The sequence below is a fragment of the Musa acuminata genome, chromosome BXJ1-2 (genome assembly GCF_036884655.1).
Source record: "Musa acuminata AAA Group cultivar baxijiao chromosome BXJ1-2, Cavendish_Baxijiao_AAA, whole genome shotgun sequence".
NCBI classification, from domain to species: Eukaryota; Viridiplantae; Streptophyta; class Magnoliopsida; order Zingiberales; family Musaceae; genus Musa; species Musa acuminata.
In genome coordinates this window covers 15,911,126-15,983,214 of record NC_088328.1, presented here as the reverse complement: position 1 = coordinate 15,983,214, position 72,089 = coordinate 15,911,126, and the positions used below count along the sequence as shown (strand labels likewise).

Genomic DNA, 72,089 nt, shown 5'->3' with positions numbered 1-72,089 from the left:
CCGGTGGATCGGTCGACGTATCGACAAAAGGCTTCGGGCCGTGGATTTGGGCATCGAGCCAAGAAGAGCAGAGATTATGCCAAGGATATCGGAGTTGCAAAGTCAACTAGCCGATTGGGCAATATGCTGCAAGAGAAGATGATGCGTCAAAGAATCGGACGAAGCGTCGAGGGACCAATGACATGCCAAACAACTTGATTAGATGCTTAGGATTAATTGTCTAGATCGAAGTGTATTTTATATGTACAGGATTAACTATGATAGCTTGAAGACATAAAGCAAGTTTACCGAAGTCAAGTTCGATGGGTGTTCGAGAGTTCACCGAAAGTCCGAAGAATCATCGGAAGTGTTGCTGGAACCAACCGAGAAAGAATTGGGGACTTACCAAAGTTTTTGAAAGTCCACCGGAAAGATCGTTGGAGGTTCGTGGAGATCACTGAGAAGGTTCAGATACTTGCCAAAGACTCGTTGAACTCGCCATAAGATCGGGAGCCTACTGGGAGTCCGTTGGAAGAAATCCGAGGGTGTATCGGAAGTCCGCCGAAAGCTCACCGGAAATCTTGCTGGAAGGAAACTCGACGTTGCAGGTTAAAAATTTACTTAGGACTATATCTTAATTTCATAATTTGCATGTAATTTGGGTTAGGATTAAGGGTTAATCCTATAACCCGGTTAGGGGCCAATTGGGCCCAAGTTTAGACTGGTTTGGGCCAAGTTAGAGCCCAACCAGTGAGCTGGAATAGTTCAGGTGGTGGTACTACTTAGAACCTGAGAAGTCCGGCGGTGGCATCATCAGTACACTGTCAGTGTTAGACACTGATAGGCGGTGGCACCGCTAGCACCGGGAAACCCAAAAGTAATTCAAATTTGGAGCCCAAATTTGAATCCTCTTGGGACCTATAAATATCCCTCGATTCTTAGTAGAGATAACACCTTTTTGAGAAGTTAGAAAGTGAAAAAAAGTCTAGTAAAGTCTTATTTTCAATAGCTTAAGTGTTCACCTCCCTCTTTCTCTTTGAAAAAATCTGTAAGAGTGTGAACCACTTATACGAAGGTTGTAAGAGGGGTATTTAGTCCTTCACCTTCAAAGTAATTTGCTAGTGGAAGCTGGGAGCCTCATCGAAGAAGGCTTTGAAAGTGGATGTAGGTCATTTGACCGAACCACTATACATCGTGGTGTCCCTTGAATGTGTGAGTGTTTAATTTTCTGAACCATTTCTCTACTTAGCTATAAATTGTTTGGTTTTCATCTCCCTACTCTTGACTACCTTTACTCGAGCTATTTTAGCTAAGTCATCCTTCGTCGAATTGAAATCTCTACACATTTACGAAATCGATTTCAAACTTACAAGTTTTAATCCACTGCACTAATTCACCCCCCCCTCTTAGTGCGGCTCCGATCCTAACACTTTAGGGTCTATAAATACCCTACTTATTCTTGCTTGGGATAGTAAGAAAAAGAGTAGAAATAGGAAAGAATTCTTGAGAAAAAAGTGTTATAATCTCTCTTGAGTTGTTAAGTCTCTTCCTCCTAGAGTTAGACGTTTTCAAAAGGGAGGAGCGAGGTATTTTGTAAAAGAGAGGTATGAAGGTTCTCTCCCAAGCCTGTGAAAAGGAGAAAGAGTTGTAACGAGAGTAGTTGATCTTCACCTGTTGATAAGAAGATCGACAGTGAAAGTTGATAGCCTCGAGTGAAAAGGAATTGAGAGTGGATGTAGGTCGGACGACCAAACCATTATAAATCAGTTTACATTTCCTTTGTACTTTGCATTCCTATTACAAACTGATTTACTTGCTCACTACTCTTATGCACATTTTAAGTTAAAAACATTTCCAATACGAATTTCTGCTAATCATCGGTGTCTTGCAAGCCAATCATGTGAGTTATGACAAGTTTGACATGATACATATTCTTTTTGTTTATTATATTATTTATTATTTTATCACTTTATATTGCTTGTTGTATATATGCATATATATTGTGATGTCCATGAATCTATGCAATTAGAATCGGATCATGATGAGATCATGATAATAAGACCGATTTACCTTTAAACATAGACCTTTTATGTTCAGAAAAATGTCGCTTTCAAATCCCTTATGTGGCATACTTGATGTCAACCACATCATCGGTCCAAATTATACATATTGGCTCCGTAACCTGAGAATTGTTCTCATGACGGAGAAAACCATGTACGTCCTTGATACAGTGGTGCCTACGCCTAAGGAAGGGGTAAGCGAGGATGAGATTACTTGCTATGTGAAGTACATAGATGACTCAACTCTTGCTCAATGCTATATTTTGGGCTCTATGACTCTATAGTTACAGAGATAGCATAAAAATATGGATGTTAGATCCATTCTCTTATATGTTAGTAAATTGTTTGAGAAATAATGAAGGACTCAATGATATGAGATATCTAAGAGCCTCTTCTACACAAGGATGACCGAGGGGACATCAGTTTAGAACCATGTCCTAAAGATGATTGAGTGAATAGAGAAACTCACATGTCTAGGAATGGTCCTAGAGGATAACCTATGTGTGGATCTTGTGCTTCAGTCTCTACTAGATTTCTTTTCACAGTTCATAATAAATTTTAATATAAATAAGCTTGAGATAACTCTCGTTGAGCTCCTCAATATGTTGAGAGATGAAGATAACAGTATCAAGAAAGAAAAGCCTCTTTTCTATACTAGTGAGACCAGAAATAAAAGGAAGGCAGAAAAGTCCCTTACGGGCAAGGGCAAGAATAGATCAAGTAAAAGATTGCTAAGAAAGACCCAACAAAGGACAAAAGCCAATGCTTCCACTATGACAAAGATGGGCACTAGAAAAGGAACTACAAAGAGTACCCTACAGAGAGAGCCAAATAGAAGCTTAGAGAAGTTTCAAGTACATTCATGATCAGTCTCTATTTGTTATACTCTTATGATAACACATGGGTATTGGATACCGGTAGTGCTCATCATATTTACAATTTATTGTAAGTTCTAGCAAGACTTATGAGATTAGCGAGAGGTGAGATGAACCTTAAGATGAGCAATGAAGCAAAAGTTACTACAGTAGTTGTTAGCGAGGTCACCCTACATCTGCCTGGTGGAGCTATTATTGTATTGGATGTATGCTATTTTGTTTCTTCTATTATTAAAAATATTATTTCTATTTTGTGTTTGACAATTAACGGATATAAATTAGTTTTTGAGAACAATGATTGTTCAATATTATTAGATGAGATCATCACGAGAGGAATATTATATAATGGTTTATTTATACTAAAAACTGCTCCACATATCATGAATATAAGTGTCTAAAAGGAAACGAGATGATGTGAATAGTGCATACCTATGACATAATATACTAGGTCATATCCATAAGGGAATGATTCAAAAGTTACTAAATAATGGATATCTAAATTCATTTGACTATGAGTCATATGCAACTTGTGAACCTTGCCTTCGTAGGAAATTGACCAACTCTCCATTTAGTGGAATTGAAGAGAAGCCATTAAGCTACTGAAACTCATACATAGTGATATATGTGGTCTCATATCAACTCATGTCGTAGGTGGTTACTTCTACTTCATTACCTTTACTGATGATCTTTTAAGGTATGGATATGTGTACTTAATGAAGTACAAGTCCGAGGCCTCCGATAAATTTAGAGAGTATAAGAATGAAGTGGAGAACTAGACTAGAAAGAGTATTAAGACTCTTTGATTAGATCGAAGAGGTAAGTACTTGAGTACAGAGTTCATCCAATTCCTCAAGGACCATAGGATTCTATGCCAATAGACACCTCCTTATACATATCAGCTTAATGATATATCTGAAAGGAGCAATCATATACTATTGGATATGGTGCAGTCTATGATGAGCTTTGCCGACCTACTGATAAGACCCTAAAGGTCTTATCGTCGCTCTGATACCAAATGATAAGACCCTAAAGTCTTATCGTAAAAAAAAAGAAGAGAAAGAGGAGAAATGATGATGATAATGATCGCTTCGAGGGGATCGGCCTCCTAGGGTTTGTCAAAAGATAAAATAATATTTTTTATAGATTACTGAAAAAAATAGTTACATCCCTATTTATAGAGTTCCACCTAGAGTTCATCAAGACTTGAACTCTAATAATAAATAAATATTAAATAAACCTCTACTTGATTCTAACTGAACTAAATCGACTCAATAAACAAGACTAAACAAACTTAATAAACATTATTCAAAAGCTCAGAAAAAAGGTCCTAACAGTTCCTCCCTCTTCAAATCAGCCTTGTCCTCAAGGCTGAGCAGCATCAATCTCGAGGAGCTTCTCTTTCAGCACTAGCCATAGACTATCTGCAACGCATCACAACCCGTTGATCAAGTAAGTATAGTCTTCACTTTTTGATAGTGTAAGCAACGGGTCGGTCTTTTAGTATAGTAATCGTTGCATGAAACTTCTGGCTCTGTATAATCAATTTTATCTTTGAACCTTTGCTATCACAAGTGAAAATCCATCCATCAACGATCTTTACTTTGAATATGTCATAGTTTTCAATGTGGTGGGCCAATCGGTCAACAATCTCACTGCCCATAAAATTGTTAGTGCTACCAGTATCAATCAAAACTATAACAGGCTGATGTTCCAGAGTTTCACCAACTTTCATAGTTTGCGGGTTAGAGTAGTCGGCTAATGCATGCATTGTATATATGGTAGGTCCACATCTTCATTAGAATTTATACCTTCATGATCGGAGTCCACATTCTTAGCTTTCGATTCCTCTCCAATTGGTTCAATCATCAGAAGTTGCCCTTGTTTACATCGGTGCTCCATACCCCATTTTTCATCATAATACAAACCCCTTGCTGATCTTTCCTTGCTAATTTTTTTCTCATGTAGATTTGCAAATGAGATCGTAGCTATCATAGTACGGGGTTGACAAGCCTTAACTTCACACCGGATCTCTGGAATAAGCCCTTCAATAAATGTATCCAGAAGTTATCGGTTCGACCAATCTCTAGCTTGATTTGACAATCTTTCAAACCTACTCTGATATTCTAACACTGTAGAAGTTTGATGAATTTTGGCGAGCTGGCAATCAACATTCTCATATTCAGATGGGCCAAAGTGAACAAGAAGCCCTCTTTTGAACTGCTCCCATGAAGGAACTCTGTGGAAAGTTTCATACCAATCGTACCACTGGAGAGGATCTCCCTCGAGCTGGATTGAGGCCACTTCTACCTAGGATTCTTTTGGGGTTCTGTGAAAATGGAAAAAAATTTCTGCCTTAGAGATCCAATTGGTCGGATCTCCATCTTTCTATCTCAAAAATTTCATCTTCATGTGTGAGTAATTTGTGTCACAATCTTGGGGCCCTGTATTTTCATATCTGTGCAACGTAGAACTTGAGCCCCTATTTTGTTGAAATTTGCTGAGACTCTCCAGTAGGCTCTTTTTGAAATCATTAAGTGTTTCTTGCAGTCGGTTCTCAATTCTAATTTTCAATGCTTCCATTTGTGCTTTCACCGAGTTATCAGTGGCCATTGCGTAAGACTGCAAATCTGTAATCTCAACTCCTATTTTTGGTATCGGTCAAGGGCATCAACACTGTCGATGCGAAGTTGCCGAGGAGGTGGACGCCAAGGTAGTGCTGCGGTCGCTGCGTTGGAGGAAGAGTTGTTGCCCTATTTCTATCGCTGCGTAGGGTGAGAGCTCCGGGGTGGCTGCGGCAAAAAAAAAAAATGCAAAGTTACTCTGTTATGGTCGCCAAGAAGAGGGGAGGTCGAGCGACTGCAGTTGCGACGGTTGCGACCCAAGGGAAGACAGTGACTGTGGTGCGGCTGGGGGCAGCGGAGGCAGCGATGGTGGCGCGGTTGTGGCAGCGTTGCTGACGGTAGAAGTGACGAAGGGGTTGGCCCGCTAGCCGGGAAGCAGCGGCCGTGGTCCTTCTCGCTCAAGCAGGGTGGAGCATCAAGGAGGGAAGGCTGCTGGCCGGGGAGCAGCGGCGACGGTGGTTGCTGGCCGGAATGCAGCGGCTGTGGTGGGGCTGGCCGAAAGCAGGGGAGGCAGGGGCCCCTTTCGACCAGATGGGCTTCAAAGGGGAGAGGATGTGGTTGTGGCGGGTACGACGCAACGAGGAGGGGACGTTGCTGGCTGGGGAGTGGCGGCAGCGATGGTCGAGCGGCCGAGAAGCAGCGGCGGCGGTGGAGAAGGAGGAGTCGGCGGTGTCGCGTTTGGGAACAAGGGCAACCGGTGAGTTGCCCTGTTTCTGTCACTACGGATGTAGAGCAAGGAGGATCGGCGGCTGGGAGGCGTGCGGCGGTCGTCGCACGGTGGCAGGCAGCAGTGGTGGCTCGGCAACGAAGGAGAAGGGTGGCGTTGAAGTGGCCGAGAAGCAATGGCGGCGGTAGAGGCAACCGGCGCCTGCGGCAGCAGAGGGACCGGCGGCTGCTCTGTTTTTATCGCACCACAGAAACAGCGACGCTGATAGATCACGCGGCCAAAGCTACAACCGAGGTAAGGCAGCGATGGCGGTGCGGCTAGGGCAGCATCGCCGACGGTAGAAGCGGCGATGGGTGGTCCGCTGGCTGGGAAATGGCGGCCGCGGCCCTTCTCGCTCGAGCGAGATGCGGGCAGCGAGGTCGCTGGCCGGGGGGGGGAAGGCAGCGGCGACGGTGGTGGCTGTCGGCTGGGCAGCAGCGGCGGCGGGTGGCAGCGGCTTCTTCTTCTTCCTCTTGCTTTTTTTTTTTTTTTTTTTTCAAAGATGAAGATAACCATAGCAAAGGGCAGCCGCGACGCAGAAGTTCCTTCTCGGTTGAGAAGGATAAGTGTTCGTGACTATCGGCTTCACCCTTCCTCACACAATTTTTTTTTTATTACCACGGCAACACTGCAGCGAGAACGTCAAGAATCATCACTCTGATACCAAATGATAAGACCTTTAGATAAGACCCTAAAGGTCTTATCGTCGCTCTGATACCAAATGATAAGACCCTAAAGTCTTATCGTAAAAAAGAAAAAGAGAAAAAGGAGAAATTGGGATGATACTGATCACTTCGAGAGGATCGGCCCTCCTTGATCGCTTCGAGGGGATCGGGGCCCTCCTTGATCACTTCGAGGGGATCGACATCCTAGGGTTTGTCAAAAAATAAAATAATATTTTTCATAAATTATTGAAAAGAAGTAGTTACATCCCTATTTATAGAGTTCCACCTAAAGTTCATCAGGACTTGAACTCTAATAATAAATAAATATTAAATAAACCTCTACTTTACTTTAACTGAACCAAACCGACTCAATAAACAACTGGACTAAACAAACTCAATAAACATTATTCAAAAGCTCAAAAAAAGGGTCCTAACACCTACCTATCTTATTTTGAGATACTCTCTAGAGACCGTAGCTTACCTTCTAAACATAGTTCTAACTAAGTCAATAGTGTCTACACCATATGAGATATAAAATGAGAAGAAATTCAATCTTAAGGCTATTAAGATTGGGGATGCCCTACCCATGTTAAAAGACATAACCCCGATAAGTTGGAATCCAAGACGGAATGGTGTAAGTTCATTGGATACCCCAAGGAAACTTGTGGGTATTATTTCTATTATCCCAAAGACCAAAATATCATTATAGCCAAGAGAGCGGTGTTTCTTGAGAAAGAACATATTTTTGGTGGAGATAGTGGGCGTGTGATAGAGTTGAGTAAGGTTGGAGAACCTAGCTCAAGCAACATTCCATAGCTAGAGTTTATTCAGGTACCTAGTGCTAGTCATAGGTGCCCAGCAAGCCAATCACGTGAGTGATGGCACGTATGACTTGATACAGAATCTTTTTGCTTATTATATTTTGGCATATATCACTTTATAACTATTGAATATATATATATATATATATATATATATATATTGTGATGTCCTTGGATTTGTGCAATGGGAATCGGAACGTGATGAGATCACGAAAATGAGATCGATTCACCTTTAAACACATATCCTAAATAATCCCGGTTATAGATTACTCGAGAGGGACATCGTGATCACCGGACAGACTGGTGTGCTGTATACCCGTCCATATGATGGATGCAGCTGGTCTCATAGTTGCTTGTGTAGGGACACTAGGGATACAGTATAGGTGCTCATTGGAGAATAAGTTCACTGATTGATCCGCTTACGGATTGTTGGATGGTTAATGATGCCTTATTATCAGACAGTGATTCCATAGTCCTAGTGGTATATCTGGTCCTTAGACTTGAGACACCAAGGATGTCCTGTATGAATGCTCCACTCTTTGATATCAGACTTATAGGTTTGGCTGTCCCAGATTTAGTACAGCTGGTCATTGGGAGTGGTAGTCTACCTTACGAGGGCTATTGAGTGTCGATAGAGGATCATCCACTCTCGGCGTCATGAGAGGAATATTCCATGTGTTCTTGTTCAGACAAATCCCTGACTAGGGTCATTCGGGTTGAGAGAGAAAGAGTTCTCCGGGAGAATCCGATTAGAGCAAGACTCGAGTAGAAACCATATGGGTCTGACAGCACCATGCTCGATATATGGTCTCTAGGATATTAGATGGATAAGAGACTATAGGTACACGGTAACTGAGGACAGACAGGTCCAATGGATTGGATTCCCCTGTATCATTTGGGGACTACAATGTAGTGGCTGATAAGATCCTAAAGTCTTATCGTAAAAAAAGAAGAAGAGAAAGGGATGATCACTTCGAGGGGATCGGCCTCCTTGATCGCTTCGAGGGGATCGACCCTCCTTGATCGCTTCGAGGGGATTGGCCTCATAGGGTTTGTCAAAAGACAAAATAGTATTTGTCATAGATGATCGAAAAGAAGCAGTTACATCTCTATTTATAGAGTTTCGACTTTAGCTAAACTAAACAGACTTAATAAATACGCAGAAAATAAAAGGAAAAATAAAAGGATCCTAACAATCCCGCCTCCTTCAATTCAGCCTTGTCCTCAAGGCTAAGCAGCATCAAATTCTGGAAACTTCTCCTTTAGCATGTTGTAGGACTCCCAAGTGGCATCTTCCTTTGGTAAGTTGACCCATTGCACCAGCACTTCAGTTATAGGATGTTTGCGGTACATTACAACTCGTCGATCAAGTATGACTTGTGGTTGAGCTTGAACTTCCCCAGTAGTAGAAGTGTTTGGCAAGTGGCACTGCACTATTGCATCTTCACCCAATTTCCTTTTAAGGCATGCAACATGAAAGACTGGATGTAGTTTAGAGCTAACAGGCAAATCCAAGTGGTAGGCCATTGGTCCAATGCGTTCTAATACCTTATAAGGCCCAAAAAACCAAGGAGATAGCTTCATGGAAGACCGGACCTTTATAGAAGTTTGCTTGTAGGGTTGAAGACGAAGGAAAACCCAATCACCTACAGTAAATTCTCGTTCACTTCGGTGTTTATCAGCTTGTTGTTTCATTCTTGCTTGTGCGGCTGTGAGGTTATCCTTTAAAAGCTGAATAATCTTATTTCTATCCATCAATTCCTTATCCACTTGATCAACTTTAGAAGAACCGAGTACATACTTTATAATTGTAGGTGGGGGTTGGCCATAAACTGCTTCAAAAGGAGTCATTTTAATAGAAGAATGGTAAGAGGTATTATACCACCACTCTGCCCAGGGAAGCCATTTGACCCATTCCTTCGGCTTGTCGCTAGTAAAGCATCGGAGGTAATTTTCTAGGCACCTGTTTACCACTTCAGTTTGCCCATCTATTTGTGGATGATAAGCAGTGCTCATATTCAACTGAGTACCTTGTAAACGAAAAAGTTCTGTCCAGAAGGAGCTAGTAAAAATCTTGTCTCTGTCACTAACAATGGAATGGGGACTCCCATGCAATTTAGCTATGTTTTCTACAAAAATACGAGCAACACTTGCAGTAGTATAAGGATGTCGTAAAGCACAGAAATGAGCATACTTTGTAAGTCTATCCACGACTACAAGTATAGTACTCTTTCCTTGAGATGATGGGAGACTGTCAATGAAATCCATAGATATGTCGGTCCAAGTAGCATCAGGAATAGGGAGGGGCTGTAGTAAGCCTGGGGTGGCTACTGTCTCACTTTTGTGACGTCGGTAAACATCACATTCAGTAACAAATTTCTTGATAAAATTTTTCATACATTTCCAGTAAATTTGCTAGCTTATGAGTATCATGTCTGATATGATGATTGATTTATTTTTATTATCATGCATAGAGTAAGGATGTTATGTAAAGTTTTAAAATTATGCATGTTGTAAATTGAAACTATAATGATGCACAAACATGTTGAAATAATGATTGAAACATTAATATAATTATGAATGATGATTTTATATTATGCATGCAATACTTCAACTTATGATAATGATGCATACAATGATAAAATATTCATGATGAAAAATTATTTTGACATTCATAACTTGATTTTTCATCTTTGATTATTCATCCTTTGTAATGATTTGAAAATTATAGTTAAGGAAAAAAGAGATACAAAATTATATTTTTCATTTCTTTTTGGACAATGACAAAGGGGGAAAAATTTTACTAACTTGCATACTTCAAGAAGAAGTAAAAAAGTTTGCTCATCTCAAAAGATGTAAAATTTTTTGCCAATTTTCATGTGTAAAATTTGCTAGCTCACAAATTGCAAGGAGAAAAACTTTCTAGGAGCAAAGTTACTAACTTATTCAAAAATGATGCATTCAATACTTATGATTTTATTATAATGATGTATTTGATGTATTGCATATCATGTATGAGAATCACGATTAAAATTACATTGACTTGAATTAAATTTAAATTCAAGATTTATCTCAATTATGACATATTGAAATAAGAATGACACTTTATTTTTGTCATAATTTAAAAATTGATGAATTGCATCATTGTTTTGTTATTCCTCTCTTTTTGCCAATGACAATGGGGAAGAAAGAATTTCTAGCGTGCATATCATGAAAAGAGGCAAACTTGTTAGCTTGCACAAGTCAAGAAGATGCAAAAACATGTTAGCTTGCTCATCTTGAAAGAGAAGCAAATATTGCTAACTTGCATATTTCAAGAAGCAAAAGTTGCCTTCTTGAACATCTTAAATATTGCTAGCTTGCATGATGTAAAACTCAAAATTTTTGCCAGCTTGCAATGATGATAAAATTTGAGATTTATTATCCAATAATTTGAACTTAGATGTCTAAAAACACTTGCTAGTTGCACTTCTCTATGTTGTTGATGACAGAGGGGGAGAAGTATGATGTTATGCATAAGTTTGTGATAACATGTTGGTTGGATTTTTGAATCCAAGAGTCTATATCAATATAGCATATTGATAGGGGGAGTTTGTTTAAACTCCGGGAGTCTGTTTAAACTCTGTCATCAATTGTTGTCATCATAAAAAATGGGGAGATTGTTGAATCTCGGATTTTGAAGATGAAACTAATTGATAAGTATTTATGAATTGATCTGTGTTTTGAGTGACGTAGGATGCTTCGATCATGATGAGACAATTAAAGCAGGAAGAATCATGTTGGGCCGGTGGAACATGTCAAAAGATTGGACGTCTAACTGGAGGATCGGATGACGTATCCACGATATGCTTCGGGCCATGGATTTGGGCATCGGGCTAAGAAGAGCGAAAATTACACTAAGGATATCGGAGTTGCAGAGGTCAACTAACCGATTGGGCAATAGGCCGCAAGAGAGGACGATGCATCAAAGAATCGGATGATGCATCGATGGACCAATGACATGCCAGACAACATAACTCATGCTTAGTAATAATTGTCTAGATCAAAGAGTATTTTTACATGTGCAGGATTAACTACGATAGCAAGGCATAAAGCAAAATGAAGTCCCAGAGTCAAGAACGTAATTTCATTGGGAGTTCATCGGAAGTCCAGACGTTTATCGGAAGTTCTATCGAAATTGACCGAGAAGTCCTAGAGCTTGCCAAAGAAGCTAATCAGAACTCGCCAAGAAGATCATCATGAAGCCAGGAGCTTGCTAGGAGTCCGCTAAAACATTACCGAGAGATTGTCGGAAGTTCGCCGAAAGATCGCCGGAAACTAGCCGGAAGAAACCTAGACTTATAGACTTTGTTTAGCTTAGTAAATATCTTAAAATTCGTAGTTAGCATATAATTGAGATTAGAATTTGGTCAACTCAATTAGGGGACAGTTAGGCTAAGTTTGAGCTATGTTGGGCTAAGAGAAAGGTTCAAACAGTGACCAAACAAGTGAAACCATCGTGGCATAGTCTTCGAGACTAAGTCAAGCAGTGGTACCGCTAGTTTGGGTGGTGGTACCGCCCATACTCAGTCTCCAAGACTGTTTGGGCGGTGGTACCGCCCGTACCCTGAAATTTCAAGGATTTGAATTTTGGGCTCCAAATTTGAATCCATTTGGGGCCTATAAATACCTCAGCTATTCTTGCATGGATTAGGAAGAAATATTAAGTAAAACCTTGTGATTCTAAAGTTGTAAACCTTAGAAAATTGAGTTCCCGCCATCCAAAGCTTAGAGAGAGTTCTAAGGGAGGTGTGAGAGGGATACATCGTAAAAGAGTGTTATAAAAGATTGTCTTCTAAACCTATGAAAAGGAGAAGCGGGGTGTAAAAGGGTAGTTAGTCTTTGCGAAAGAAAACTGATAGTGGATGTCGGTAGCCTCAACGGAAGAGGAATCAACGAAGTGGATGTAGGTCACGACGACCGAATCACTATAAAAATCTGGTTTGTGTTTCTCTTGTGCAATTTACTGTATTGCAAATCACTTTACTTGCTTTACATCCACTACTCTCTTCCATATGCTTTCAAAGTTAATACCTTTATGCTTTCAAAGTTAATATCTTTATGAAACAATTTTTTGTTGGAAACAGATTTAATCGAAGTTTTGAACCGACATAATATCTCTTTAGGAGTTTTGTTTTCTCTCTCTACCACAACCTATTGAAAATTTATTGGCTTTGCACGCTCACTCTTACGATGAGATTTAACTTTGAGGATAAGGATGGTGAGTATCTAGAAATCATAGAAAAGCAACAATAGAAGAGAATAAAGGAGATAATTTATTGGCTTTGCACCCATATCTTTAACCTTCAAGACTCATCTAATTTTATTTATTGAGGGTAAACTCAAGACACTAAGAAACCAAAATTCTATTTAATAATCCAAACAAGCGTATCCCAAATAAACAAAACTTGAATGCTAATTGGGTTCTGCCGCATGCGGTTTCCGGCATGATTGATTGACTTTCATGCCGGCGGTGTCCGGCCGTCCTCGTCGTCAGGTCCCACCTTTCCTGCACGAAGCCTTCGCAGGTCGTCTCTGGGATCGTGGCGCCCGTCTCTCGCGCATGCAACGTCGAGCAGCTCCTCGTAGCGCTCCTTGCACTGAGCCGGCGTTCGACCCACCTCAGCCGCAACCGCTCTCCAATCAACAAGCGCCGGCAGCCTGGCGAGATCCACCAGCCTCTCCTCCTCTTCCCTGCGCCACTCCATCTGCGAGAGCAAGCCGCGAAAAGTCAGCTGTAATAGGAATTAGGTGAGTCGAGAGCTTTACGTGCACCCGCGCGCACCTCGTTCGCGAGAGGAGGATGGTGCAGCCAGTGCAGTCGTTGCGATCCGTGCGACGTGTGCAGGCGAAGGGGAGGGATCGCGCGTCGGGTGTTGGACCAAAAGCTTCCCTTCCGGATCATCTCTTGCTCTTCTTGCTTCCTCCTCAACGCGTTCCTTCTTCCTCCTCCTCCTGATCGATGCTGCAGAGCCTCCTCAATAAAGACGAGAGGGGAGATGGTGTTGCTCAATTCGACAAGGACTTCTTCCGAGAAGGAATAGAGACGAGAGGGGAGATGGTGTTGCTCAATTCGACAAGGACTTCTTCCGAGAAGGAATAGAGGTATAAGTCGGATTCCAGTTGCTTTTAGCTGCTTAATTTAGCTTAATCTCATCTTATTTATAATATGGGGGATAGAATTACTATAAAAGTTACAAATTGGGAGATACGGGATTTCAACACTAATTAAAATCCTTCACGTAATTAATATTAACATATTAAATTAAAATAATATCTCAAGTAAATCATATAGTCTAACTGATTGAGATGATTAATAATAACATATATGAAAGTATTTCGAGTTTTGAAAGGATCTATGTGTGATTATGCTACTATTCACTTATATATGTGATGAATTTGGATTACTTTCATTTTATTATTACATTTATCGTATAATTAGTTTTAAAAGGTTAAATTAGATAAGATTTAGGTTTCAAATATGTTTGTAGTTGGGCGAATTGCCTATAATAACCTCTCTTTTTAGCATTTTGCCATAGAGTACCCTCTTTTGTTTTTTTTTTCTTTTTTCCTATATAACATCCCTATTTTTTTTTTTGCCTCCTACAAAATGCCGTCAATAATTCTTTTATCTTTTTTTTTCTTTTACGTCCCTTTTGAACCCAATACAAATGAACCAATACATTGGACTAGTTTAAGCGAGCATTAGACTGATCCAAAATAAACAAAATTTAATATATAATTTATTTATTTATTTACCAAAAATAAAATAAAAATTAACATTAAAAATATTATATTATAAAAAATTTATTACAATAGATATAATATTATATTATTTAAGGGCAAACTTATTATAAAAGTTTTTTATTTTGTGAAATTTTCAATTAGAGATTCCTTTTCCAAAAATTCTCACAAAGGGCCCTAAATTTTTAAAATGATAAAACTAAGGTCAATCTATTTTTGTCTTTTCTTGTTTAAAAAAAAAAAGAATTCTCTCTCTCTCTCCCTCATGTAAGTTAAACCAAATCACTCAATTAAACTGATTAAACTAATCCAAGACCTGATTGATTACGTGATTCGATTTCAAGCCCTTATGATAAACTATCAAAATCTTTATCAACTAAGTTTGCACTTTTCATAATATGTTAACTAGTTAAGGTTTTGAATCCTCAATCTCATGATAAACTATCAAGATATTTATCAACTAAGTCAGTTTGCACCTTTTAAAATGTGTTAGTTAAAGTTTTGAATCCCCAACCGTTGATAAGAGGGTTTTTTACACGACTACTTGGCAACAATTAATGTTTAAAGTATAAAATATGTTAATGATTTCAAATCCTTGGCAAGAGAATTTAGTATACCACCACCAATTTAGTGTTTAAGATAAAAAACAATATGTCAGATGAGATTTTAAACCATCAACCTTTGGTAAGTTAATTTGGTACATCATCACCAAACCAATATCTAAGATGTAAAAATATATGGGTTGAAACTTCCGACCCTCAAATTTTAGTAAATTAGTTTGGTATACTACCCCCAAACCAATGCTTAAGGTGATAAAAATATATTAGTGGAGGTTTCAAACCTTCAATAATATTAAATAATTTTTTGATATATATCAATTTATAATTAAAAATAATATATATATATATATATATATTTTAAATTATAAAAATAATAAAAATAAAAAAATGATAAAGTAAAAAAATAATTTAATAATAATATTTATGTATTTTAACGATAAAAATAAAATGTAAATTTTTTTAGCAGTTTAAAAATATTTAAAATAAATTTAAAAGATCTATATGACCATTATTTTTATTTTTAAGCCTTAAAATAGATGTTTTACAGATTTTGACCCTAAAAGAATTGTTTAAAAATACCAAAAAAATATCGTTTAATTTCTCAAAAATTATATAATTTTTATCCACTGTGGACCAATTCAAAAGTTTGCTGAAATTTTAGGCTTGTTTTGATTAGAGTTAGACTAATTTATACTATTTTTAAATAGTCCAAAGAAATTGTAACCTAGTATTTGATTTTTAATAACATTTTATAAATACCTTACAAACCAATTAATAAGTCCAAATGTTAAAAAAATTCATAGAAGTATAAAATTTATGAAATTTAGCCGAAATTAAAAAAAATCAACCCACCAGGACGCCAAATTAACAAGACAATTATTATTTAAATTTTCAAAAATAAAAATATTTTATTTTTATCAATTTGGACAATTGCTTATAATAACTATTCATGTGCTCGATCTATTTTATTTGTCTTGATTAATTATAAAATTATGATTTATTTAAAATTAATCTTATTAGATTTTTTGAACTAATATCTAAATATGAAATTAATCTGATTAATATAATCATATGTACATATATCTGACCTTCCTATTATAAAATATTCATAAGACTTCATGACCTCTATATCTTAAATATCTTCTTCTGAATATTTGGTTGCTAACTTTGTAAATTCTTCTTCCATATAAGGAGGTAATAATATTTTTATGTTTATAATGAAAATAAAATCATCTGCTCCAATAAAATCAATACCATCAACATCCTACTCTAAATCTTATTTTTACACGATCTCATTATCTTTAATCTTAAGAAAATCTATCACACTTGATGAGATACCTTTTCATTCTTACTTGATAAATGATATTTAGTTTTTTTTATATTTTGCATCATGCATTTTTTTATTTATTTATAGATAATATTAAAAGATATATATTTTTTTTCATAAATTATCTTCTAAGATCAACTAGACATCTTTTTTTTTTGTTTTAACTTAGAATCCATAAAATAATACTTTCATCTGATATTGATTGAAAAATAAGCATCCATGCATTTTTATTAAAAAAATAGTTTTATTTCTGTTCTCCGGAGAGTAACCCAGAATCTCTATTATCTATTACATTTCTAAAACCATACAAGATTATTATTTTTAAATCTTTCAATTTGAGAAAAAAATTATCATAATTTTTATCTCTGGTAATTTTTTCATTCAATATAGGTAATAACAAGATCCAAAATAAACTATAAATGTTATCATTCATACCTTCAATTTTCTCTTTGAATGTGATCAAACTTTCAATCTATTAATCTTTATAAATCAATTAATTGATATTGTAGTTATCTCTTCTGTCAATCATCTTTCTCAATCTATTGTTTTTTTTATTTTGGTATTTTCTCTTATCTAATGGTTGTCACAATCAAATCTGCTTGTCAATGAATGCTGTTCTATAATTTTCTGTCTCTATACTTTCCCTATTCTTAGATTTTTCTCACCATAGATACTCTCTCCTTAGAATTTTTCTCCATAGATTATCTCCTTGTATTCTCTCTATTATTTTTTTCCTTTTTATAGCATTGTTTTTACCTCTATAACTTTGTTTCTCTCTCTAAGAGTTTTATTTTCTCTCTATAACACTATTTCTCTCTTTAAACGATCATATTATAATTTTCTCTCTATAAAGTTATTTCTTTCTCTAAACAATATTGTTTCTCGTCAATTAATTCTTCTCCCTAAAGTAAATCATATAGTCTGACTGATTGAGATGATTAATAATAACATATATGAAAGTATTTTAAGTTTGGAAGGGATATGTGTAATTATGCTACATTACTCCCGTCTATTATTATATGTGATTAATTTGGATTAGTTTCATTTTATTATAGGTATCAAATAAATATATTTGTGGTTGGGCGTATTGACTAGAATAACCTCTCTTGTTTCTTGTTTTAGCTCCCATGATTGAGAGGAATAAAAAAATAGAATATGAAAATTGTTATTTACTTATTTATTTTATAAGTATAGACACCAAAATCAATAATAAGAGATAAAACTTATAGAAATGACTAATGTATGTATTGTACATGGCAAAGATATATATATGGGATAAATATAATCTTCCATAATATCAGTAAAATAAAATTATCTATGATATTCTATTAGATATGATATATCTTCGTATTTGATGTAACCCTCTATACCAAACCACACTGTTTCATGAACAATAGGCAGACTTTTGTCCTCTTTGCTATTTCAAAATTCTTCATGTGTTGACGTCCATCTAATGTAACATATGCATGTTGACATATATCCGGAACTGATTGAATTTAGAATTGAAAGATGCTGATCTAGGACTTATAAGTCCATGATACAAACGTGTATTAACTTTTTATACTAAGTGATGATCTTAGATCAAGAGATGATGATCGAAAAGTAATTAAGATTGTTGATGGAAGGATCCATGATTCTAGATTATACAAATTATTTCTCTCTCTCTCTCTTTTTCTCACTCTTAAACTCAGTTTTCACGATTCTGCTCTCTCTTTACCTTTTATATTTTTTTCTTTCGAGGAAAGAAAAATCATTTATATGATGTAAAAATCAAAATTTATAAAAAATAATATATATAAAAAAATATTTTGATGTTGATCGTGGTTACGTGAAAGAAAATAGATGTAATCATAATTTAACTTAATATTTTGATGTAAGAGATATTTAAAAACTATTTATATATGAATAAAAATTTAAAAAGTTGAGGGTTCAAAATCTTATCAATATATTCTTTACATCTTAAAAACGTTAGTTCGACGATGGTGTACTAGACTTATATATTAAAGATCGAGGATTTAAGGTCTCATTACACATTTTTTATTATCGAAGATGGTTTGAAATCTTATCCGATATATTTGAAGGTATCTTAAAGGTTAAAACTTTACAGTTTAATATTAGACTTAAATCTAATATTATTTATTAATCAAACTCTAAGAGAACTGATTTATTAATATGATACATGGAAAACTAAGAACCCCAAAACACTTAAACCCAAGTTAATAGTACCTCAGTTATGCAACCTTATAAAAAATAACTCAATTTTTCTTCTCTATCAAATTATATTGGGGTGCCAGCGGTTCATAAATGACTTAGGTAAGCAATATATTAAATTTAGAATTGATTTATCACACTATTAAAATATTTGTATCAATAAATGGTTCTTTTTCCCATGTAAACAAATCTATGAACGTCAATGCATTTATCCCCTTAAAAATAATTATTCATCCCAAATATACTAATAGATTAGATTGAGTTAAGCTGATAATAATTAGAGAAAAGGAAGGATTGCAAGCACATAATTTTTTCATGTCTAATATGTTAGGTAAAAAGCCATTTTTGGTGTTGGACATAAAGGAGAAAACATAATCTGTCGAGGGCATTTATGACATTCAATTTTCATTTTTATTACCAAATCACCCGCTTCCCGCATAAATAGCGCGCCTGCCTTCCCCTCTCCAGCCTCCTTCGGCGGACGAAGAAGTACGAGAGAAAGAGGAAGAGGAAGAGGAAGAAGAAGACATGGCGACTCTTTGTGGATATCAAGGTCCTTTTCCTTCCCTGCTTTCCGGCATCCTTCATCCGTTCTTTTCAGCGTTTGTTTTTGGATCTTTGATGTAGAGATTCATCTCTTCTTCCTCATCGATCATCTCAATCACTTTGGTCTGGAGATCTTAGATCCATAGCCTAGTTAGTCTCTCTCCGGTCTGATCTCCTCCATGTTCGTTGATCTTTGAGTTCTGCCTTTCTCTGATGTAGATCTGTGATCTTACGTATCTCTTTTGTGACATCTTTTATCCGTGCAACTTTAGATCTTGTTCTTCGTTTCATATGGTTCGTGTCAATGATATGGGTCTATCAGATCGGGAAGAATGAGGCTTAGTTTCGCGAAGCTATTCAGCCGCCTCTTTGCGAAGAATGAGATGCGGATCCTGATGGTGGGGCTTGATGTCGCTGGTAAGACGACCATCTTATACAAGCTCAAGCTCGGGGAGATCGTCACCACCATACCCACCATCGGTGAGAATTATTTGCTTTCATCATTTGTCTTCTCTATCGAGATCAGTTTGATGCTACCTGGCATCGTGGTTTTTGTTAGTTTGGCAAGTCCTATAGTTCCACATCGGGAAAATCAAACTTGTTATCTTCTATCGGAACTATAAATAAGGGTTTGAGCTTTGAAGTCAGATGCACCACAAGATGCACCACAAGAAAACATAATTGTCTGCTTTAGACTTTTCTTGTTTAGTATTTACGGGTGTTTATGGCCTAGGAACATCTTCCTAAGGCATTTGTAATAGTCTCTTTTATAGTAGTGATTTGCTCCTCTTTCGTCCGTGGATATAGGTCAAAGTTAATTGACCGAACCACGTAAATCTGGTGTTCTTGTCGCTTTTATCTTTTCGCTTTATTATCTTTGTTGGGTTGCCAAAATTTTTTATGCTAGGATTGAAATTAAATATAATTAGATCTAGTTTTACGATACGTACCTTTTGATGTCATCTGAAAAAGAGATCTTTGTTATGATATGTAAGGGTACCGTCTTTAGATCCAAGATCATTGCGAATATGTAAGAGAATTAGAACTAGATCCTTCTTTTTTTTTTTTTTTTCTAGTGCCTTTAGGTCCTATCTATTTATAGGCGAGAGCAGAGGTCTAGAATAAGTAATTAGAAGAGTTACTCCCATCAAAATTATCTACTAAGGAATCCTACTTTAAGTGAATTTCTTTTCTATTAATCAATATATATCATTAGAATCTAATTAGTTATATTATATATATATCTTATCAAATTATAAAAATCACACAATCTAACAAATAAAATATTAGTTTAGCAAGTCTCATAGTCCCACATCGGGAAAATCAGGTTTGTTATCTCCTATTGGAACTATAAATAAGGGTTTGGGCTTTGAAGTCAGATGCACCATAAGAAAACCTAATTGTCTGTTTTAGGCTTTTCTTGTTCAGTAATTTTCGGTGTTTTATGGCCTAGGAACATATTCCTAAGGCATTTGTAATAGTTCCTCTTTTATAGTAGTGATTTGCTCCTCTTTCGTCCGTGGATGTAGGTCAATTGACCGAATCACGTAAATCTGGTGTTCTTGTCACTTCTTTTATTCTTCGGCTTTATCGTCTTTGTTGGGTTGCCAAAATTACCCTTTGGTAAATTTCTTGGGGCTAGCTCTAACAAACTGGTATCAGAGCCTGGTTTTGGGATCTTTTGGCAACGATGATAATAACAAAGAGTGTTGTCGAGAAATTCGACAGAAATGCCAACTTCAACATGTGGCAACTCAAGATGGAGGTCATTCTGGTTCAAGACGGAGTTGATTTAGCACTACAGGGAGTTGAGAATATTCTAGATGATACATCAAAGGAAGATCTTGCGGGTATAGATAAGAAGGCCCGATCCAGCATTATTTTAAATCTCTCTGATGAGGTTTTATGGGAGGTAGCTACGGAGACTACGGCTAAGAGCATGTGGGACAAGCTTAAAGCCTTGTATATGAAGAGAATAGTAGAGAATCGTCTCTACTTAAAGCAGAGTTTGTATATGCTTCGGATGACTGAAGGTACATCTATACTCTCACATCTTGATAAATTTGATTACTTGGTTATGAATTTAGAGAATATAGATGCAAAAATTGATGATGAGGATAAGACCATGTTACTTTTGTGTTCTCTTCCCCAATCTTTTAAGCATTTCCGTGATACTATGATTTATGGAAAAGAAACAATTTCGTATCAGGAAATTAAATCTGCACTAAAATCTAAGGAGCAGATAGACAAAGATATCACTGGGGAAAGTAGAGGGAATCAGGCTGAGGGTTTGGTTATCAAGGGTAGAATGGATAAAAGAGAATTTGATAGTAGTAGATTTAAATTCAGACATAGAAATTTGGAATGCAGATATTGTCATAAAATGGGGCACATTAAGGTTGATTGTTTTAAATTAAAAAAATAAATTAAAGCAAAAGGGAAAAAATTATTGAAAAAACTACTAAGTCTGCTAAAGCTAGTGTAGTAGCCGATAAGAATGATGGAAATATTTTCTTTGCTATTGATGACAGGATGAGGTCTAAAAATGAATGAATTTTAGATTCAGGTTGTTCTTATCACATGTGTCCTAATAAAGATTTATTTTCCACATATGAATCTTGTAATGGTGGAATTGTTTTGATGGGCAATAATGCAGCATGTGATGTTGTTGGTAGAGGAACAATCCAAATTAAAATGCATGATGGTATTGTGAGGATGCTCACTAATGTTAGACATGTTCCTGATTTAAAAAAAAATCTCATCTCTTTAGGCACCCTAGAGGCCCTTGGGTGTAAATATACAACTGAAGGTGAAGTTATGAAAGTTTCTAGAAGTGCTCTTGTTGTTATGAAAGCTTGTAGGTCTGGTAGCTTATATATTTTGTAGGGAACTACTGTCACAGGCTTAGTTGCAGTCTCGTCATCATCATTGTCTGATTCTGACATCACCAAATTATGGCATATGCTTTTGGGTGAGTGAAAAATGTTTGAGCATATTGAGCAAAAGGGGTCTACTTTGCGGACAGAGTACTGGGCCATTGGATTTTTGTGAACACCGCGTTTTTGGAAAGCAGAAAAGAGTCGGCTTCAATTCTCCGGCAGTTCACAAAACAAAAGGTACTCTTGACTATATTCATTTAGACCTTTGGGGTCCAGCTCATGTTCAATCTAAGGGTGGTGCTAGGTATATGTTGACTTTCATTGATGATTATTCCAGAAAAGTTTAGATTTATTTTTGAAGCATAAAAATGATGTTTTTTTAACCTTTAAACAATAGAAGGCTTTGATTGAGAAGCAAACATGTAAACAGATTAAGCGGCTTCGAACAGATAATGGTATGAAATTTTGTGAAAGTGACTTTGATGAATTCTGTAAAAATGAAGGAATCGTTAGGTATCGCATTGTTAGGATGACGCCTTAGCAAAAGGGTGTGGCCGAACATATGAACAGAACACTCTTGGAGAGAGCAAGGTGTATGATCTCAAATGCAGGGTTGACAAAGGACTTTTGGGCAGAGGCGATTAATATGGCCTATTACGTTGTCAACCGCGCTCCTTCTGCAGCACTTAACTTTAAAACTCCGGAGGAAGTTTGGTCAGGTACTCCTGCTGATTACTCTGATTTAAAAATTTTTGGGTGTCCAGCATACATGCACATAAATGAGGAAAATTATAGCCTCGAGCGAAAAAGTGCATTTTCCTTGGGTATGCTTCTAGGGTGAAAGGATACAGATTATGGTGTTCTGCTCCCAAATTCCCAAAATTTATAATAAGTAGAGATGTTATTTTTGATGAATTGTCTATGTTATCTTCTAAAGAAGAATCTACTAGTTATACAAATGATAGTGCGCAGAAGCAGGTGGAGCTTGAGATTGGTAGTTCAGATTCTTTTAAGTTGAACTCTTCTACTCAAAGAATACTAGTAGATGGACCTGAGTCTACTGACGAAGTTGATCCAGAGGAAGAGCAGTATTCCATAGTCAAGGATAGACCACGGAGAAATATTCGACCACCACAAAGATATGCAAATTTGGTTGCATATGCTTTGTCTGTTGTAGAAGAAACAAGTGAAGTTGGTGAACCTACTTCCTACTCAGATGCAGTTTCTTGTGATAATTTTGCTAAGTGGTTGATTGCGATGAATGAAAAAATAGAATCTCTCCATCAGAATAGAACTTGGGATCTTGTGAAGCCGCCTTCGGGTAAGAAAATTGTTGGATTCAAATGGGATACTATTGTTGAGGGAAAGGTCCTTGTTCAGAAAATTCATACGAAGGACAATCCAGCTGATATGCTTACGAAGACTCTTCCAGTTTACAAGTTGAAACAGTGCTTGGACTTGGTTAGTGTTCATTGTTTGTGATTGCCCGTTGGGGCTTTTATGAAGAAGGTAGAGCAAGTTTTGTTGGGATATGCCAATATGGAGATTTGTTAGTTTGGCAAGTCCCATAGTCCCACGTCGGGAAAATCAGACTTGTTATCTCCTATTGGAACTATAAATAAGGGTATGGGTTTTGAAGTCAAATGCACCACAAGATGCACTACAAGAAAACCTAATTGTCTGCTTTAGGCTTTTCTTGTTTAGTATTTTCGGGTATTTTATGGCCTAGGAATATCTTCCTAAGGCATTTGTAATAGTCTCTTTTATAGTAGTGATTTGCTCCTCTTTCGTCCGTAGATGTAGGTCAAAATTAATTGATCGAACCACGTAAATCTGGTGTTCTTGTCGCTTTTATCTTTTCGCTTTATTGTCTTTGTTGGGTTACCAAAATTACCCTTTGGTAAATTTCCTAGGGCTAGCTCTAACATTTCCTCTTTCATCTAAATTTATTGTTTGTTTTCCCTTGCATTAGTCGGTCTCATATCGCTCATCATCTTCATCTTTTCTGTTTATAGTCAGTAGTTTTGTTGGCAACTCTTTAATTGTGGTGCTTTTTTTTTTTTTGCTTTAACACATGATATCATATCTCTATCTTTAAAAGCTAGAAAGAGAATTATAATGTCTATTGCTCTATTTGCCATGATTTGGTCCTGATTCTAGTCTCTATTATTAACATGGTATTGCATTACCTCATACCACATTTCCTCGTTAAGCTCTCTTCCTATTGTTCCGGCTAGATGCTCTTCTAATTAAGATTCAGGATAAAGAAGGGGTATACATTGTACTTGTTTCATGAAGTTCCCAAAAATATAAAGTATACAAAGAATTAATGTATACAGTTTTATGTTAGAGCTAGCCCCAGGAAATTTACCAAAGGATAATTTTGGCAACTCAACAAAAATAATAAAGTGGAAGAATAAAAGAAGCGACAAGAACACCAGATTTACGTGGTTCGGTCAATTGACCTACATCCACGGACGAAAGAGGAGCAAATCACTACTATAAAAGAGGGATTAGTACAAATGCCTTAGGAAGATATTCCTAGACCATAAAACACTGAAAATTACTGAACAAGAAAAGCCTAAAGCAGACAATTAGGTTTTCTTGTGGTGCATTTGACTTTAAAGCCCAGACCCTTATTTATAGTTCCAATAGGATATAACAAGCTTGATTTTCCCGATGTGGGACTATGAGACTTGCTAAACTAACAAATCTCCACCTTGGCATGTCCCAACAACACTTGCTCCACCTTCTTCATAAAAGCCCCAATGGGCAATCACCAACAATAAACATCAACCAAGTCCAAGCACTGCTTGAACTTGTAAACTGGAAGAGGCTTCGTAAGCATATCAGCTGGATTATCTTTCGTATGAATTTTCTGAACAAGGACCTTTCCCTCAACAATGATATCCCGAATAAAATGAAACTACATCAATGTGTTTCGTCCTCTCATGATATATCTGGTCTTTAGTCAAATGAATAGCACTTTGACTATCATAGTAAATTATAGTAACACCTTGATGCAGACATAATTCGCTAAACAAACCTCTTAACCATAAAACTTCTTTGATCGCCTCTGTCACTGACATACATTCTGCCTTTATAGTAGATAAAGCCATGACAAGTTGTAAGGAAGCTTTCTAACTAACTGCACAACCGCCAATGCAAAAAACATAACCTGTCAAAGATCTTCGTTTATCAAGATCCGTAGCATAATCAGAGTCGACAAAACCAACCAAAGTGTCACGATTTTTCCCAAACTCCAAACAAGCATCTGAAGTCCCTTGCAAGTATTTGAGAATCCACTTCACAGCCTGCCAATGTATTTTACCCGGGCAAGATATATATCTATTAACCATACTGACTACTTGTGAAATATCTGGACGAGTACAAACCTTTGCATACATAATACTGCCGATGGCACTAGAATATAGAACTTTCACCATATATTCTTTCTCTTCAATTGACTGTGGTGACTGAGCAGTAGATAGCCGAAAATGGTTAGCAAGAGGAGTACTAATTGGCTTAGCATTTTTCATGTCAAACCTCTCTAAGACTTTCTTGAGGTAATTTTTCTGAGTCAGAAATAATTTTTTAACTCCTAGATCTCTTTTGATCTCCATACCAAGAATTTTCTTAGCTGCTCCCAAATCTTTCATTTCAAATTCATTACTCAGCTGCATTTTTAAAGTGTGAATTTCTAATAAATTCTTAGCTGCAATAAGCATGTCATCAACATAAAACAACAAATACACAAAAGAGCCATCTGTTAACTTTCGAAAGTAGACACAACTATCATACATGCTCCTCATGTAACCATGACCCAACATAAAAGAATCAAACCTCTTATACCACTGTCTTGGAGACTACTTTAATCCATACAAGGATTTCTTTAACAAGCAAACATGGTCTTCCTTACCATCAACTTCAAATCCATGGAGTTGCTCCATATAAATTTGTCCTTCAAGTTCACCATGTAAGAAAGCTATCTTAACATCAAGTTGCTCCAATTCTAAATATACATGGCAACTAAAGTAAGCAAAATACGAATAGAGCTATGTTTAACAACAGGTGAAAATATGTCATTAAAATCAACACCATGTACCTGACTATAGCCTTTTGCAACCAATCGTGCTTTGTACCTTGCATCTTCAACCCCTAGAATACCTTCCTTCTTTTCGAAGACCCATTTGCATCCAACAATTTTCTTACCCGAAGGCGGCTTCATAAGATCCCAAGTTCTATTCTGATGGAGAAATTCAATTTCTTCATTTATCGCAATCAACCACTTAGCGGAATTATCACAAGAAACTGCATCTGAGTAGGAAGTAGGCTCACCAACTTCACTTGTTTCTTCTGCAATAGACAAAGCATATGCAACCAAATTTGTATATCTTTGTGGTGATCGAATATCTCTCCGTGGTCTATCCTTGGCTATGGAATATTGCTCTTCCTCTGGATCATCTGCATTAGTAGACTCGGGACCAACTATTGGCATTCTTTGAGTAGAAGAGTTCGACTTAAAAGAATTAGAACTACCAATCTCAAGCTCCACCTGCTTCTGCGCACTATCATTTGTACAACTAGTAGATTCTTCTTTAGAAGATAACATAGACAATTCATCAAAAGTAACATCTCTACTGATTATAAATTTTAGGGATTTGGGATCAGAAAACCATAATCTGTATCCTTTCACCCCAGAAGCATACCCAAGGAAAATACATTTTTTAGCTCAAGGCTCTAGTTTTCCTTCATTTATATGCATGTATATTGAACACCCAAAAAATTTTAAATCAGAGTAATCAGCAGGAGTACCTGACCAAACTTCCTCCGGAGTTTTAAAGTTAAGTGCCGCAGAAGGAGCGCGGTTGACAACGTAACATGCCATATTAATTGCCTCTGCCCAAAAGTCCTTTGTCAACCCTGTATTTAAGATCATACACCTTGCTCTCTCCAAGAGTGTTCTGTTCATACGGTCGGCCACACCATTTTGCTGAGGCATCATCCTAAGAGTACGATGCTGAACGATTTCTTCATTTTTGCAGAATTCATTAAAGTCACCTTCACAAAATTCCATGCCATTATCTGTTCGAAGCCGCTTAATCTGTTTACCTGTTTGCTTCTCAATCAAAGCCTTCTATTGTTTAAAGGTTAGAAAAATATCATTTTTATGCTTCAGAAAATAAACCCAAACTTTTCTGGAATAATCATCAATGAAAGTCAACATATACCTGGCACCACCCTTAGACTGAACATGAACTGGACCCCAAAGGTCTGAATGAATATAGTCAAGAGTACCTTTCATTTTGTGAACTGCCGGAGAGTTGAAGCTGACTCTTTTCTGCTTTCCAAAACCGTAGTGTTCACAAAAATCCAGTGGCCCAGTACTTTGTCCGCAAAGTAGACCCCTTTTGCTCAATATGCTCAAACCTTTTTTACTCATATGACCCAAACGCATATGCCATAATTTGGTGATGTCAGAATCAGGCAATGATGATGATGAGACTGCAAATAAGCCTGTGACAGTAGTTCCCTGCAAAATATATAAGCTACCAGACCTACAAGCTTTCATAACAACAAGAGCACTTCTAGAAACTTTCATAACTCCACATTCATTTGTGTATTTACACCCAAGGGCCTCTAGGGTGCCTAAAGAGATGAGATTCTTTTTTAAATCAAGAACATGTCTAACATTAGTGAGCGTCCTCATAATACTATCATGCATTTTAATTCGAATTGTTCCTCTACCAATAACATCACATGCTGCATTATTGGCCATCAAAATAATTCAACCATTACAAGATTCATATGTGGAAAACAAATCTCTATTAGGACACATGTGATAAGAACAAACAGAATCTAAAATCCAATCATTTTTAGACCTCATCCTATCATCAATAGCAGAGAAAATATTTTCAACATTCTCATCGGTTGCTACACTAGCTTTAGCGGATTTAGTAGTTTTCTCAATAATTTTTTCCTTTTACTTTAATTTATTTTTTAATTTAAAGCAATCAGCCTTAATGTGCCCCATTTTATGACAATATCTGTATTCCAAATTTCTATGTCTGTATTTAGATCTACTACTGTCAAATTCTTTTTTATCCATTCTCCCCTTAATAACCAGACCTTCAGCTTGATTCTCTCTACTTTCCCTAGTGATATCCCTGTCTATTTGCTCCTTAGATTTTAGTGCAGATTTAATTTCCTGATACGAAATTGTTTCTTTTCCATAAATCATAGTATCACGGAAATGCTTAAAAGATTGGGGAAGAGAACACAAAAGTAACATGGCCTTATCCTCATCATCAATTTTTGCATCTATATTCTCTAAATTCATAACCAAGGAATCAAATTTATCAAGATGTGAGAGTATAGATGTATATTCAGTCATCCGAAGCATATACAAACTCTGCTTTAAGTAGAGATGATTCTCTACTGTTCTCTACATATACAAGGTTTTAAGCTTGTCCCACATGCTCTTAGCCGTAGTCTCCGTAGCTACCTCCCGTAAAACCTCATTAGAGAGATTTAAAATAATGTTGGATCGGGCCTTCTTATCTATACCCGCAAGATCTTCCTTTGATGTATCATCTGGAATATTCTCAACTCCCTGTAGTGCCAAATCAACTCCGTCTTGAACCAGAATGATCTTCATCTTAAGTTGCCACATGTTGAAGTTGATATTTCTATCGAATTTCTCGACAACACTCTTTGTTATTGTCATCGTTGCCATAACATCCCAAAACCAGGCTCTGATACCAGTTTGTTAGAGCTAGCCCCAAGAAATTTACCAAAGGATAATTTTGGCAAAACAACAAAGACGATAAAGCGGAAGAATAAAAGAAGTGACAAGAACACCAGATTTACGTGGTTCGGTCAATTGACCTACATCCACGGACGAAAGAGGAGCAAATCACTACTATAAAAGAGGGACTATTACAAATGCCTTAGGAAGATGTTCCTAGGTCATAAAACACCGAAAATTACTGAACAAGAAAAGCCTAAAGTAGACAATTAGGTTTTCTTATGGTGCATCTGACTTCAAAGCTCAAACCCTTATTTATAGTTCCAATAGAAGATAACAAACCTGATTTTCCCGATGTGGGACTATGAGACTTGCTAAACTAACATTTTATTTGTTAGATTGTGTGATTTTTATAATTTGATAAGATATATATATAATATAACTAATTAGATTCTAATGATATATATTGATTAATAGAATAGAAATCCACTTAAAGTAGGATTCCTTAGTAGATAATTTTGATGGGAGTAACTCTTCTAATTACTTATTCTAGACCTATGCTCTCGCCTATAAATTGATAGGACCTAAAGGCACTGAACAAAAAAAAACAAAAAAAGAAGAGAAGGATCTAGTTCTAATTCTCTTACAGATTCGCAATGATCTTGGATCTAAAGACGGTACCGTTACATATCATAACAAAGATCTCTTTTTCAAATGACATCAAAAGGTACGTATCGTAAAACTAGATCTAATTATATTTGATTTCAATCCGAGCATAAAAAAATATTTTCGTATTTAATTTAGCATATTACATATTTTATGCTTACAATTGGTATCAGAGCTAGGTTCTTGAGATCAAATTTGTGCACGGGTAGACCACACACAGACGGCGGCTGGGCATAGGTAGGCCACGCCTAGGCAGCGATCACACGCTGGTAGCAGCCACGACCAGTCGTGCGTAGGCGTCGGCAACTGCACAGGCAGCAACCACACGCGCGGGCAACCACACCCAAGTGGTGGCCATGCACGGGTAGTCATGCCCAAACAGCAGCCACACGCATGCAGGAACCACCACAGCAGCCACGCACGGGCTGGAACCGCCACAGTAGTTGCGCGCGGGCAAAGGTACTACCACGGTGGTAGCGGCCACATGCGGGTAGGAATCGCCGCAACGGTTGCGCGCGGGCAGAGGCATTCCTACGGCGGTAGTGGCCGCGCGCGGGTAGCGGCAACGCCACACGCGCAGGCAGTAAGGTTTTGGCAAATATTACAATTTTGCCCTAGGGTTTCCCTTTGATTAAATTATAGTTTTGCCCTTTTGTATTTTATTGATATCTTTTAATTCTTTTGATAATTCTGCCCTTTACAAATCTCATAATTCTAGTTTATATCTTGCCAAATATTTATAGTTTTACCCTTATAAAATTAAGAATTCTAATTTATATTTTTAACTATAAAATTGATAAATATGATTTATTATAATTATGATTGAATTTAATCATAATTATATTTTGATTATTTGATTAGATTTAATTTTGATTAAAAAATATAAATTATGGTTTACTTTTATAGTTTTCTCAAATGAATTATTGATTATATTTTTACATATGATAAATATAATCTAATTATGAAATAATATTTATTTGGTTATTCACATGTATATATTTGAAATTATAAAATAATATTTATCTTTCACAAGAAGGCATGATTTATATGTTATCATGATTATCATATGAGTTTTCTTTTGCTAATTAATATTCAATAATTATTATGATTGTTATTTTAATATTGAACTGCTTAGCATAAATTAAATTAAAAAAAAATTAATGAATATTATTTGTAACTCATCTCTTAAGTTTTGTTTGACTTGTAGCTACCAAAATGGCTTGAGATGATAGACTTTTGTGACGTGAATTATAATAAAAGCTTTGTCATTATAGGACATTTCAAATTATATTTTAAATTATTATATTAGTTTTGTAGCCATCAAAGTGACCTAGATTAATAACTTATAAAATAATATTAAGGAATTAGTTCTAAATGATATTAAGGAAATAATATTCATAATGACACATATAATTATGAGATTTAGATAATCCAAAAGAGAATCCACTTCAAATAATTATGTTATAATGTAGGATGATACTGTTTTAGATATCCTTGCAATTTAGGGTTGTATACTCAAATGTAACAATACTATTCCACAATGATGGTATCAGTCCTACATAAATGATCTTGAGTGAACGCTAGATATGTTAATATTTCACTCAAAGGTGTAATATAGATGATATCAATAGTTTCTTAAATTTTTAAAAAACTCAAAGCATTAATATTATTTTATATTTTTGTAGTGGTACTTCCGTCCATACATTCATATGTTTCTAGTATTCATGTACTCTCTGGATCAAATTATTCAGAATGGTTGGAGCATGTGCACTTCACACTAGGCGTATTAAATCTTAATTTAGCATTGCTTATTGGAAAGCCTACAGACTTGACTGATGAAAGTATTATAGAACAAGTTAATAAAATGAAGGCTTGGGAAATATCTGATAGGCTTAGTTTAATGTTCATAAGAATGACGATTGCAAATAATATAAAGACCTCATTACCGGTTGTAACTAGTGTACAGGAATATTTTAAGGTTATTGAAGACAAATTTAAATCTATTGATAAGTCATTGGCTGACATACTAATGAAAGAACTGACTATTGCTCAATATTATGATACTTGAGGAATTCATGATCACATCCTTAATATGGCTGATAAAGTTACAAAATTTAAAGCATTAGGTATGAATGTTGATGAGTCTTTCCTCGTGTAGTTCATTCTTAATTCCCTTCCTTCTCAGTTTGGCTCATTCAAGATTCACTATAATATAAATAAGGATAAGTGAGATTTGAATGAATTAACTAATATGTGTGTTCAGGAAGAATTGAGAGTAAAGTAAGAAAGTTTATATAATGTCATGAATTAACTAAAGGAGTTGGTAACAAGAAAAAAAAATTAAAGCATCATCCATCAAAGAAATTTGTCGGATTTGGAAATGTGAAACAAACTAATGAAAAGAAAACATTTACAGTAAATTATTTTATTTGTGGTAAGAAAGGACATGTGAAAAAAGACTGCATTAAATATAAGACTTGGTTCGAAAAGAAATGTATTAACTCGACCTTTATATGTTTCGAATCAAACATTATAGAAGTTCCTTTTAATACTTGGTAGATTGATTCTGATGCTTCAACAAATGTTATCAATAATATGCAGGGATTTCTTTCAATCCGAAAACCAAAAGAATATGAGAGATTCATCATTATAGAAAATCGTCTTAAAGTGAAAATGATATTAGTGGGAATTTATCGTCTACACTTAGAGACGCGTCATTTGATAGATCTTGTTGACACATGTTATGTTCTTACTATTTCAAAAATTTAGTTTCTCTATTTAGAATTGATGAGTTAGGATATTGACTTTTTTTGGTAATGGTAAACTCAATATAATTTATGATTCAATAAAAGTTGGTTCTGAAATTCTGTGTGATGGTTTATATAGAATTAATTTGGATCTTAAGTTTGCAAAGATATTATTGACCCTACAATCAAGTGCTGGATTGAAACGTAGTTTCAATAATGAAAGGTTTTCTATATTGTGGCATAAATAATTTGGGCATCTCCAAGGAAAGAATTGAAAGATTAGTGAATGATAATATTTTGGAATATTTAGACTTCACTGATTTTGATGATTGTATATATTGCATTAAGAGAAAACAATCTAAACATATAAAGAAAAATGCCATAAGAAGTAAAGAACTATTTGTGATTATTCATACTGATATCTGCGGACCACTCCATATTACTTGGTTTAGTGGAGAAAGATATTTAATCACATTTATAGATGATCCATCTAGATATGGCTATGTTTATTTAATACATGAAAAGTCTTAAGCCGTTGATACTCTTAAAGTATACATAAATGAGGTCGAGAGACAATTAGATAAAAAAGTTAAAATTATCAGATCTGATAGGGGTGGTGAATTTTATGATAGATATAATGATTCTGGTCAGAATATTGATCCTTTTGCTAGATTCTTAGAACAATGGGGTATTAGTGCTCAATATGCATTATTAGGTGTGCCACAACAGAACGATATTGCTGAAAGGCGAAATCGTACTCTTATGGATATGGTTAGGAGAATGATGAGTTATTTCTTTGTACTTGAGTTGATGTGAGGTGAAGCTCTTAGGACAACTATGTATAATTTGAATAGAGTTCATAGTAAATCAGTTCCATCAACTTCATTTGAGTTGTGGACTGGTAGGAAGCCCAGCTTGAAACATTTACATATTTGGGGGTGTCTTACAAAGATAAGGGTATTCAATCCACATGAAAAGAAATTGGATCCAAAAACTATTTCAGTATATTTTATTGGTTATCCAAAAAAATCTAAGGGATACAGATTTTATTACCTTAGTCATAGTACGAGGATAGTAGAATCCGGTAATGCAAAATTCTTAGAAAATGATTAAATCAGTGGGAGTAAAAAATTTTGAAGGATCAATTTTGATATTGAGGCGATTTAGATTTGAGAAGATCTCAAAGGAAAAGGAAACATACCATTTCTAATGATTATGTGGTATATCTACAAGAATCAAATTATAATATAAGAATAAAAAGATACCTCTTATCATTTTTCATAAGCCATAAAAAGTAACGATTTTGAAAGATAGTATGATGCAATGAAGAAGAATTAAAATTGATGGTCCAGAATGGTATTTGGAAACTCGTTGAATTATCCAATAATTATAAAAGAGTCGGTTGTAAATGAGTTTTTAAGACAAAACATGATTCAACGGGCAATATTGAACGATATAAAACCAAACTTATGGCCAAAGGTTTTTCTAAAAAAGAAGGCATTGATTATAATGAGACTTTTTCTTCAGTTTCTAGAAAGGACTCGTTAAGAATCGTCATGGCATTAGTAGCTCATTATGATCTATATGGTACAACATGAAGGATTCATAGAAAAGGGAAAAGAAAGTTGGGCTTGTAAATTTAAAAAATCTATTTATGATCTTAAACAAAATACTAGACAATGATATATAAAGTTTCATAATACTATGATTTGGGTAATAAAATCTGTATCCTTTGGATTTTTTTAGATAACCAATAAAATATTCTGAATAATTCTTGGATCCAATTTTTTTTCATGTGGATTGATTACTCTTATCTCTGTAAGATACCTTCAAGTATGTAAATGTCCCAAACTGAGCTTCCTATCAGTCCATAACTCGAATGTAGTTGATGAAACTGACTTACTAGGAACCCTGTTCAAGATATATATAGCTGTCCTAAGAGCTTCACCCCATATCGACTCAACTATAAATGAATAACTTATCATACTCCTAACAATATCCATAAGAGTATGATTTCACTTTTCAATAACACCGTTCTACTGTGACACACCTGATAATGTATATTGAGTACAAATACTCCGTTGTTCTAGGAATCTAGCAAAAGAATTAATATTCTAACCAGATCCATCATATCTGCCATAAAATTTACCACCCGTATCAGATCTGACAATTTTAACTTTTCTATCTAATTGCCTCTCGATCTTATTTATGTACACTTCAAGAGTATCAACGACTTGAGACTTTTCATATATTAGATAAACATAATCATATCTGGACAGGTCATCTATAAATGTGATGAAATACCTTTCTTTACTAAAACAAGGAATATAGAGTAGTCCGTAGATATCAGTATGAATAATCTCAAGGAGTTTTTTATTTCTTATGGTATTTTTCTTTATATATTTAGTTTGCTTTCCATTAATGTAATTTATACAAATATCGAAATTAGTAAAGTCTAAATGTTCTAAAATATTATCCTTCACTAATTTTTCAATTCTTTCCTTGGAGATATGCCTCAATCATCGATGCCACAATATAGAAGATCCTTCATTAATGAAATTATGTTTCAATCCAACACTTGATTGCAGGATCAATAATGTCTTTACAAACTCAAAATCCAAATTAATTTTGTATAAACCATCACACAGAATTCCAGAACCAACTTTTATTGAATCATAAAATATATCGAGTTACCATTACAAAAAATAAGATAATATCCTAACTCATCAATTCTAGATAGAGAAACTAAATTTCTAAAAATAATACGAACACAACACATGTCAATAAGTTCCATCAGATGACCCGTCTCTAAGCGTAGGTAATAAATTCTCACTAATATCACTTTCGCTTTAAGACGATTTCCCAAAATGATGAATCTCTCATGTTCTTTTGGTTTCCGATTGAAAAAAATCCTTGTATATTATTGGTAACATTATTTGAAGCACCGGAATCAATCTACCAAGTATTAGAAGGAACTTATGTAATGTTTGATTCGAAACATACAAAGGTCGAGTTAATACCTTTCTTTTCGAACTAAGTCTTATGTTTAATGTAATTCTTCTTCACATGTCCTTTCTTACCACAAAAGAAGTACTTTATTGTAAAAGCTTTCTTTTCATTAGTCTGTTTAACATTTTCAGACCCAGCAAATTTCTTTGATGGATGATGTTTCAATTTTCTTTTCTTATTACTAGCTCCTTGAGTGGTAGTCATGACATTATATGAACTTTCCTGTTTTATTCTCAATTCTTTCTGAACACACATGCTAGTTAACTCATTCAAGTCTCACTTATCTTTATTTATATTATAGTGAATCTTGAATTGGTCAAATTGAGAATGAAAGGAATTAAGAATGAACCACACGAGGGAAGATTCATCAATATTTATACCTAATGTTTTAAGTTTTGCATCTTTGTTAGCCATATTGAGGATTGATCATGAATTCCTAGAGTGTCGAGTCGTAGTTAGTTCTTTCATTAGTGTGCCAACTAATGACTTATCAGCATATTTAAATCAGTCTTCAATAACCTTTAAATATTATTGTCCACTAGTTGCAATCGGTAATGAAATCTTTATATTATTTACAATCGTTATTATTATTAACATTAAACTAAGCCTATCATATCTTTCCCAAGCTTTCATTTTATTAACTTGTTTTACAGTGCTTTCATCAGTCAAGTTTGTAAGCTTTTCAATAAGCAATGTTAAATCAAGATCTAATATGCACAGTGTGAGTTACACATGTTCTAGCAATTCTGAATAATTTAATTCGAATAGTACTAGAACACTACAAAATATGAATGTATGGACGAAAATACCACTGTAAAAATATAAAATATACAATAACAGTATGCTTTTAGTTTTTTAAAAATTTGATGAACTATTAATATTATCTATATTACACCATCATAAACTACAAGGATATCCAAAATAGTATTATCTTACCCTATCACATAATTATTTGAAATATATTTTCTTTTGAGATTATCTAAATCTCTTGTATGTCATTGTGAATATTATTTTCTTAATATTATTTAAAATTAATTTTTTAATATTATTTTATAAGTTATTGGTATAGGTGGCTACAAGACTAATACAATAATATAAAATATAATTTAAAATATCTTATAAATGATAAAATTTTTATTATAATTCACATCACAAAAGTTTATCATCTTAAACCACTTTGATAGCTACAAGTCATATAAAATTTAGGGAGATGAATTATAAATAATATTCATCAAATTTATTCAATTTAATTTATGCTAAGTAGTTCAATAATAGAATAACAACCATAATAATTATTGAACATTAATCAGCAAAAAAAAAACTCATAATAATCATGATAATATATAAATCATGCTGAAATATAAATATTATTTCATAATTTTAAATATATATATATATATATGTAAATAACCAAATGAATATTCAAGTACAATAATTGGATTTTATTTACCATATGTAAAAATATAATCAATAATTTATATGAGAAAACTATAAATGTGAATCATAATTTATAATTTTTTAATTAAATCCAATCAAATAATCAAAATATAATCATAATTATAATAAATCATATTTATTAATTTTATAATTAAAAATATAAATTAGAATTCTCAATTTCATAAGGGTAAAACTATAAATATTTGACAGGATACAAATTGAAATTATGAGATTTTTAAAGGGCAGAACTGTCAAAAAATTTAAAGGATATTAATAAAATATATAAGGGCAAAACTGTAATTTGACCAAGGGCAACCTTGTCTGCGCCGTCGCCGTTGCCGCCGCCTGCACGTGCGACGTTGCCGCCCCGAGGCTGCCTCTGCCCGCGCACAGCCGCTGCGGTGGTTCCTGCCGGGGTGTGGCCGCCGCTTGGGCGCGGCTGCCCGCGTGTGTGGCCGCTGCTTGTGCGGCTGCCGTCGCCTGTGCACGACCGTCGCATGGACGCGGGTTCTGCCCGTATGCGGTCGTCGCAAGGGCGCGGCATACAACATAGATTGATGGTATTGCATTACCTCATACCACATTTCCTCGTTAAGCTCCCCTCTTCCAATTGTTCTGGCTAGATGCTCTTCTGATTAAGATTCTAGGATACAGAAGGAATATACTTGTTTCATGAGGTTCCCACCAATATAAAGTATGCAAAGAATTAATGTACACAGTTTTATCTGATATAAGTGGTACCACCATCCACCCTCTACAGTGGTGACTTAAGGAATCAAGTAGGGGCACACCTCTTGAATTTCACATCTAATTTATGAGTCATTGAAGGGATTCCAATTCTCATCACTCAAAAAAACCTTATATGAGTTCAATGTCAAGTATATGCCCTTGGATCTTGGCATAATGGTAACATGTGAATGACGTGCCTCTCGTCATGATCTGTAATAGATTTTTATCATATATACTTGCTGATTGTTGCCAAAGCATTTATCTTTTCTTTTTAGTATATTGAATATTCACTAAAATAATTGGTAGCATTGATCTTTCTTCAGAATCTTATCGGCACTTGTGAATCTTACGCATTTTTTGGGGCAATGGTGCAGATTTTTCAAGTTCTTGGAAGAGAGTTTCCTGTTGACGGTTCAACCAAATTCTTCTAATTCGGCTTATAGATGATCACATTCATCTAAAGTTTTTGAAATTATTTCTTGCATATATATTATCGCAAATTACAATTATGGTCTTGGATACTGCTTTTATGCATTTATAGCACTAGAAGTGGAGATAATTTTTTTTCCCGAGTGCAACTTTTAAAAAAGTCGGATAACATGCTTGTCAACTTTTTGTCCCTCTTATGATGGAAATTGAGTTTTGTTGTTTAGCATATTGTGTAAATTTTATGACCATATTGTTAGAAAAAGAAGTCCAGTAACAGTGTTGTATATCTACTCTATACACTTGTTAACCACGTCCATTAATACAGGGTTTAACGTTGAGACTGTAGAGTATAAAAATATTAGCTTCACCGTCTGGGATGTTGGTGGTCAGGATAAGGTACATCCATAGATCTCTAAAATTTTTCTTATTATGCATGATAAATGGCTAATTTTTGCCTTCTTAGAATGTACCTGTTTTAATGATGCAGACAAGTGTTGAGTTAGGAAAATAGGTGTAATAATTGACATTGAATAATTTAATGACACTGAAATATACTATTTCTGATCGTTAATTAAGAAAATTAAACACTACTAAAATTTCTTTTAATGTATAAAATTCTTGTGAATTATCATTGGCCCATCTATGTATCTTTTTATAGTTTGACTGAGGTTCTGGTAATCTGGCCATGTGATAACAGATCAGACCTTTATGGAGGCATTGCTTCCAGAACTCCCAGGGTCTTATATTTGTTGTTGACAGCAATGGCAGAGATCGTGTGGCTGAAGCAAGGGATGAGCTTCAAAGGATGCTTAATGAGGTAGTTCTCCATGCATAATGCCTCTAATCTTTTATCTTTGATATTGACTTGTCTTTATTTAGCAGCGACTATAAAGCTGACATAATTGGATGTACTATTTATTTGCATATGGTAATGGCTTGCATGTTATACTAAAATTAGATATGTCAATCCACTTGATTAAAATTGATATTTGTAACCCAGAAATATTCCTCCGTCAAATAAATTTTTGTTAACTAGTGAAAATATCACACTCACAGGGGCTGTTCTTGTGTTTTCTACGATTTCCATCAGAAACAAATTTTGATACCTAAAGAACATTGTTGCATACAATCTTTATCACCATATCTTGTTGGATAGAAACAGCATTAGATCTATAGGCACCTAAGGATCTGCACCTACACCTTAGGTTCCTTTTTTTTTAACCTCTTAGCTTACTTAACCACAGGGTAAAAAGTCTCACAATGGCCCCTTAAATCGACTCCATCTCAATCATGTACCATCCTAGAAGGAAATTATTTAGTAAGTCTCTTATAAATATGAAACCGAAAGACAAACATATACTTCATCGGGTATGTGATCTTTAAATTTACCAATATATTTTGTGTATTTTGATTGTGATGATTTGTCTGTTTTTAATGTTGGGCTGATAGCCGAAAGTGAGTTCAGCCCATGGTGAGCTTTATTAGTCCACAGTCCATATCCTCTCTTAACCTAACCCTAGGTCAATATAAGGGGGGTGTGGTGGCTGCATTTTTGAAAAAGGAGGTGGCTGCGTTTTTTGGGTAGAAAAGGGCAGCAACGTGGTGATTTTCGCAGCAGCAAAGAGGAGAAGAAAAAGACAGAAAAACAAGAGAAAGAAAGGGAAGAAAACAAGGACAATGCAGAGAGACTGTTCTCATTCATCTAGCAGTGTTCTCATCTCAGGTTAGATCAAATCTACAGTAGACTCTTGCTGTGATTACTTGGGGAGGTTTTAGATATTGTAGGCAGTGACGTGATCCTTGTATCCCAGTTATTCTCTTATGATTGTTGCTAGGGTTTAGAGCAAGAGATTGAGATTTGTATATTCATTATTCTCATAGCGGATTATCTCTAGTTTGCCCCGTGGTTTTTACTCTTCACATTGAAGGGGTTTTCCACGTATATTTTAGTGTTCTATTTGGTTGTGGTTCCATTTACTTCCGCTGCGTATTATGGCCTACTAGTATTTGTTCATATACAAAGGTTATTCCTGCTTATATCCTCATTAATTGGTACCGGAGTAGGGGTCCTAGTGACATCTCTATTGCATTCTGATCCTTGTGAGATGAACTCGAATTGTGAACCCTTCATGTGTGGCCTCTGCCAATACATCGCAGGGTATCTTCCACCTTCGATTTTGTTCACTCCTTTGGCAATCGACCTTCATCCACCCACTCTTGGGTCACACCTAGATGAAGCACCGCTCTAGGACAGTCCGTCGCCTAGTAGCTCCCGAAGTCCTCCGACTTTGCTGCAATTAGTGCACCATTGTCTAGATCCTGGGCCTCTACCCTTACTAGCACAATCTTCGCTGTGCACCTCTTCCTTCATAGCAACTTAAATGGCAACACTATGGCATATTCTTCAAGAGTACCCATCTCTATGTCCTCTTGCCCCGTGCTAAGGCCTTTTGAACCCAACTTCACCTCCGTAAATTGAGTCGCCTTAGTTCCTCCATCAAATGCTCCTCCGAGATAAGGTGCATGTGCCCAGAAGCTCCCTTCGTCTTTGGCACCATGCAAGATGAGTCCGCTCCGTCAAAATGAATGACACATGGAACAACATGATCTTGCTCTTGCCTCTGCAAGAGTTCATGTCCTTGACCTCTGTGTTAGAACCCTTGCAGATTCTAAACTTGGGGTTGATCTTTTTAGGGGATCGGCCTCCTTGGAACTCTATACGGGTTTCTCCCTCCAAGTTGTTGCTCAAAGGCTGCAGAAAAGATTCATCTATTGCCTGAGAAAAGAGGAGGAATACATGGCTATTTATAGGGCTTCTAAACCCTAACTCCTAATAGGACTCCTACTTAAGACTCTTACTTCTAACCAACTCCTAATAGGACTCCTACTCAAGACTCCTATTCCCTTACAACTCCTAATTCTTCTCTAAGAAAAAACCTCCTACATGAATGTCCCTCTCAATTAGGACTCTCCTAACTAGAGTCCTAACAGAATGTCCCTCTCAATTAGGACTCTCCTAGCTAGAGTCCTAACATAATGTCCCTCTCAATTAGGACTCTCCTAGCTAGAGTCCTAACAGAATGTCCCTCTCAATTAGGACTCTCCTAGCTAAAGTCCTAACAGTTTTACATGAATGTCCCTCTCAATTAGGACTCTCCTAGCTAGAGTCCTAACAAACCCGCCCTCTTCAAATCAGCCTTGTCCTCGAGGCTGACGATTCATGAATTTTGGGAATTTGATCTTCAAGTCATCATAGTTCTCCAAAGTGGCATCTTCTGTTAGTAGGTTTGCCCACTGTATTAGCAATTCAGTAGTGGATCGTCGTCGTCGAGTCATAATCCGTCGATCAATAATGGCACTTGGCTGAGTCTGAAGTCCTCCTTGGGTAGTCATATTTGGTGGGTGGCTTTGGGCTATCTCCAAGAACCTATTTACAACTTCTGTCTGGCCGTCGGTTTGTGAGTGATATGCCATACTCCTTTTCAATTTAGTACTCTTATAGTGTAATTCTTTTGAGTCCCAATTGTAATGAGCTACGGAGCTTGGTGCTTCCTCCAATTTTTTTATAATCTTACTAGTCTTTGAATCTTCCTGCCATTCCATCTTAATATCCTCAAGGAAGTCGCTGGTCGGAAGTGAAATGGCCAAAACTTCAGCTTGCTCGGGTAACTGCGAAAGCACATCTGCAAGAACATTCTATTTCCCCTTTTTATAAGTTATTTCATAATCAAATCCAAGAAGTTTTGTTACCCAGTTTTGCTGCTCAGGGGATGATATCTTTCGCTCCAAAAAGTACTTGAGGCTTTTATGGTCGGTTTTATTTTGAAATCGTCGACCAATCAAATAGGGTCTCCACCTCGTTGCTGCGCGGACAATGGCGAGCATCTCCTTATCATATGTTGACTTATTTTGATGGGAGGGAGATAATGCCTTGCTAGTGTATGCGAGTGGTCGCCCATCTTGCATGAGAATTGCTCCAATTCCGACTCCAGATGCGTCAGCCTCAATAATGAAGGGTCGGTTGAAATCTGGTAGTGTTAGCACCAGCGTCGTCGTCATGGCTGCCTTAAGTTTGTTGAAGGCAACGTAGGCTCTGTCCGACCATTGGAAGACATCTTTTTTCAGAAAGGAAGTAAGTGGTGCACTGATCTCTCCATAGTTTTTCACGAACTTGTAGTAGTAGCCTGTTAAACCCAGAAAGCCATGTAGCAATTTTATGTTCCTTGGGGTCAGCCAATTTTGCATTGCTCCAATTTTGAAGGGGTCTACTGCCACACCTTCCTCTGATATGATATGCCCAAGATATTCCACCTTCTTTTGAAGAAAGCAAAAATTCATAGTGGTTATTGTGTATTTAAAATGTGGTTTTCGGTATGTCTTCTTCGCATACTCGTATTTGATGATACCCGGATCGAAGGTCCAGCTTTGTGAAGATTTGTGCTCCCTTTCTTCTTGCAACTCATCTACTACTAGAATAGGGTATTTATCCTTGATGGTTATGCCATTGAGAGTTCGGTAATCAACACATAATCGCCATATTCCATCCTTCTTTCGTATGAGGAGCACCGGTGAAGAGTAGGGGCTACAACATGGCCGAATAACTCCTGTTTTGAGCATCTCTTTTACAATCCTTTCTATTTCATCCTTCTGGAGATGTGGATACTTATATGGCTGAGCATTTGCTGGAGATTGGCTTGGAAGAATCGTTATACAATGATCATGCCGACGGGTAAGAGGTAGGTTGCGTAGTTCGTCAAATATATCTGAAAATTCAGCAAGCAAAGGAAGTAGATTTGGATCTTCCAATTTTGTTGGCTCTCCCTTAGTTTGCTGCTCAAGTTGTACCAAAAATCCACTGCATGCTTTATGCAAAACTTTCTTCATTTGTTGTGTGCAAATCATCGTTACGTCGCCCCCACGTTTCCCGTGCAGTATCACCTGTTTCTCCTTACTGTAAAATTTCATAATTAGTTTCATAAAATTCCAAGAAAAATCACCTAATGTTGTCAACCATTTAATTCTGAGTATGACCTCATATCATCAAGAGGGAGAAGGAAGAAATCTGCAATTATCTCTTGGTCCTACAGCAATAGTTTCTCCTGCGGGCGCCTACGATCACACTTCAAAATCCGTCTGTCGGTGACCTTAACATCAAACCTGCAACGATTCTCGATAGGTAATGCCATTCGGATAGCAACCTTACTGTTTAGGATATTATTAGTGCTGCCCGTGTCGATGAAAACAGTGATCATTTGTTGTTTGAGAAGGCCTCTAACTTTCATCATTTGCGGGTTTGAGTAGCCGGCTAGTGCATGTACCGTAACTTTGGTCGGTTGTGGCTCTTCTTCTACATCTTGTTCTTTATATTCAATGCTCTCTTCTGGATGTTCAATGACCTCTTCTTCTACTGGTTCAATGATAAAAAGTCTCCCTTTACTACAGCGATGCTCATGGCTCCACGGCTCGTCGCAATGCCAACATAACTCCTTCGCAGATCGCTCCTGAAGCTCTTCTCTTGTCAACCTTTTTGGTGCAGGGACTCGATCAACAGTAGGGGGGGCTAAGGGCTTCAATATTACTGGCTGAGGAGTGACCCTAGTCCTTCGAGCTTCATGGTTCAATTGCTCCTCTTGATGTCGTGCGAAAGAGATGGCTGCCATAAGCGTGTACGGTTGTCGCGCTTTAACTTCTCCTCGGATCTCCGGCTTCAAGCCCTCAATAAAGGTCCTCAATAGCTGTTTTTGAGACCAATCAAGAGTTTGATTAGATAACCTTTCAAACCTGGTTTGGTACTCCTGAATGGTGGAGGTTTGTCGGATCTTTGCTAGTTGTCCGTCAATATTCTCGTAATCGGTTGGTCTGAAGCGGATCAGCAGTCCTTCTTTGAATTGTTGCCATGAAAGGACTCCATAAGTATGTTCAAACCAGTCAAACCACTGTATAGCATCCCCTTCAAGATGTATAGCTATAATTTTCACCATAAATGCATCCGCGGTTTTGTGGTACCGAAAATATCGCTCCGCGTGCAAGATCCAACCAATCGGGTCTCCTTCTTCCCATCTAGGGAAGTCCACCCTTATGCGTGGATAGTTGGGATCGATCATAGAGCCTCCCCTCCCTTGGAACTCATCTCTTCGGGCCTGGTGCGATTGGGCAAAGCTCTCTCCATGATATGATTTTTTCGGGCTTAGTAGTCGGCCCAATCTGAGTTCGGTAAAGAGCGTCCAAATCTTATCCTCCATTCGTGCCTCCAAGGCTTCAAATTTAGCATCAATTGCCTCCTTAGATGCCATAGTATATGCCTCCAAATCTATGATGTTAAGATCTCTCTTTTGTTGTCAGGTTAAAGGCATGTATAGGTTGAGAGAAGTGATGGTCGAAAGGGTTGGTGGATCGGTGGATGTAGGCTACGATTTATGATTGTTTTGTAGCTGTTTTGGGTGCAGTTTGAGGGTGTGGTTTAGTGGAGTTTTAGGGCTGTGAATGAAAGTTTTGGATCTGTGGTAGATGGCAGCAAAGGTTTGAGAGAAATCAATGGAAGTTGCAGCAAGTATGTGCTGTCTTGTAAGAGCAGAATTATCGTCGAAGAAACAGCGGTTTCTCGACGTAATTTCCACCAAAAACTTGAGAGAATTGAGGAGGGAATTGATAGAAAAATCACAGTTTATATGACAGCAAGGATGAATAATTTAATCAAGAAAATTTTGGCAGTATAACAGCAAAGAAATTGGTGCAAGTTGCGATAGCAGAATTCTCGTCGAAAAATTTCAGCAGTTTACGATGAAAATTTATAGCAACACAAAAATCGGTTTTAGAGATGAATTCCTCAATAGATCAATCTTAGATGGAAGCCAAGATGATCTATAAATTGTATAAAAAATTTCATTCAAAAAAAATGTAAATAGATGGGTTAAGGCAACAATATGCGGCTGAAATTTTCTGCAGCATAGATTTTTAAGTATAGCAGATTGGACGTAAAAGATCAGAAGTTTATATTGAGAATTTTTTGATGAAACCAAAGGGAAATCCACTGTTAGGAAGTGTCAAAGATGTCATAAAATTTCGTGGAGATTTGGATAGAAAAAACATAGTAGCAAGATCAAACAGATAGTGCTATACGGTTGGAATTCTGCAATGTATCTTTCGTCGTAAAGATGAAAACTTTATGACGAAAAGTTTATGCAGCAATATAGGAATAATTTTTTTGGTATTTTCAAATAAAGATAACTAAATTGCAGCAGCAGTAAGGTAGAAAATCATAACCTGTTGCAATTCACGGGGAGATCAAAGGATGATCCGTAGTGGTGGAGATGATGGCGGAATTCAGCGATGATCTTTTAAGCAATTGTGGGAATTGCTTTGGACGGTTGTGGAGGGTTGATGGATGGCTGTCGAAGGGCAGCGAGACGCCAAGAACGCTGCTCTGATACCAGGTGTTAGAATCCTTGCAGATTCTAAACTTGGGGTTGATCTTTTTAGGGGATCGGCCTTCTTGGAACTCTATAGGGGTTCCTCCCTCCAAGTTGCTGCTCAAAGGCTGCAGAAAAGATTCATCTATTGCCTGAGAAAAGAGGAGGAATACATGGCTATTTATAGGGCTTCTAAACCCTAACTCCTAATAGGACTCCTACTTAAGACTCTTACTTCTAACCAACTCCTAATAGGACTCCTACTCAAGACTCCTATTCCCTTACAACTCCTAATTCTTCTCTAAGAAAAAACCTCCTACATGAATGTCCCTCTCAATTAGGACTCTCCTAACTAGAGTCCTAACAGAATGTCCCTCTCAATTAGGACTCTCCTAGCTAGAGTCCTAACAGAATGTCCCTCTCAATTAGGACTCTCCTAGCTAAAGTCCTAACAGTTTTACATGAATGTCCCTCTCAATTAGGACTCTCCTAGCTAGAGTCCTAACACTCTGTCCAAGGAAAGCACTATGCCTCCGCTCCATGTTCCATCTTCTATACTGGCTCGCTTTATGCGGCTTGGGTACTTCGCCATGTTACACCCAAGTTGCTCCGCTCCTCGTTTTTGCATTGAGTTGATGGTGGCCCTCGTGCCCACCATTCCACGAGTCGGCCCTCCCTTGAGTTCAATCTCCATATCGACTCCAAGTGTGCCTTCATTTGTGTTGATTTGGGTTGCTCCCCCACTTGATCTCGTAATGCATCCACCAATGCATTCTCTCAAGCGAGATCATGCGACAACTCCTCGCCACTTGCTCAGTCCATTGAGCTTCGTGGAGTTGTTGTTTGTTGAGGTACTCCTCCTCAACTTGTGAGGTCCATCGCACATGATTCTCCCTCTAGAGACCCGGAACTTATCCCTCCTGGATAACTGTCCCGTTGGAGCAACATCTCTCTTCGTTTTGGAGACCACCATCCCCTTGGACTACTCTGATCTGCTGAACAAACTGTGCATTGTTCTGCCTCCTGCAAATACACTTACTAGATTGCGACTCCATGTCAATACAGCCCCCGCTGCACCACACAAGGCCTAGCAACATGCTGAACTCGTTGCACACTTCAGTCTCATACAGACGTATCCTTTACATGCTGAAGAGAAAGTTTCAATGCTCCATGGCGCCGAGTTTCGGTTGCCTTGGGATGGCCGTGAATATTCCATCGTCCGCATACAAGCCAATGTATGAGTACCGAATTCTTTGAGTTAGCAATTCCCCTCACCTTTGTGAGCTTTTCACAACTCTTTCGGTCACTGAGCAACTCATGTCACCTTGGATGGTCTCATCCTTTACTAAGCGCCTCGCTTGCCTTGAGCACCATCAAGTATAGTTGTCAACGTTGAGCCATAGCTCAAATTCAGTCATCCCAACCTTTGTGCGCTCCGCGTTCTTCCAAGCTTCACTGTTCTCGTGGTGCCTCTTGCGCGAAGGGTTGGCCATTCCTCTGAATGCCAATGTCAGATAATCGCTCCTCCGAGCGACTCCTTTTCCCTACATCTCCATTCCCGTTTTCCCCCCAAACGGTCGCGCATGTGCTGACTGCCCTCAACGCAGCCCCGCTGGGTCCCCCACGTTTGCATGCTAAGTGTTTCTATGAGTGCTTGTCTCGCTCTGATACCATCTGTTACGGAATTAGCTGGATTTGCCTAAGTCGTGCAGCACCCTTGCGTGTCCGTCCGCAAAGGTCAGCCTCCCCGAAGCCTTCTATTATCCCTTAGGATCAACAAAAGAGAGAACGGGTTAGAGAGAACGCCTCAATCGGGATCCACAAGCAAACATCTCCGAAAACACTTCATAGATAAGGCAAATTACAAACAGACTTTACAAGCTCTGAATAGTTACAATCATAGGTGTGGTTCTCAAGCAAGGATCTCATCTCTTCTTGCATGACTTTAACCCACTCATTCTTATGCTCATGTAAAATAGCTTCTTGGTAAGTTTCTGGCTCTCCCCCCTCAGTAAGCATAACATACTCATGTGGAGGATATCTGTTAGATGGTTGTCGCTCTCTAGTGGATCTTCTCAATGGAATCTTAACTGGTGGTGGAGGTGCCTGTTCAGTTGGTTCAGCATCATCAATTATAGGTGTATCATCACTGGTATTCTCACCATAATCTTCTTGTTCATCTCCCCCATGATCATCATGAACTATAGGTGAAGGAACTGGACCCAAACTCCAAGGAATATAAACAGAGGTTTCTGGCTTCTCAATATTATCACCATCATCAAACAATTGATCTTCAAGAAACACAACATCTCTACTTCTAATAATCTTCTTGTTCACTGGATCCCATAATCTGTACCCAAATTCTTCATGATCATATCCATACATGCTTTTGCTTTACTATCAAGCTTGGACCTCTCATCTTTGGGAATATGAACAAATGCTTTACACCCAAAGACTCTTAAGTGATTATAAGATATATCTTGTCCTCTCCATACTCTCTCTGGAACATCACCTTTTAGAGGAACTGATGGAGAAAGATTTATCATATCAACTGTAGTTCTCATAGCCTCCCCCCAAAATGACTTTGGTAACTTGGCGTGGGAAAGCATACACCTAATCCTTTCTTCAATGGTTCTGTTCATCCTTTCTGCCACACCGTTCTATTGAGGAGTTATAGGAACTGTTTTCTCAAGCCTGATACCATGGACCCTGTAATAATTCTCAAAAGGACTCTTGTACTCGCCACCATTATCTGATCGAATACACTTTAGTTTTCTGTCAGTCTCTCTTTCAACACTGACATGAAACTCCTTGAAAATATCGAGTACTTGGTCTTTAAATTTCAAAGCAAAAGCCCACACTTTTTTAGAATGGTCATCAATAAAAGTAACAAAATAAAGAGTACCACCAAGAGTTTTAGTTTGCATAGTACAAACATCAGTATGAACTAAATCAATAATATCTGATCTTCTAGATGATGGATATGTATGAAATGCAACTCTATGTGTTTTTCCAACTAAGCAATGATCACAAGATTTAAGAGATATATCTTGCAACTCTGGTAAGAACTTCTTTCTAGCAAGAGTTTGAAGTCCCTTCTCGCTGATATGTCCAAGCCTTTATGCCAAAGATCTATACTTTCACCTTTTTGAATTGCATTAATCTCTCCTTTGTGTAGCTTAGCTTCCATTACATAAAAAGAGTTAAGTTTCTTTCCTCTTGCCACAATCAGAGAACCTTTAGTGAGTTTCCATTTGCTTTCAACAAAATAGTGTGCAAAGCCCTCATCATCAAGTCTACTTGTAGATATCAAGTTAAGACGAATATCTGGAACATGCCTTACATCTTTGAGTATCAATTTGCTCCCAATACTGGTCTTCAAGCAAATATCTCCAATACTCACAATCTTAGATGTACCATTGTTTCCCATTCTGACATTACCAAAATCACCAGCAGTGTAAGATATAAAAAAATCACTATGAGAATTAACATGAAATGAAGCACTAGAGTCAATTACCTAATTACTGTCCTGAGCTACAAGACTAACACAACCTTCATTACAGACAATTGTGATATTATCTTCAACAGCAACTGTATTGGTCTCTTTCTCATTTTTCTTCATTTCATTCTATTCTCGCTTCTAAAACCTACACTCTTTCTTCATGTGACCTAGCCTGTTACAGTGAAAACATTTAATATATCTTCTAAACTTGGATCTTCCTCTATAACCATATGGATTTCTGCTATGACTTCTTCCACGTCTTTCTTGTTTTTCAGTAACAAATGCCCCAGAAGAAGATTCACCCTGTTCTTTTCTTTTGGCATCTTCATTTAGCAAACTGTCTTTAACCATATATATAATTAGAGTTCCCTCTGGGTTGGAGTTGCAAATAGTCACCACATACGTTTTCCAACTTTCTGGTAAAGAGCTGAGAAGTAATAATCCTTGCATCTCATCATCTATATTCATTTTCATAGCAACCAACTTGTTTGCAAGACTCTGAAATAGGCTTATGTGCTCAACAATATTACCATCATATTTATACTTTAAATTTATAAGTCTTATGAGGAAAGAAATTCTATTTCCCACTATCTTTTTCGCAAAGAGGTTTTCTAACCTTTGCCAAATAACATCAACTCTAGTTTCATCAGAAATATGCTCATGCAAGTTTATATCCATCCATCTTCTAATGTAGGCAATAGCTTTTCTATATTGAACTTCCCATTCTTCATCGTACATAGTAGAAGGTTTATCATTAACCTTGATAGACTTTATACAAATCTTTGCAATAGAGCAAATCTTCCATCAGACGCCTCCAAGTGGAATAATTTGATGAGTTCAATTTAATCATACCATCTGACTGCTCCATTTCAATCACACAAGAAAAACTAGCACCAAACAACATGTTGCTCTGATATCACTTGTTGGGAAAAACCTATTAAAGCGGAATATTCTTTTCCCTCTTTGTGTATCAAAATGAGTTCCTCTATCAAAATACCAACTTGATATCCAAATGAAAATATCAACCAGCACAATATAAACAATAGAGCAAAAAATCAATCACATAGTGAGACCAAATCTTTTAACGTGGAAAACCCAATGTGGAAAAAACTACGGGACCGTAGTCCACCTTAAACTTCCACTATTAATAGTAATGATAACAGGTTTATAATCGGTCTTCTCTAGAATAACTAGAGGATCACAATAACATCAAGATCATAGATCTTAGCTCAAGAATAGCATATCTTCATCACATAGGGTGGATATTTTCGTAAAAGAATTCTAGGTCTTACAAAGTATATATAGTAGGAAACTACCTTAGAGAGGTTAAATTATAGATCAACACCATTAGGATTATAGAGTTTACTATAAGAATTCTCCACATAAAATTTGGGCCAAAACTAACAACGTTTGACCCCAATCGTCAAGTATAAATTTAGAAACCTAATTTTTTTTCTCTCCTTCTCTCTCCTCTTTTCTCACTCTGCGTCACCGCTCGTTGCACGCTCACAGTGTTCTCACGCTGCACACCTCACAACCCTATCTCTCTCTTTTTTTATTTCTTTTATTTCGACTCAAGCGCACGTATGGGCTGGACCAACATATAGAACATTTGTTTGTTATACTTGTGATTTTGGCAAAACCATACTACAACTTAAACTAGGTTATTATTGAAGTGTTATGAACTGTGATGAGAAAAACATTGGATAAATTATAGTTGATGGGCCTCTTTGGCAGAAATTTTTTTTCAAGTCAATTAGAGAAATATATGTATGGTTGATTACTCCTTATGTTCATCTCATACCAACTAAGAAATCTATAGATCAATAATAATATTCAAATTAAAAAAATCGACATAAGATTTAGGCTTCAAACCTATTTACAAAAAAAAATTGACTCAAATTCAAAATTTCTTGTATCTAGACCTCTTTAATCCTAATTGGAAATTGATTCTTTCTATATTTAAATTCCTAACTCTTCGAGTGAGACTATCGTAATACTTACTAACCCTAACATATCTAGCCTCCATATAAATATCTCAAATATCACATTAACTTTTTCAACATTTGCTTTACTTAGCCATTACCTTCCATTTCATTCACCTATTTGTATTCTAATTCAAGTATCACACTCGAAAATTGATTAGATTTCTACATCCTTTTCTTCTTCCTTTATAATATGTCTTGCTTGTTACTTTGATCTTGGGCTGAGCTAATCTCAACCTTTGACAAATCACTAGATCAATGTTTTAAGTATAAAATTTTTATTGGATGAAGTTTCATATCCTCAATCTTTTATAGATTTAACTAATATTTAGATATAAATTTAATAGATGATGTTTTAAACTCTTGAACTTTTGATAAGTGAATATGATATACAATAATCATATTAATGTTTTAACTAGATACGTTTCAAATCATTAAATTCTAATAGGTAGATCTTAGTTTACCACCATCAAATCAATATTTTAGATATAACCTGAGTTTATCCACATATAAGAATGGTATATTAGGTTAGATTTGACATCCAACATCAATTTGGTAATAAAAAATCTGAAATATTTAAGATTGTAGTGAGAGCTCAACTTAACCTGAACACTAATTAAGCTTCCAGTTATGAGAGTCATTATCAACCTTAAACCCACAAAACCTGATTCGTTCAAATTTCCATCCCCAAATCATGTATGCAACCAAGTTGCTGTTCGGTCCAGCCTATATTGGCTTGGACAATTGGGTCTATTAAACCTAAATCATTAATTAAAAGGTAAAATAGTTTAGAGCAGCAAACAAGAATAGTGAGCGTGCAGCGAGCGGCGGGGCAGACACAGAGAGAGAACAAAAAAAGAAGCTTGACGATCAGCAGTCAAACGTTCAGTTTTAGCCCAAATTTTATATGGAGAATCCTTACAGTAGACTCTACAATCCTAACAGTGTTGATCTATAGTTTACCCTCTTTGATATACTTTCCTGCTATACCTATTTTGTGAGACCTAGAATTCTTTTTTAAGGAGATTCATTCCATATGATGATATGCTAGAGCCAAGATCTACGTTCTTGATGTTATTGTGATCCTCTAGTTATTCTAGAGAAGATCTATTGTAAACCTATTATCATTACTATTGATAGTGGAAGTTTGAGGTGGACTACGGTCTTGTGATTTTTTCCACATTGGGTTTTCCACATTAAAAGATTTGGTCTCACTGTATGATTGATTTTTTACTTTATTATTATGCTGGTTGATATTTCTATTTGGATATCAAGTTGGTATTTTGACGAGGAACCCATTTTGATATACAAAAAGGGAAAAGATTAGGTTTCTGAATTTTCTGTTTGACGATCAGCGGTTAAACATTATCAGTTTTGACCCAAATTTTATATGGAGAATCCTTGCAGTAGACTCTACAATCCTAATGGTGTTGATCTATAGTTTACCCTCTCTGAGGTACTTTCCTACTATACCTACTTTGTGAGACCTAGAATTCTCTTTTTAGGAGATCCATCCTATACGATGATATGCTAGAGCCAAGATTTATGTTCTTAATGTTATTGTGATCCTCTAGTTATTCTAGAGAAGATCTATTATAAACCTATTATCATTACTATTGATAGTGGAAGTTTGAGGTGGACTATGGTCCCGTGGTTTTTCTCACATTGGGTTTTCCACGTTAAAAGATTTGGTCTCACTGTATGATTGATTTTTTGCTCTATTGTTTATACTGTGCTGGTTGATATTTCCATTTGGATATCAAGTTGGTATTTTGATGAGGAACCCATTTTAATACATAAAGAGGGAAAAGAATATTCCGCTTTAACAAATTTTTTCCCAACAAGTGGTATCAGAGCAATAGGTTGTTTGGTGCTAGTTTTTCTTATGTGATTGAAATGGAACAGTCATATGGTATGATTAAATTGAACTCATCAAATTATTCCACTTGGAGGCATCTGATGGAAGATTTGCTATATTACAAAGATTTGTATAAGCCTATTAAGGTTAAAAATAAACCTTCTACTATGGACAATAAAGAATGAGAAGTTCAACATAGAAAAGCTATTGTCTATATTAGAAGATGGATGTATATAAATTTGCATGAGCATATTTCTGATTAAACCAGAGCTGATATTGTTTGACAAAGGTTAGAAAACCTCTTTACGAAAAAGACAATGGGAAATAGAATTTCTCTCCTCAGAAGGCTTGTAAATTTGAAGTATAAAGATGGTAGTAATATTGTTGAGCACATAAGCCTATTTCAAAGTCTTGCAAACAAGTTGGTTGCTATGAAAATAAATATAGATGATGAGATGCAAGGATTACTACTTCTTAGCTCTTTACCAGAAAGTTAGGAAACATATGTGGTGACAATTTGTAACTCCACGCCAGAGGGGACTCTAACTATAGATATGGTTAAAGATAGTTTGCTAAAAAAAGATGTCAGAAGGAAAGAACAGGGTGAATCTTCTTCTGGGGCATTTGTTACTGAAAAATAAGAAAGACGTGGAAGAAGTCATAGTAGAAATCCACATGGTTATAGAGGAAGATCCAAGTCTAGAAGAGATATCAAATGTTTTCACTATAATAGGCTAGGTCACATGAAGAAAGAGTGTAGGTTTTGGAAGCGAGAACATAATGAAATGAAGAAAAATGAGAAAGACCAATACAGTTGCTGCTGAAGGTAATATCACTATTGTTTGTGATGAAGGTTGTTTTAGTCTTGTAGCTTAGGACAGTAATTGGGTAATTGACTCTGGTACTTCATTTCATGTTACTTCTCATAGTGATTTCTTTGGATCTTACACTTCTGGTGATTTTGGTAATGTTAGAATGTGAAACAATGTTACATCTAAGATTATGGGTATTGGAGATATTTTCTTGGAGACCAGTATTAGGAGCAAATTGATACTCAAAGATGTAAGGCATGTTCCAAATATTCATCTTAACTTGATATCTACAGGTAGACTTGATGATGAGGGCTTTACACACTATTTTGGTGAAAGCAAATGAAAACTCACTAAAGGTTCTCTGATTGTGGCAAGAGGAAAGAAAAACTCTTTTTATGTCATGGAAGCTAAGCTACACAAAGGAGAGATTAATGCAATTCAAAAAGGTGAAAGTATAGATCTTTGGCATAAAAGGCTTGGACATATCAACGAGAAGAGACTTCAAACTCTTACTAGAAAGCAGTTCTTACCAGAGTTGCAAGGTACATCTCTTAAATCTTGTGATCATTGCTTAGCTGGAAAAACATATAGAGTTGCATTTCATACATATCCATCATCTAGAAGATCAGATGTTATTGATTTAGTTCATACTGATGTTTGTACTATGCAAACTAGAACTCTTAGAGGTGCTCTTTATTTTGTTACTTTTATTGATAATTATTCTAGAAAAGTGTGGGCTTTTGCTTTGAAAATCTAAAGACCAGGTACTCGATGTTTTCAAGGAGTTTCATGTCAGTGTTGAAAGAGAAACTGGCAGAAAACTAAAGTGTATTCGATCAGATAATGGTGGCCAATACAGGGGTCCTTTTGAGAATTATTACAGGTTCCATAGTATCAGGCTTGAGAAAATAGTTCATAAAACTCCTCAATAGAACGGTGTGGCAGAAAGGATGAACAGAACCATTGAAGAAAGGATTAGGTGTATGCTTTCCCACGCCAAGTTACCAAAGTCATTTTGAGGGGAGGCTATGAGAACTCCTCAACAGAACGGTGTGGCAGAAAGGATGAACAAAACCATTGAAGAAATGATTAGGTGTATGCTTTCCCACGCCAAGTTACCAAAGTCATTTTGGGGGGAGGCTACGAGAACTATAGTTGATCTGATAAATCTTTCTCCATCAGTTCCTCTGAAAGGTGATGTTCCAGAGAGAGTACGGAGAGGAAAAGATATATCTTATAATCACTTAAGAGTCTTTGGGTGTAAAGCATTGGTTTATATTCCCAAAGATGAGAGGTCCAAGCTTGATAGTAAAGCAAAAGCATGTATCTTCTTGGGATATGGTCATGAAGAGTTTGGGTACAGATTATGGGATCTAGTGAACAAGAAGATTATTAGAAGCAGAGATGTTGTGTTTCTTGAAGACTAATTGTTTGATGATGGTGATAATACTGAGAAGCCAGAAACCTCTGTTTATATTCCTTGGAGTTTGGGTCCAGTTCCTTCACCTGTAGTTCATGATGATCATGGGGGAGATGATTAAGAAGATTGTGGTGAGAATACTAGTGATGATACACCTACAGTTGATGATGCTGAACCAACTGAACCAGCACCTCCACCACCAATTGAGATTCCATTGAGAATATCTACTAGAGAGTGACAACCATTTACCAGATACCCTCCACATGAGTATGTTATGCTTACTGACGGGGGAGAGCTAGAAACTTACCAAGAAACTATTCTACATGAGAATAAGAATGAGTGGGTTAAAGCCATGCAAGAAGAGATAAGATCCTTGGTTGAGAACCACACCTATGACTTGGTAAAATTGCCTAAAGAGAAGAAAGCTCTCAAGAATAAGTGGGTTTACAAATTGAAGACTAAAAACAATAGCTCACAATAAAGATACAAGGCACGACTAGTTGTGGAAGGATTCAATCAGAAGAAAGGTATTGACTTTGAAGAAATATTTTCTCCAGTTGTGAAAATATCCTCTATCCGAGTTGTTCTTGGTTTGGCTGCCCGCTTGAATTTAGATGTTGAGCAACTTGATGTGAAAACAACATTTCTTCATGGTGACTTAGAAGAAGAAATTTACATGAAGCAACCAGAAGGTTTCAAAGTCAAGGGAAAAGAAAATATGGTGTGCAAGCTTAGGAAAAGCTTATATGGACTCAAACATGCACCTAGACAGTGGTATAAGAAGTTTGATTCCTTTATGATGAGCCAAGGGTATGATAGAACCACATCCGATCATTGTGTGTTTATGAAGAAATTTTCAAATGATGATTTTATTATTTTACTGTTATATGTTGATGATATGCTGATTGTTGGTCATGATGCTAGAAAAATTAAAAAGCTTAAAAGAGAGCTAAGTAAGTCTTTTGCCATGAAAGACTTAGGATCGGTGAAACAAATACTTGGCACAAAGATTCTTCGTGATAGGAAGAAAAGGAAGATTTGGCTATCTCAGGAAACTTATATTGAAAAGGTTCTTGAAAGAATCAATTTGAGTAAAGCCAAAGCAGTTTGTTCTCCACTTGTAGGTCATTTCAAACTTAGTTTGAAACAATATCCTACAAGTGAGAAAGAAAAAGAAGAAATGTTCAGAGTGTCTTACTCATCTGCAGTAGGCAGTTTGATGTATGCTATGGTTTGTACTAGGCCAGATATAGCTCATGCAGTTGGAGTTGTCAGTCGATTTCTCTCTAATCTTAGAAAGGAACATTGGGTAGTAGTGAAATGAATATTAAGATATCTAAGAGGTACTTCCAGGTTATGTTTATGTTTTGGTAATGATGAACCTGTGTTAGAAGGGTATACAGATGCAGACATAGCAGGTGATACTGATTCTAGGAAGTCTACTTCGGGGTTCTTGATGATATTTGCTGGGGGAGCAGTCTCTTTGGCAATCAAAGTTACAGAATTGTGTTGCTTTATCAACCACGAAAGCAGAATACATAGCAATTACTGAAGCCTGCAAGGAAGCTTTATGGATGAAAAAGTTTCTACAGGAATTGAGCTTGAAACAAGAAGGATATACTATTTATTGTGACAGTCAGAGTATCATTTACCTCTCTAAGAATTCAACATACCATTCTAGATCCAAGCATATTGATGTGAGATATCATTGGATTCGTGATGTGCTTGAGATGAAAGAATTACAGTTGGAAAAAGTATATACCAATGATAATGGTTTAGATATGTTGATAAAGTCTTTGCCTAAGAAGAAGCTTGAAGCATGTAGGCGAAGAGAGGGCTTAATACAACCCATCATATGAGTTGGAGGGGGAGAATTGTTGGATCCAACTCATATATGGGCTTGGACAATTGGGCCTATTAAGCCCAAATCATTAATTAAAAGGTAAAATAGTTAAGGGCAGCAAACAAGAGGAAGTGAGCATGCAGCGAGCGACGGTGTAGAGAGAGAGAGAGAGAAGAAGAGAGAAAGATTAGGTTTCTGAGTTTTTTGCCTAACGATCGGCGGTCAAACGTTGTCAGTTTTGGCCCAAAATTTATGTGGAGAATCCTTGCAATAGACTCTATAATCCTAATGGTGTTGATCTACAGTTTACCCTCTCTAAGGTACTTTCCTGTTATACCCACTTTGTGAGACCTAGAATTCTCTTTTTAGGAGATTCATCCTATATGATGATATGCTAGAGCCAAGATCTATGTTCTTGATGTTATTGTGATCCTCTAATTATTCTAGAGAAGATATATTATAAACCTATTATCATTACTATTGATAATGGAAGTTTAAGGTGGACTACGATCCCGTAGTTTTTCCCACATTGGGTTTTCCACGTTAAAAGATTTGGTCTCACTGTGTGATTGATTTTGTGCTGGTTGATATTTTCATTTGGATATCAAGTTGGTATTTTGATGAGAAACCATTTTGATACGGAAAGAGGAGGGAAAAGTATATTCCGTTTTAATAAGTTTTTTCTCAACAGTTACCAGATATAATGAAAATTAATATGTTAATCTGAGTTGAGAGAGAAAGAGAGAGAGAGAGAGAGAGATCACCAACAATCCTAAGCTATGAGCAGTCTTTAGCTACAACAGAGTCTCCAACCACTAGTTTTGCCAAGGTTGACATCAAAGAGAACAGTATCAGATTCCCCACCCACCGACAAATGCTATCCACCTTAGAATTCAATGCATCAGTGAGGAATAAAGTCCTCTGACTCAACCCTTTTCTTCATTCCTTCAACTTCGATTCTGGAAAAAGTTCGCTGGAACTCAGAAAAAGTTTATTCTTTTGTTGATGATTTCCAAACCTTCATATGCTCTCACCTATTATTAAGTCCAATCTGCTTCATTCATTTATTTTATTATGTTTGAACGGATAACTTTAAACTCAAATTTATTATATCACACTCATATAACCCTTTTAAATTTTGATATGGGAGTCTCTCTCTCTTGTATTTAAGAGCTTGACATCCTCATCAAAAAATAAATATTTTCTAAAATCAAACATACGTGAGTTATGATTTCATATGCCCAGTAATTTATTTTTTGAGTCTCTCTTATTATCCTCACATCTAATACTGTTTGTCCTCTGACGAGTGGGTGAAATAATTAACTTATGATTATTATTGAGCCTGAATCATTAGTCTAAAATTATATAAATCCGAATCGATGATAGCTTTGATTTGAGACTAAATAGGATGTCGCTACTCTATCGATGATGAAAATAGATCATCTACAAACCAAAAGATATTTCTAAATATTGTCAATCTGTAAATGAAACTTGATTAGATGGTCCATTCTTGTTTCTGCAGTAAAAGAACACAAAAGACTTATCGGAGAAGACACAGGGTCGGTCTCACCAATGCAGCCTAACGTCTCAAGAGCAGCAGCCTTCGTAAGTGCAAGTGATCTCCCAATGTGACTGATGTATGAATCTTTCCTTGTTGATTTTTGTTTATAAATTGCATAATAACAATCATTTATATATATATATAATCTCAACTGGAAGGTGAGGAATTCTTTTCAACAAGTACATAGAAATGTATTTAACGAGACAGGGATGGGAGCACAGCAGCATCTTCCACTGTCAAATCAACATAACAACATTAGAAAAAGGGAGATATATTCCTGCTGCTTTTTTCCCAAATGAAAAAGAGGGATTCTATCAACTTTGTCAATCTTCGATCGCGTGGGCATATGCTTCGATGACTGTTCAAGAGAACAAATGAGGAAATGATCAGCAGTCGATACAACATTCTGAGAGAATGATTGCAGTGCAAACGATATGCTCCTTAATGACCCACAGATATGGCAAATCTCATGATGACAGGCCATTTCTCATTTCTGCTGCTCATGCCAAGTGAATCATATCCCATCTTACCTATTAACTGTGTCAGATTTGAAATGGTGGAGAAGAGCGTCAGGTGTTGTACTTGATGAAATCCTGCCTGGCCTGATTAATAATTGGCAATAGGCAGTAGCAGACTGTGTACTGCACAATACTAAAAGCGAGACTAAGGTATAAATGCATGCATGGCCTTTGATGTTCCTTAAATGACATGGTTTTTTTTGGAGTTGGCAGTATGGATACATCTGATATAGAAAAAAAAGTCGATGAAGTTGCCAATCAATTTATGTATGTTTTGCTGAATGTTACGAAGAATGTCTCCTCCATGTGATCGATGCATGAGCTGAAAAGAAACATGGAACATTACGGGATGGATGACCGCAACACGTCGAGATCCAGAATTTCTAATTATGTTCAGTCATATCGATGATAATGAGAACGTCTTGAAATATGTTAAAACAAACCTATTGAAAAGAATAAAAGATAAGAATAATTATTAAAGAAGCTTTATTGAAGTAGCTTTAGCTTGAATACATTAACATATCCCTCTCCTACATGAAGATTAATCTTTAGCTCATCTTCACATATGAATTTTATGCACCAAACTTTAGTTTCTGTCGTAAACCAGCTCGAGGAGATCATTGATTGTTCTTCGTACGCTCTTCTCCTTTGTCTTTGATCCCAACCTCAACAAATGGCTGAAAGTGAAGAGGGATTAATGCCAATGGATAACATCTGAATTCCCCTATCTCCTTTTCCTCTGGTGATAGATGAACAAATACCATGCCTAGCAAGGAGACAAAAGGGAATCACATGCTTATTCCATATTCCATGAGAAGCAGCACCATGCACAGCAGAGTTGTTGTTCTTGACAGGCAGTATGTATCTAATATTCTGCTGCTTTCTTGCCGCAATGAGTCGACCAGACTTCTCAGACTCGTGTCATCGATCAGCTGTTATGAGAAGCATCTGCGGATTGAATCCATCTCTCGCAACAAGTACAAACTCACCAATCAAGCTTAGTTCCTCCTCACAACAGTTGAGGAATCTAAAGTTTGCAGCTCCTGAAAGCATTAGAGAACATGATGTCTCTTTAGGTCCAAAATTCTCTTGGCAAGCATGAGGTTCTTCCTTTTTCTTTAATCCATCTTTCGCAAAAGAGAATGGATATCGACGGATCGATTCGCCTGCGCATGGGACAAGCTAAAGTTGTTCCCACAAAGAAAGTTGCTGTTATTGATGCTGCCGCAGAATCTTTAGTCCATCAGAGAAGTGAGAACAAAAGTCGCAGGAGATGATGGTCCAGCGGCAAAACAGGATGTCTCTTTTCGAGTTTTTGGTGCCAAGATTGGATCGGCGAAACCACTTTTGTTCCAATGATTCCGTATTCTCTTTTGCATCTGCCTTATAAAGGGCGAGCCATGGTCATCACTAACCAGCAAGAGGAGCAGCTCATGAAGCAATTGGTTTCCGAGATGGACAATTCTTCTCCTTAGATCAAGGAAAAGAAAGGTAAGAAGGAACGATGGCGGAGAAGTTTGAATCATCATCATCTACCTTTTTCTCTTGAATTCTCACTGTGCGATACTGCTTTTGACATGCAGAAGATGTATCATCATCAGCATCATCACCAGGGACACAACAACATTCTTTCTTGTAGGACTGCGTTTCCTGCAGAGAAGCATTTGTTGCTGCAAGGAGGAAGTATCCCAGAAGATTCAGGACTGGTTCTATCGACTGATGCCAAGCCCAGGTTGAAGTGGACAGCCGAGCTCCATGAAAGATTCATAGAGGCAGTCAATCAACTTGGTGGAGCAGATAGTGAGTATATCATCATCATCATCATCATCATCAACAACAACAAGAACAACAACAACAACAACAACAACAAAAAAGAAGGCAGAATTCAACATAAACGTTCTCATCCGATGGCAAATGCATGTTGCATTCTGGGCTAAATTTAAGCTCATCGTTTTGCAGAGGCTACACCCAAGTCGGTCATGAGGCTCATGGGCATTCCTGGACTAACTCTCTATCACCTGAAAAGCCATCTTCAGGTCCTGATCGAATTCTTCTCCTTCTTCTTCTTCTTTCTTTCTTGTTTCCTTTCTGTAACATTGGGAGATTGAGTTGTCGTTGTGGTATTGCAGAAGTACAGGCTCAGCAAGAATCTCCAAGCTCAAGCAAATGGAGCCGAGAGTGGTAAGAAGCAGCATCCGACTTTGAGTTGTCAGAGCAGGAAGAAAAGAAATGCAAGCTAAGACTTGTTATCTTACAGTTATAGGTTGTAAGCTTGCAGCAGAGAGAACAAGCGAGGGCAACGGATCACGAGCGAGCAACACAAACATCATTCCCCAGTCAAACAAGTAAGACAACAGCAACATGCAATGTAATAACCATCGAGTGGAATAGATTGTTTACTGACGTGAGCTTAATTGCAGAACATATCCGATAAATGAAGCACTTCAAATGCAAATTGAAGTCCAAAGAAGGCTACAAGAACAACTTGAGGTAAATTAGCTTTGATGAGATATATATCTATCTATAGATATGAGATAAGCATGCATCAACCACTACACACTGTTGAAAGAGAACATACGGATTACTACTCATTACTGTGTGATTAAACAAGTGCCAGACCACCAATTTGAAAGCTGCAAATAAATTAGCTTTGATGAGATATTTGTTGGATGTGCATCATACTTCAAACACCAGCTTCTCTATAGAAGCATGGAATACACGAGAGAACGAGTCGGATTGGGATTGGGATTGGTATTCCTCTGTGAGAGAGAGAGAGAGAGAGAGAGAGAGAGAGAGATCTGACACCAATGTAAACAAACAGGTTAGACAATTAACTCAAAAACTGGTAAAGCTAAACAAAAGCAAACAAATAATATATCTCGAATAAACTTCAAGAAAGAAAAGATTCAGGAAGTCGCTTAAGTCCTTTTTGTTCCTTTCTCTGTTCATCATCCTTATAGTTTGGTGCTGTTACATGATGAGTGATTGATGCATGCGATCGCAAAATGGATCCGTGACAGGTTCAAAGGCACCTGCAACTAAGAATAGAAGCACAGGGGAAGTACTTGCAGTCTGTCCTGGAGAAGGCTCAAGAGACACTTGGGAAGCAGCATTTGGGGACTCCAGGACTAGAAGCTGCCAAAGTTCATCTCTCTCAACTGGTCTTCAAAGTCTCAAATGAATGTTTCAGCAATGCATTGACAGGTCTGGAAGAAATCCCAGCCCCGAATACCCTACAAGTGCATCCACCCCAACTTGCTGACTTCTCGGTACAAAGTTGCTTGACATCATCTCAGGGATCACAAAAGGATCTTGACATGGCCAATTTCCGCAGAAGTTTGAGAGCCTACATGCATGAGAATGCCAGGCTTGAAGGTTCCCAATCTGCATGGTGCTACCTGAATGAGCACAAGACTTTTCCCTCATCCATGTTTGGGGATTCAGAAAGGACATCTTTCAAAGTAGAAGATTTTGTGTCACCACTTCCCGTGAGGCCTCGGGTGGAAAGAGAAGGGGAAGCTGGTTCTGATGCCCAGCAAACGGAAAGAAGTGACCCGAATGGCAAGAGAACAGCAGAACAACAGGAGAGAGGAAAGCAATCAGACAGTTTTGGGCTGGCTGGTCACACAGCACAACTAGATCTCAATGCTGATGAAGACGATGAGGGTGCTACGAACAGCAAATTTGACCTGAACGGCTTCAGTTGGAGCTGATTTGCGGCAAGCATTATGAAGGCATAAGAACACTGTACATACTGAAATTGTTAGCTCGCTCGCTCTCTCTCTCTCTCTCTCTCTCTCTCTTCTCCTTGATCATCACAGGTAACCAAAACAAGTATTGGCTACAACATTAAAGTGATTCCAAAAGACAGTCTGCAGGAGATGAAGCTAAGAAGAATGCATCTACAACAAACAAGTTTCCAGGAGAATGTTACTGAGAGCATCATGTTCTCAGATCTATGATACCAATGTCACCGGCAGTCACAAGAAATCCACAGTTCAGTACCATCATAAATAATACAAATTACACAAAATAGAGATCTTGTTTCGAGCATATGGAAGAACAAGTTCTGGGGGTTAATCCCTTTTAGTTACCCCACTGCCACAGACATGGCAGGTTAATCCCTACTTCAGAGTGGTCATGAGTTTGGTGCATTGATAAGGAGGGCAGGGGAGTCGTACTTACAGTTTTGCTTACGAGATGGTGGTCTTGCCTTCCCAAGTCATCATCCCTACTTGGAGAACCGAGGGCTATAACTCAATATCCTTATCAAACAAGTCCAACTTAAGACTAACTAACTCGATAGAGAAAAGATTTCCTTTAACAAAATAGAGAATTTTCCTCATGCTTCCACAAAATTGTGCTGGATACCAATCTTGGATCGATGTAAAGAATAGTTTATAAGCGAGAGACTTCGTGAGTAGAGCAAGAGCAGATCGCTGCTATTGTTGCGATTGCTGTTGCTGTGAGGGCACAGACGTTCTTTTCGTTCTCCTTAATTCCACCGACTGTTGATAGATCAGCGAAGGCAACGAAAGCTACCGCGGTGAGGAAGATGAGGATTGGCCGTGGAGCCTCTTAGGAATGTGGCTACAACGACGTTGGTCGCTGGCCGAAGACAAGGTTGAAGCTTCGCTTTTCTCAACGACGTTGGTCGTTGGCCAAAGGTAAGAGCGAAACTTCGCTTTTCTCACTACTCTGATACCATGATGAAAAGAATAGAAGATAAGAACAATTACCGAAGAAGCTTTATTGAAGAAATGAAAAATACCTCAATACATTAACATGTTCCCTATCTATCTAACTTGAATCACCCCTGACACATCAAGATAACTCACAGCTACGGTAAGTACTATTAAATCAGGCTGACTACAGAAGGTTAAATTCATACCCGACCTGAAAAAAAATGATGCTATGAACCACCTCCCTCTCGGTCACTTGGACACCTTCATCTCAGGCGGAGTAGAGAAGCTTATCATCAAACTCCTCTCTATTATTTCGACTTTGATGTTTTCTTCTAGATATTTCTGGCCGAAGCACTCTTCCAGCTCTGGGTTAGGGTAGTGACTTGATTCGATTTATTGCCACATCATACCCGTACACGTCGACACTCGATCCAATGCTACTTGACTTCTTTTACTCTTCCATCACCTCAGCCACGCAGTTCAACACGAGCATCCTCAGCTAACGAGTCAATAGCTATACACGACAATGATATTGTTGAGAGGGAGAGAAGAAACTCAAAACAAAAGAACAAAGAAAACTTAATAGATTATTAATAATAAAATATATCAGAAAATCAACATAAAATAAAATTTAAAGTTATTTGATAAATTTAACTTATATCTACGAAGAAAAACTAAAGTATGAATTCTCTTTCGCACCCTCTAGCATCAACCTCGAATAATTTATATTACTTTTTACACCCTAGAAAGAAATTTAAAAGCACTAAAAGTATTTCTTACATCTTCTTCTCCACGAAAATCTAGAGATACATGAGATATTTATATAAGAACTAAACCCTAATTACTATGGTTTTCTTTTTTCACCAAAACTCTTGTATTATGATTCCTTATTTCATCCGAACACCTCGAGGAATTCTAAAATATTTATCTATCTGAACAATTTCTAAAATACTTATCTATCTCAACAATTTCTCCGAGCATTTTATTAACTTTTATGCTTCTTGAAGAGAAATTACTTTTGTTTATGCTCTTTTCAATCTTCATCACTCATACCATTTCTTTCTTAGGAGGGAGAGAAGAAATATAAAATCAAAATAAAATACCTTGAGATTAATAATAAAATATATACTAGAAAGCCAACACAAGATTTAACATGGTTCAACAAATCCTGCCTACATCCATGGAGAAAAATAAAATTATTAAATATCTATGAGATTAATTACAAGACCTTCAGTTATCCTCACTCAAGTATGAATTATTATTTTTTTAATAAATCATGAAGAATTTATATCATTTTTTTCACTCTCTCTAGAAATCCTAGAGAGAAATCTATGAACATAAAAAATATTCATCACATCTTTCTTTCTCCCGCATCAAAATCTAGAGATACATATGATATTATATAAGAATCAAACCCTGTCTATCAGATTTTCTTTTTTTACAAATGTATTGGAATTCTTGAGATACTAATTTCAAAAAAATCCTAAAATACTTATTAATCCCATAAATAACACAAACCAATTGTACAAGAATAGGACAAGATCTTGAATAGTCTCTCAACTGAACAAACTCTAATTAAATTCAGGATCAGATGTATGAATCAATCATAATCGAGCCTCGAACTTCCCTATTGATAAAAGATATGTTTTGTTAACATTTATTGATATGTTCTCCGTGTTTATATAGGTTAGGAGGGAGAAATTTCCTTAATAAAGCAATGAGATTTTCTCATGAAATTAGGAAAATCTTATATGTTATTATGCCTTAGTAAGATGGTGCTCCTATCAAGGATATCGATCTTGGACTGATGCAATAAAAATAGTTTATGGGTAAGAGGCTTCATGAGTGAGTCTGCTAGTTGATCAACCATATATACATGAGAAACACGTGGTTGATGTCAGATAACTTGATCTCGCACGAAGTGAAAGTCGATGACAATATGTTTCATGCATGAGTGGAACACTAGATTGGTACATAGGTAGGCAGTTCCAACATTATCACAATATATTATAGAAGTAAGAGTGGAGTCGATGTTGAGTTCCTTGAGCAAATTCATGACCCAATTGAGTTATGCAACAATGATAGCGATGGCACGGTATTCAACTTCAATTGTGGACATTACAATTATCTTTTACTTCTCATAACTTCAACTGATTGGATTAGCTCCAAGGAAGATAATATACACCAACGTGGATGTTCTATCATCAAAGTTTCCTACCCAATCAATATTGAAGAAAGAGGACCTTATTGGGGGTCCCTTTAAGATATTGTATGATTCGTTTAACTACAAAATAATGCATAGTAGATAGTCGATGCATGAATTATGATAATTTATTAATCGTAAATGAGATGTTTAGATGGGTGAGAGCTAAGTACTATAAGGAGCCAACTACTTATCGATATTGAGTGGGTTCCATAGTAGGACTCCCATCATATAATTTAAGTGATTCACTAGTAGAGAGGGGGGTTGTAATCTCTTTTGCATCATGTATGTTTGTTTTTTATAATAAATTTTGAATATACTTTCTTTGTGATAGGAAGAGACCTGAAGATGTATATGTTGCTGCCACTCTCAAAAAGCAACTCAAGGTTCCTAGATCTTTGAGGGAGAATCAATATGCTAATTGCTTGATAAATACTTGGATCTCTGTAGAATTATTAGCCATGATAATAATGTCATCCATATACAATAGAAGATATATTGTGCCTTCATATTGTCATCGTAGAAATAATGAGGCATTAGACTTGGAGTTGATAAAGTTAGTTGAAGTAAAAAATGAGCCAAGTTTGGTGTACTAGGCTCTTGGTGTTGAATCTCATATTTTGATGATAAAATCAATTAATAAGTTTGTGATCTAATCTACGTTTTGAGTGATGTAGGACTAGCTTTAATCAATGAGAGATAAATTGATTAAAGCGGGAGGAATCGAACGTTGGGCCAGAGTGAACATGTTAGAAGATTGGATATCGGGTCGGAGGATCAGTCGACGTATCGGCAGAAGGCTTCGGGCCATGAGTTCGGGCATAAGGCCAAGAAGATTGAACATTGCGCCTATTGAATCTCATATTTTGATGACGAAACCAATTGATAATTGTGTTTATATTTTAATCTGTGTTTTGAGTGACGTAGGATGCTTCAATCAGGATGACACAATTAAAGTAAGAAAAATCATGTTGGTACGGAGGAACATGTCAGAAGATTGGACGTCGGGCCAGTGGATCGGTCGACATTTCGACAGAAGGCTTCGAGCCGTGGACTTGGGCATCGGGCCAAGAAGAGTGGGTATTGTGCTAAGGATATTAGAGTTGCGGAGTTAACTGGCTGATCGGGCAATAGGCCGCAGGAGAGGATGATGCGCCAAAGAATCGGACGAAGCGTCAAGGGACCAATGACATGCCAGACAACTTGGTTAATTGCTTAGGATTAATTGTCTCGATCGAAGTTTTGTTTTACATGTGCAGGATTAACTATGATGGAAGTAAGACATGCAGCAGGAGTTGCACCGGAGTCAAGACTATGATCACATTGGGGGTTCGAGAGTTCGACGGAAGTCTGGACGATCGTCGGAGGTTCTACGGGAATAAATCCAAGAAGTCCAGGAGCTTACCAAAGAAGCTCATCGGAACTTGCCAAGTGGATTGTTGCAAGTCCAGGAGTTTGCCGGAAGTCCACCAGAGCATCATCGAAGGTTCGTCAGATGTTCGCCGGAAGTTCGCTAGAAGCTCACCGAAAGAAGTGATTGATGCACTGGAGCAAGTTGCAGTAAATGTCTTAAGAAATATCGTAGTTAGTACGATGATTAAGTTAGAAATGAGAGGTGATCCCATTAACTTAATCGTAGTGACAGACCCAGATTGGGCCGAATGGATCAGCCTATTCGAACCCAGATTTCCTGGCCAGCGGTGGCACCGCCTAGGAGCTCGGTCTCCGAGCTCTACCAGGCGGTTGAACCGCTCCAATCAAGCGGTGGCACTGCCTGAGCTCGGTCTACGAGCTCTGCCAAGAGGTGCAACCGCCCCTGTCAGGAGGCTAGAAGTTCTCCTCCCTTTTTTCTCCCAAGTTTTGATCTTTCAAGAGAGGAGAGAAAATTCTGTAAGGGTTGTCTCCTAAGCCCGTCAAAAGGAGTGAAACTATAAAAGAGTGGTTGGCCTTTGCCTATTGAAGGAAGGCCTCTAGTGGACATCGGTGACCTCGTCGGAGGAGGAAGCCAAAAGTGGATATAGGTCAAGATTGACTGAACCACTCTAAAATTACGGTGCTCTCTGGTTTGTATTTATTTTCTGTTCTCTATCTTAACTACAAACTGCCTCCATAGCTTTATTTTAACTGCACTTTGCCTAATTTAAGTTAAAGTAATTTTCGAATCGGCTTTCATACCGAAATCAATTTTATCGTACGAACGTCGTTTTAAATCGTCGAAAGTTTTCCGTTGCACTAATTCACCCCCCCCCCCCCCCTCTTAGTGCTCTTAATCCTAACAATTGGTATTAGAGCCCGGTTTTTCTCATTTCGGATTTACACCTAAGAGAAATGGCTCTTCATGGCTTTCAAGAGGGCTTATCGGTTGTTCGTCCACCGTTGTTTAACGGATTGGACTACACTTATTGGAAAATTCGAATGAGAGTTTTCTTAATTTCTATAAATTTGGATTTATGAAATATTATTTAAAATGGTTTTCAACTTCCCTCTAAACCGATGAACGAATGGTCGGATTTGGAGAAGAAGTATTTTTCTTTAAACGCAAAGACTATGAATGCCTTATTTTGCGCTTTGGACAAAAATGAGTTCAATTAGAATTCTACATGCGAAACGGCTTTTGAAATTTGGTGAACACTTGAAATCATGCACGAGAGAACTAGTAGAGTCAAAGACACGAAAGGTAATATTTTATTGCATGATTTTGAGCTTTTTCAAATGCAACCAAGCGAGACTATAGGCGACATGTACACCCATTTCACGGATGTCATTAATAATCTAAGAGTTCTTGATAAATCTTTTTTGAATTTTGATCTCGTAAGTAAGATTTTAAGATCCCTTCTAAAACGGTGGGATCCTAAAATAACCGTAATATAAGAGATAAAAAATTTAAATGATTTTCCATTAGAAGAATTAATCGGGTCATTAAGGACCTATGAAATGATACTTTTGGAACATTTTGAACCCGATGAGCACTTGAACCACCTTCCAAAGAATAGGAAGGATTTGAAACTCCGGACAAATGAATACCACTTGAGCGATGACTCAAGTGATGAGGACAATGATGAACTTAAACTTCGAACACTAAATCTTAATAAGTTTATTAAATAAAAATCTAAAATAAATAAAGAACTTGAATGGAGGAAGAGGCCAAAGAAGAGGAAGGCAACCAAAGATGAATCAAGAACTTCCAAAGGTGAAATGACGAATTGGGCTTTGACAGACTTCGACTACAAGATAAGTAACTCAACTCTCTTGAATTATTTTGAAATTACTTGAAGTTTTTCATGAGTGCTTAATTTAGATAGTAGGAATAGGAAATAAAAAAATTATTTTTCAAAAATTATATCATGTTTTTCTTTTTAGCATCATTGAAAAATTAAAAAATTGATCATGAAAAGTATATTGCTAAGGTTTCATGCATATTATGTTTTGAAATGTTGAATGATGTATGCAACATTAGGGATGATAATTATATGATATGTGATAATGCTTAGGATTAATCCATGCATGTGTATCTTGATGATTTTATGTCATGTATGAGTTTTTGAAGTAAATGTTGATTTGAAACTCTCATTTTAGATTAACATATTTTTGGTCTAATCGTTTTTATGACAAATTAAGATGGCATTCTCATGACATATTAAGATGACATAGTGCATGTACATCTATGTATGAATTTCTTGATAGTCTTTTGATGATAGATATGATATCATGATGTGTTTGGTCTTGATGGCTTCATGACAAAACTTATGTTTCGATTTTAAATGATGATACATGTTTTCACAAAAGACTTGAATACCCTCATATAAAATCAATTGTATGAAATGGAAATGAATTTTCTATCCTATTGAGATTAATGAATTTATTTTACCAATCTTGTGAATCTCATGAAAATAAACATGATGAATATTTTGAAAATAAATGAGTGTATCATGCATTTGGTCTTAATGATTTCTCTTGGACATACTTTTTGAAATTATACTTGATGATGAATATCAAAATATTAAAAGGATGTTATCATGGAATCATGCTTGATGATTTGTTTTTTACCTTTCTGTCTTAAATGTTGACACTTGTTTTATTAAAGATAAAGGCATGCTTATAAGAAGCAAATCACATGAATAGAAATTTATAAAAAATGAAATGCGATCCTCTATCTTATCATCTTTTCAGTAAATCTATGCTTGTCATGTATGAATTTATTGAATGTGACTTTGAGGATGATTTCGGATTTCACAAATGCTTGATTCATACTTATGACATGAGACACATTTTAAATATGAATCATGTTACATCTCCCTTAATTCATTTTGTTCTCCTAGATTTATTTACCAAAGAGGAGAATCTTCCGAATGAATGAAATGATACAAATGAATCACTTATCGATATATCTTTTTGAAATATCTTTTTAATGTGATGTTGATAATTTGAGATGCATGTTGGAATTCATGACATGAGATAATTGAATCCTTGACTTACTCTTTATATGGCTTGAAAATAGATATTTAAAATCTTGCTTGATGAGTTATTGTATAAGATTTTGCCTTTACGTCTTGAACTTTCATGCTTATCTTGATTTGGCATATAAAGACTAAAGCATGCTTAGATGGAAAAAAATCACTTAAAAAATACCTTTACCATCGAGATTAATGATTTCATGATATTTTGTGAATCTCAAAATTGATTTTGATAACTTGATTATGAGTTTCAAGTTAACGATTTGACTTGAATGAGTTTTATCTAAATCATAATCTTGATCTTGCAAAATTGGAATCACAAATAATATCTTTTGGTATTCATGAATTGATACTCACAATATGAAAGTATTGGTATTCATGACTTGAATTTGATTGAAACATTGCATGCTTAAATTAATCATTCTCCTATGTTTCAAAAATTCTTTAAATGCCTTATGTGATTATTGAAAATTAATTTGCTTTATGATGAATCACGAATCATGACTTGATCTATGATATTGATATATTTTAATCATGATCCTTGGTTGTATAATTCTTTTGCTCTATTAAAAAGATTTATCAAATGAATCATGTCCTTCTTGAATTTTCTTGATATCATGACATGATTTTGTAATATGGCTTGTATAATGATTAAATTTTTTAGCCATTGATTTCTCTCTTCTTTTCGATAATGATAAAGGGGGAGTTAGTTTACTAGCCTGCATATTTCAAAGGAAGAAAAATTTGCTAGCTTGATCATTTCATTGAAAGAACTTGCTATCATGAACACTACCAATGAATTGCAAATCTTGCAATATAAAGAGAAGCAAAGAATTGCTATCTCGAAGAAGCAAAAAATGCAAAACTTAGAAAACTTGTAATATAATTGCTCTTGCCATGCTTTGTATCAAAAATAGGTTGATATCCTTAAAAGCATCACATTAAATTTTTTAGTGTATCACAATGTATCACATGTATCGCAAATTGAAAATTTTGAGACTATTATCATATCATGTTTAACAATTGATGTCTTTCATGACATAATTTCTTTGCATTGTTGTCTTGTATGTATCATGTGATGATTGAAATATTGATTAATGCAAATTCACAGTTTATGTAAAAGTCTAAATCATTGGTTCCTCTCCTTTGTTTCGGCAATGACATAGGGGGAGAAAGATTGCTAGCTCAAGGCAAATAATGGCTAGCTTGTACTTTTCCCTTCTTTTCGACAAAAACAAAGGGGAGAAAGCTTTTGCTAGTTAGAACATGCAAAGAAAAGCAAAAGTGCAATCTTGCACAAGAAGCAAGTGTTGAATTGCCATGATTGAACTTAAGAATCTTGCTATGCTTTTGTGCTTATATCTTGTGATGAAAAGCTAGCTTATATGTAGTAAAACTTGCATATCGTAAAATTGCTAGCTTGTAGTCTAAAGAGAAGCAAACAATTGCTATCTCAAGAAAAGCAAACATGCTAAAACTTGCACATCTTTAATTGCTAGGTTGCATGATGATAAAATTTGATACTATGTTTATCATGCAATGATTTGAACTTTTTATCTCTAAACACATAAGAGTAGGAACTTCTCCTTTTTGTTGATGACAAAGGGGGAGAAGTATGTTGATGACATAACATGTTATGCATAAATTCATGATGATGTGTTGCAAGTATTCATGATGAATATTACAATGACTTGAATTCAGTTTGAATTCAAGGTTATATCAATATGGCATATTGACAGGGGGAGTTTGTTTAAACTCCAGGAGTTAAGTTTAACTCCGTCATCAATTGGTTGTCATCATCAAAAAGGGGGAGATTGTTGAATCTTATATTTTGATGATGACAACCAATTGATAATTGTGTTTATGGTTTAATCTGCGTTTTGAGTGACGCAAGATGCATCGATCAGGATGGGACAATTAAAGCAGGAAAAATCATGTTGGGCCAGAGGAATATGTTAGAAGATTGGACGTTGGGCCGATGGATTGGTCGACGTATTGATAGAAGGCTTCGGGCAGTGGATTCGGGCATCGGGCCAAGAAG

At 36.5% G+C, this 72,089-nt stretch overlaps 2 protein-coding genes and 1 long non-coding RNA gene across 4 annotated transcripts; 2 read left to right on the top strand and 1 right to left on the bottom strand.

Moving 5' to 3' along the window:
- Positions 1–13,092: 13,092 nt before the first annotated feature.
- On the bottom strand, positions 13,093–13,847 carry LOC135612286 (cell division cycle 5-like protein). Its single transcript, XM_065108399.1, has 2 exons — positions 13,552–13,847; positions 13,093–13,474 (listed from the first exon to the last, which is right to left on the bottom strand). Exons 1-2 carry the CDS (start codon positions 13,669–13,671, stop codon positions 13,229–13,231), a joined length of 366 nt encoding a protein of 121 aa, XP_064964471.1. The 5' UTR covers positions 13,672–13,847; the 3' UTR covers positions 13,093–13,228.
- A 5,243-nt stretch (positions 13,848–19,090) lies between these two features.
- Positions 19,091–38,413, top strand: LOC135612284 (uncharacterized). The gene is made up of 3 exons (XR_010486911.1): positions 19,091–19,161; positions 19,477–19,634; positions 37,744–38,413. It is a non-coding gene; the product is annotated as an uncharacterized LOC135612284 (long non-coding RNA).
- A 21,687-nt stretch (positions 38,414–60,100) lies between these two features.
- On the top strand, positions 60,101–62,759 carry LOC103968945 (myb-related protein 2). Of its 2 annotated transcripts, none has more exons than XM_009382317.3 (7): positions 60,101–60,197; positions 60,290–60,506; positions 60,666–60,742; positions 60,836–60,887; positions 60,964–61,051; positions 61,127–61,196; positions 61,727–62,759. In XM_009382317.3, the coding sequence occupies exons 2-7, from the start codon at positions 60,293–60,295 to the stop codon at positions 62,417–62,419; spliced, it is 1,194 nt and encodes a 397-aa protein (XP_009380592.1). In that variant the 5' UTR covers positions 60,101–60,197; positions 60,290–60,292; the 3' UTR covers positions 62,420–62,759. The 2 variants fall into 2 exon arrangements, with proteins under 2 accessions (XP_009380592.1, XP_064943381.1); XM_065087309.1 differs by having other exon boundaries at positions 60,290–60,584.
- Positions 62,760–72,089: the final 9,330 nt, after the last annotated feature.

Excerpts from the sequence above, each read along its gene's own strand:
- LOC135612286 (XM_065108399.1), bottom strand. The coding sequence starts at position 13,671 with ATGATCCGGAAGGGAAGCTTTTGGTCCAACACCCGACGCGCGATCCCT. Across the intron at positions 13,475-13,551 it reads ATCCTCCTCTCGCGAACGAG|ATGGAGTGGCGCAGGGAAGA; the intron begins GTGCGCGCGGGT and ends TTGCTCTCGCAG.
- LOC103968945 (XM_065087309.1), top strand. The coding sequence starts at position 60,293 with ATGTATCATCATCAGCATCATCACCAGGGACACAACAACATTCTTTCT. Across the intron at positions 60,743-60,835 it reads ACCTGAAAAGCCATCTTCAG|AAGTACAGGCTCAGCAAGAA; the intron begins GTCCTGATCGAA and ends GTGGTATTGCAG. Across the intron at positions 60,888-60,963 it reads AGCAAATGGAGCCGAGAGTG|TTATAGGTTGTAAGCTTGCA; the intron begins GTAAGAAGCAGC and ends GTTATCTTACAG.